The 67,110-nt window shown below is 40.8% G+C and overlaps 5 protein-coding genes and 4 non-coding genes across 11 annotated transcripts in view; 4 read left to right on the top strand and 5 right to left on the bottom strand.

Moving 5' to 3' along the window:
- Positions 1-259, top strand: part of tbl1xr1b (TBL1X/Y related 1b) — an 11,719-nt gene extending 11,460 nt beyond the window's left edge. For all 3 annotated transcript variants that reach the window (XM_017472615.3, XM_017472616.3, XM_017472617.3), the window contains exon 16: positions 1-259. This exon is cut by the window's left edge and continues 1,528 nt beyond it. The gene's annotated coding sequence lies outside the window, so the exon portion shown is untranslated.
- A 79-nt stretch (positions 260-338) lies between these two features.
- b3gnt5b (UDP-GlcNAc:betaGal beta-1,3-N-acetylglucosaminyltransferase 5b) lies at positions 339-10,376 on the top strand. The gene is made up of 2 exons (XM_017471167.3): positions 339-2,757; positions 7,603-10,376. Exon 2 carries the CDS (start codon positions 7,763-7,765, stop codon positions 8,897-8,899), a length of 1,137 nt encoding a protein of 378 aa, XP_017326656.1. The 5' UTR covers positions 339-2,757; positions 7,603-7,762; the 3' UTR covers positions 8,900-10,376.
- Positions 10,377-35,260: 24,884 nt separating this feature from the next.
- eif4a2 (eukaryotic translation initiation factor 4A, isoform 2) lies at positions 35,261-42,278 on the bottom strand. Its single transcript, XM_017472311.3, has 11 exons — positions 42,215-42,278; positions 41,308-41,365; positions 39,858-39,990; positions 39,545-39,684; positions 38,350-38,518; positions 38,002-38,111; positions 37,258-37,401; positions 36,827-36,964; positions 36,264-36,353; positions 36,076-36,155; positions 35,261-35,994 (listed from the first exon to the last, which is right to left on the bottom strand). Exons 1-11 carry the CDS (start codon positions 42,241-42,243, stop codon positions 35,850-35,852), a joined length of 1,236 nt encoding a protein of 411 aa, XP_017327800.1. The 5' UTR covers positions 42,244-42,278; the 3' UTR covers positions 35,261-35,849.
- LOC124628399 (small nucleolar RNA SNORD2) lies at positions 36,695-36,770 on the bottom strand. Its single transcript, XR_006982895.1, has one exon. It is a non-coding gene; the product is annotated as a small nucleolar RNA SNORD2 (small nucleolar RNA).
- On the bottom strand, positions 37,026-37,214 carry LOC124628395 (small nucleolar RNA SNORA81). Its single transcript, XR_006982891.1, has one exon. It is a non-coding gene; the product is annotated as a small nucleolar RNA SNORA81 (small nucleolar RNA).
- Positions 37,689-37,870, bottom strand: LOC124628394 (small nucleolar RNA SNORA81). Its single transcript, XR_006982890.1, has one exon. It is a non-coding gene; the product is annotated as a small nucleolar RNA SNORA81 (small nucleolar RNA).
- LOC124628398 (small nucleolar RNA SNORD2) lies at positions 38,221-38,293 on the bottom strand. Its single transcript, XR_006982894.1, has one exon. It is a non-coding gene; the product is annotated as a small nucleolar RNA SNORD2 (small nucleolar RNA).
- A 3,014-nt stretch (positions 42,279-45,292) lies between the features above and the next one.
- dcun1d1 (DCN1, defective in cullin neddylation 1, domain containing 1 (S. cerevisiae)) lies at positions 45,293-49,930 on the top strand. Its single transcript, XM_017472313.3, has 7 exons — positions 45,293-45,444; positions 46,550-46,763; positions 47,135-47,303; positions 48,078-48,208; positions 48,303-48,385; positions 48,566-48,662; positions 49,124-49,930. The coding sequence occupies exons 1-7, from the start codon at positions 45,442-45,444 to the stop codon at positions 49,198-49,200; spliced, it is 774 nt and encodes a 257-aa protein (XP_017327802.1). The 5' UTR covers positions 45,293-45,441; the 3' UTR covers positions 49,201-49,930.
- A 245-nt stretch (positions 49,931-50,175) lies between these two features.
- ccdc39 (coiled-coil domain containing 39) lies at positions 50,176-66,648 on the top strand. The gene is made up of 20 exons (XM_017471080.3): positions 50,176-52,145; positions 52,765-52,884; positions 52,998-53,144; positions 53,351-53,509; positions 55,251-55,343; positions 55,486-55,614; positions 55,696-55,887; positions 55,985-56,088; positions 56,257-56,389; positions 56,534-56,728; positions 56,846-57,010; positions 57,247-57,384; positions 60,879-61,087; positions 61,336-61,459; positions 62,223-62,382; positions 62,585-62,691; positions 65,362-65,502; positions 65,798-65,977; positions 66,054-66,139; positions 66,263-66,648. The coding sequence occupies exons 1-20, from the start codon at positions 52,044-52,046 to the stop codon at positions 66,468-66,470; spliced, it is 2,892 nt and encodes a 963-aa protein (XP_017326569.2). The 5' UTR covers positions 50,176-52,043; the 3' UTR covers positions 66,471-66,648.
- The last annotated feature ends 462 nt before the right edge of the window (positions 66,649-67,110 follow it).

Below are 67,110 nucleotides of genomic sequence, written 5' to 3'. Positions count from 1 at the left end.
AATAAATAAGTTCATATTTAAACACAGGCATATCGTAAACATCGTGGACCATGTAAATAAATACCTGTTCAGCCTGCCCCACCTTCACTTTGTTTAAGTTTTGACTTACAATAATCCCTCCCCAGGTTTTCTCTTGCTCAGTTTCTTGCAAAGTTGATTTGACTTATTTGTTGGTGATTTTTTTTTTTTTTTTTTCTTTCCCCTTTTTGGAGTCAAATCAAATGGAAAAAAGTCCAGAATAAAATATATTTTGATAATAGTGTCATTTGTAGGTTCTTTCACTTCATCTAGGAGTAAATGTATCTAACATGGAGGGGCATGGTGGAAGGAAATACAAAAGAAGTTAAATAATTTGCACAGTTTAGCTCTGCCCACATAGATTTTGTGTTGGCTAACATGTATAATATGCAAAATCAGATTTTATCTCACAAAGATGATTGATTCTCAAGGTAGTCTGCAACTGGCTGGCCATGACACTCTTGATTGATTGACTGAAAAGCATCAGCTATCACAAGACCTTTAACAAGGTTATCATTGGCTGATTGTTTAATAGAGCTTGAACGGCATGTCCATCTAGCTAACCTCTAGTATTAAATGTAACCTGGTGCAAATTGGGGTGCTACTTGTAAAAAGGTACTTGGACCCCGGTGATTCCTTGTGGTTATATTTAAGTTAGAATTTGTTGGTTTTCTCCCAAATTTGGTCACCACCCACCAGCCAGCCCTCTCCTATCATACGAGATACAATAGCCTTGTAAAGGCCTCCAAGGCTGGGCGTATGATTCCTTTATCAGTCCTGTGTGCGTGGAGTTTGCATATTTTCCAACATGAGTTTGCAACATGTCCAAAGACATGATGTAGGCTGATTGGCATTTCCAAATTGTGTATGAACGTGTGTGAGATTGTTCCCCGCGATGCGTTGGCACCCCGTCCAGAGTGTCCCCTAGGATAGGCTCTAGGTCCCCCCATTACCCTGTGTAGGATAAGCGGTACAGAAAATGGATGAATGGACTATGATTATTAAGGATTCTGCCAAAAATGGTAAATAGCTGAACTTTAGTGGCAATCGTAATTAGTGTAAGGTAGTTAGTTACTCCATCTTCTTAGATAAGGAAACACCAAGGATTCCCCCACAGGGAAACGCGGAAGAACCGCAAAGCTACGATATTTTCCAGAGAAAGTAACCAAAGTGCTAGAATACCGAAATCGTGAGGAAAAAGTAACCACAAACAAATCAAAAGTAGAGCATTTGGTTGCTAAATGAAGTAGTTGAGAATAAATAAGAACTCTGTAAGAGGACTATGTATCTAAAGCACAGGGAATTCATGCAAAGCAGCAGAATTTGCATGGATGTTTTAAGGACACAGCCAGAGAGGTTGGCATAACAATTTTTTTTTAATTATGCTAGACTCAAACAAACCTTTTTGATTTGTATCTTGTCCTTATAAACCCAGTTATCTCACTGCCGGTTTCATCACAGTGACTTTTGGTTATAATTCAGAAGAGAGAAGTGTTTGGGGAATTCAGATTTTTTTCCTTTTATTTTTTTAAACATTGACAATTGTAAATTGACTCAGTTCCCAAAAGGCTCATTTCTTTTACCTAACTGAACCAGTTTGTCTAGTAATTGTTCAATAGCTGAAAAGGTTTAATTAAATCTGACTCCATCTTAATTTAACAGAACAAAATCTATTCAAATAATTATAAAATCAGCAAGGCAGTAGAAATATGAGCATGAATGTTATTGTGGTGCTGTTTGTGCTTCATTACTGTTTATCCTGATAACTAGAAAGAAAAAAGAAAAACATTTAAAAGGAAGATAAGGAAGGAAGAAGGCAATAAAGACAAAAGAAAGGAAAGGAAAGACAGTAGAAAAAACACGGAAGAAATAAGAGAGAAAACAAACTCCAAAGTTTAGCTAGAAGAACCGACTTAAAGATTCGACTCATTCACGAACGACACATCTGAATACAGTATTAGAGAGCGTGTGTGTGTGTGTCCATGCAGACTGTATGAAAACTGTCCAAAGAAAGAAAAAACAATCAACAGACTTATTTATGCGAATCGGCTCAGTGTTCATGTAGTATAACCTACTCAAAGAGTAGACTCATTCGTGAGCAACACATCACTACCTTTTAACGTGAATGCCCTGTGTCCATGCAAACAATATGATAAACTTGCAAAGAAAGAAAGAAAAAAAAACAGACAAACAAACAAACGCATATATGCGAGTCTTCACTGATCGAACCGAGTGAAAGAGTCGACTCATTCGTGAACAACACCTGCTACACCTGTAGGCTTATGCCGCCTGAATGAATCTGATATGAGACAGTATTCACTGTTTGTTTGAGCGTGTGTGGCCATGCAAATATTATGAAAATTGGCCAGCTCTCTTTCTTTCTTTCTTTCTTTTTTTTAAACACAAACACAGTATGTGGTTGAAAAAAAAAAAGAGAGAACCTGGTCTTGAAAAGAGTAGTAAAATGAAGCTTTAGCCACTTTGCTCTCTCGTCCCTCCGCCCCTGGAGGGAAGTTTTTTAGGTTGCTATGCTAACATCCACTGAACCAAACTCATTATGACAGAAAGCAGAGCGGAGCGGAGAGGGAAAAAAAAATATCCGCCGCTCTTCCTCTCAGACATCCTAAATGACCAATAAAAGCGAGACTTTTTATAGCGGTTTTTGTGTGTTTCCGACAACAGCACACCTGAAGCCATTTGGAAAGGTCTCCATTTTGCAGTCAATAAGCAGGCGAGTCGGTGAGTGCTGCTCCTATAACGTTCTCTCGCTCTCTCTCTCTCTCTCTCTCTCTCTCTCTCTCTGTGTGTGTGTGTGTGTTTCATGTTTAACATGAGTGTTCAGCTATGACAAAAATTTCTGAATAAATAACTAAAAATATCAATTTTCAGTGTTGACGTTACAAAAATGCTCATGTATAACCTGAACTACTTTACCTTTAAAAACAACAACAACAAAAAAACCCCGAACACCTTGTGGATTAATTAGCTTAATTAATAAAAACAAAAATAACCACAAATGACGACTTAAATTTGACAGATTTGACTGTTTACTACACAAATAATACCTTTTAAACGAATGTTAACTTATTAGTATTTTCATTTCTTTTTCTGACTTTTTGAAAAATAAAATAAAATAAAAATAAATATATAAATAACCAATTTTTCTTTTCCACAGAAACCTCATACTTAATTTGCTCAAACTGGGATCACAAAATCCCTCAAACTTCATTTCATACCAAAGATAATGTTATTAATTCCAGCGTTAATTAATAATGAAGATAAATATAAATAATTACGTTTTAATTGTGTACATCATTCCAGTAGCATGCCTGTGAATTTGTATCTAAAAAAAAAAAAAAGGTTCTTTAGAATATTAATATATGCATAAATTATGCCAAAGAAAAAAAACAACAAAACATTTGTATACAGTGGCATTTCTTTTTAAAATGTCACTTTTATTAAAAAGTAAATGGTCTATGTGTTTGAGTAGCACGAGTCAAGAAGGATAAAATAACTGAAATTTTAGAGAAAAGGGGAGAAAAAAGAACATTCGGGTAATAAATAATTCAGTATGGATGCCCAAAATGATTAAATTAAAGTTTTTGTTTTTTTTAAATTCTCAATTTAACTGTTGCATGATGCAGTAGATGTTTGTTTTTTTCAATTTAATAAAAAAAAATTTTTTTAATTGTTATAAAAACAGCTAGTTTTAAACGCACTAAAGCATTCATTGTTGTCTGCCATAAATGATTATAATTTTTTTTTTTTTTAATAAAATTTTGCAATTTGTGTGGAACGTTTATAAAGTTCCGAAAGTCACTGAACTGAGAATAGTGTGTAGAATAACAGAAAGCAGGATAATGATTATCGGTGATGTACATCGTCTTGAAGAACTTGAGAAGCTATAAAGAAATTACATATGCTGCTGACAGACATAAACCCAAAAGAGCATTTTAAAAAAAAAAAAAAATTTTGTGATTATTGCAGGCAAAAATGCTTTATTTGGCTGCAGCTTTTTAAAAAAAAACATTTGAATTGGCAAAATCGTAATCGCACAAAATAGTTCTGCACGGTCTTTTGCAGTGATGTTTGTTGGTAAACAAGAGCTTTTAACTGTACTTATGTTCGACGCACGTGAATTGACGTGTCTCAGCCCAAATCTGCGGTAATTTAGAAAATTTGAAAGTTCCTCCGAATGTTGTGAATGAGTTTACTAGATTTTGCATTTGTTTCTGCAATCGCAAAATCGCCTTACTCCTGAAAAGTATGAGGAAATAAATCAAGAAATAGTGGCCATTCCTGTTTCAGCTACTAATATGTTCACGTCAGCAAAGTTCTAGTTAAACAAAACTGGAGGTTACATTGAGTAAACAGACCGTAGGGTGCGAGGTACTCGCTTCATGAATATTCCATTAAAAAGGCTGGGCCTAAAAGATCCAGGCATTTCACTTGGGAGGTAGAATTGGCAATTGGTAGAACTGCCAACAGGTAGAACCTGGCAATTGTCCAGGTTGCCAGGCCACACAAGAAAGAAACATTAGATGGCAACCTGGACAATTACACTAACACGGATTTGTCCAGTGTTTTATAACCATGTTACCCTAGAGATGAATTAGTTTCATATCATCTCGGCAGTGCTCTTGCATAACATGAAGGGGAATTTGAAGTTCAGAGGTCACAGTCATCTTCGTCATTCCACAGGTTTTCATTAGGATTTAGATCTGGGCTCTGACTGGGCTGTTCCAAAACTTTTATCTTCTCCTGATTTGTGCTTTGGGTCGTTATCTTGCTGGAAGATGAGATTCGTCTTCATCTTCAGCTGTCTAACAGAAGCCTGCAGGTTTTGTGTTGAAATCGATTAGAATTTCGAGTTATCCATGATTCCTTCTGTCTTGACTAGCGCTCCAGTCCCATCTGAAGAGAAGCAGCCCCATAGTGTGCTGCTGCCACCACTGTGCTTCACCGTCAGTATGGTGTTCTTTGGGTGATAGGCTATCCTGTTTATGCAGCTAAACATATCTTTTTAGAATTATGTCCAAAACATTCTACCTTGGTTTCATCATATCATAACACATTTTCCCACATGGTTTGAGCCAAAAGTATGTGGAAACCTGACCTTGACTCCCATATGTGGGCCTTCCAAAAGGCACATATCTAGAATGACTTGGTATGCTATAGCATTGCCGTTTCCCTTCACTGGCCCAAACCAGTTCCAGCATGACAATGCCCTTGTGCATAAAGTGAGCTCCATGAAAGCATGGTTTGCCAAAGTTGATGTAAAAGAACTCAAGTGTCCTGCATTTGGACTTGACTTCAACCCCACTGAACACTGTTGGGATTAATTGGAATGCTGATTGCATCCCTCACCCAACGTCAGAGCCTGATCTAACTCTTGTGGCTGAATGGACAAACCCCCACAGCCACTAGTTGAAAGCCTTCTCAGGAGAGTGGAGGTTATAACGGTAAAGGGGGACTAAATCTGGAATGGTATGTTCAACAAGCACATATGGGTGTGATGGTCAGGTGTCCACAAACATTTGGCAATGTAGTGAACGCACACACACAATCAATTTCCAAACCTTTACCCCCCTCAACCCATTTATTTCCACACATTTGCTAAATAGTTGTTGTGACCTACTTTAACCTTCTTGATATTTTTGTGGTACAGACAGTTGGCTCATATTTCAAACTATATACGTTACAGGATCGTTTTAAATTTGTTCTTTTTTCTCCTTGATATTCGATCTACCTTTATAAAAAAAAAAATAAAAAAAAAAATTTTCGTTTCGTTTCTTTTCTTTCTTTGCTAGTATTGGCCTGATACCAATTTTGGTCACGATCCTGCTAAAATGAGTAGAAAACAATGACTTTGGTATTGAGGCTAAGTGTAGAGGCATACATGAAAGTAAGGATCCCAAGGATTCTGAGTGCAAGCAGGAAAAAGTAAAACAAAACAGGAAAAGTCTAATTTGTCTATGTTTTTAATCACAACAACACAGCGTGGCTAGACACGCTTGGAGGAGAGCACTGATTCTCTCCACATCAGAATACATTCGATCGAAGACGTACTGTAATCAACAGAAAGAGAGCAACGCTACCCTTTCCTCTCGGAGATCACGGCCCTGACCGACCACGGCACTCAGGATTTGAACGTGTGACGCCTCGATGATACGGAAATACACTGTATCTGTAGTGTAATTCTTGTGAATTCATGGGTTGAGTACTTTACTTTTAATGATTGTGAGCATTTTGATGTTGGCGAGTTCCCTCGTTCTGCACAATGCATGTCGGCCAGAATGTAACCGAGGTTTTAGAAGCTGTGCTTCTAGAGGAACTTTGCTAAAGTCATTAATTTTGTTCTTTTTGTCCGTAGTCATGTAGTGATTGCAGCCTATCTGAGATTTGCAACAATTTACTGTTTGGTGGTTGTTGTTTTTTTTGTTTTTTTAAAATCGGAAATAAAAATAATGAAATTTAGGGTGAGACATCCTCGTACCCACCCCCACCCCCCATGTGCCTGGTGGAAGCTGTTCTTTGTGCTCTAGCATTTCTCTGCTTTCTGTCACGCTCAGCAGTTTTTCACCGCTTCTGAGGCCTGAAAGCCCTCCATTATTGCCGACGTGTGGCATGTTTGCTGTGTTGGCTTTTACATTGATGCAGGGATTTTTGGGAAGAGGAAAAAAAAAAAAAGTACCCTCAGTGGTATATGCTAGAGCTGGTGATCAAAAATGTTGCTCAAAATGTGATTTATTCCCAGCTATATGATGCTAGAAATAAATATTTACTGAAAGAACATTTACAACAAAATTGCAATGAGCAATAACAACAATAGGAAGGTGTAGTTGGAAACTTTTGGGGCAACTCTTTTTTTTTTTTTCTTTTCTTTTTTTTTTCTAGAATTAATTTTAACGCATGTCCTTCTTCTTAATTGGTCACAAATTAATGCAAACTACAAAAAATTGCCCAGACACAATTTTGGTAAAGTCATGTAATTAGTTCAAGCCTCTTTTGTGAGAGTTTTGGTATTAGGCTTTTTTAGTACGGATCCCTATAGTTTTTTTGAACAGTTGAACAACGACAAAAAAGAAATTCACAGCACGTCTTCTTTAAAAATGGCTTGAAACTTGTAAATGAGACATCTCGTGCATTTGTTGCGGGACGGTATGTGGTTGGTCGTTTGCAGTGTCATATAATTAACCACTTTTAGTGATGGCGTGTACCAGACTCTAGATCAGTGGTCACCAACCCTCTTCCTTGAGAGCTACCTTCCTGTAGGCTTCATCTGCAACCAAAATCGAACACACCTGTTTTAGGTGATCAAGAACTTCTTAAGGGAATGATTAGATGGTCAGGTGGGCACGCTTATGGTTGGAGCTTCAGGAAGGTAGATCTCCAGGAACCGGGTTGGTGACCACGACTCTAGAGAAAGCTAGATATTTGGGTACAAGACTAGCATTAATGGTAAGAGTTTGTACTGTTGGATATTTGTGATCTAAATCTAATTTGGACTGCACAGTATATAACTATGTTGAGAATTCTTTCAAAATGATTTTGTTTGATAAAATATTTCTATTTCTGTTTCAGACATGACACCAGTGCTGGCAGAAGACTCTTGAAATGGTTTCGGCCTCAGGATGGACTGTAAAAGAACCTTATGACAAACAATGTTTCGGCATAAAACGTAGCCAAGGCTTGTTTCACCCCGACTCTCGGACCCTCACCTGGATGTGTATAAGGGACCATAATGTTTGTATGTTTCCGACGGATCAGAAAATGCCAACTCCGACAGCTAATGATGATGTGCTTTGTGTTGTCAGTGATCAAGGTGTACTGGGAAAGTCTTGACAATAACATAGGCGGTCATGTCAAGTCCTACTCTTTCCGCCTGCTCAACAGCTTGGACTTTATAAGTGCCAACCTAACAATTAGTCATGAAGAAGCACAGAAATTCAGCAACCACCGTTACTTAATAAACCATGAGCAGAAATGTGTCAACCAAGACGTGCTGCTCTTGCTGCTTGTAAAAAGCTCACCAGAGAACTTCGAAAGGAGGCAGGCCATTCGGTCCACATGGGGCAACGAGGTCTACATCGAGAAGAACCTTGGCTTGACTGTGAGAGTGCTGTTTGCTCTTGGCATCCACCCTCAACCAATGGATAGGAAGAAGCTTCAGCAAAGGTTGCTTTGGGAAGACCAAATATACCAGGATCTAATTCAGCAGGACTTTCTTGATACCTTTCACAACCTAACTGTCAAGCTTCTCCTCCAGCTCAGCTGGACACATGCGTATTGCAACCACGCCCGCTTTCTCATGTCTGCAGATGATGACATCTTTGTCCACATGCCCAACCTGATCCGCTACCTGCAGGAGGTCGACCAGACCGGCGTCAAGGACTTTTGGATTGGCAAGGTGCATCGAGGCGCTCCACCCATTCGTAAGAAAGACAGCAAGTACTACGTGTCTCACGAGATGTACCCCTGGATTCTCTACCCCGATTACACCCCTGGAGCCGGTTATGTTGTATCCAGAGACGTGGCCTCTAGAGTCTACCAAGCTTCTCTCACCTTAAACGCCTCTCTTTACATCGACGACGTCTTTATGGGGATTTGCGCGAACGCGATAGGGATCTCGCCCCAAGAACACGTCTTCTTCTCTGGAGAGGGTAGGGCCCCTAACCACGTCTGCATCTACAACCAAATGATGACATCACATGGACATGTCAAGGACTTCCACGAACTCTGGAAACTTGCAACAGATCCTGAGGTACAGCGGGTTTCCTCAGGACTTTTTGGAAAACTCTACTGCACTATAACTAAAATCAGACTCCTTTGTGTATTACACACTTTAAACACCTACCCATGTAAAGCAGCCTTTTCATAGGGCCTGGATTGGTATGAAATCCCTTTTTCCTCCCCCTCCTCTTCCTTTCCTTTTAGACCAACACCTTTGTGCTAGGAGGAGATAATGTATATTTGTCAGTTTGATGTTCTGGACTTGGGAGTATCTTGAAATGATTAGTAAACTACTTTGGGGGGGGACCAACTCCATGCCTTACTCATAATTACTTTTATTTACTTCCTTGCGGTGTTTGTTTTGTCTCCTAAACAGCGTAGTTGCATCTTTTTTTTTCTTTTTTTTTTTTCTTTCTCTCAAACCCCTTAACAGAAATCAACAATAATGTATAATCTTTGAGTTTCTTGGGAACAGGACATGTGGTTCTTCCATAAACTGTTGCTGCAAAATTGGACGTACAACTGTATAGAATGTCTTTGTAGGCTGTAGGATTGCCATTTCCCTTCACTGGAACTGTGGGGCCCAAGTCTGTTCCAAGTCCTTGAAGACATGGTTTGCCAAGGTTGGAGTAGAAGAACTTGAGTGTCCTGCACAGAGCCTAGAATGAGATGTTCAAAAAGGGTGCAATGGTCAGGTGTTAAGGGGGGAGAAAAACTTGTGCCCATATACTGTACCTGCATTTTGAGCCATCGTGTATGAAATTTTCCAGAAATTTACATCAAGCTTCAATACAGCATCTGTTGAAGTTGAAGCAGTATTCTATTTGAAGTGATTATGATGGGGTATGGTTTGTTTGTGACTGCTCCAAACCCATGCTCGGAGGTGATTCGTTCAACATATGCATGGTGCAGAGAAGAACCATGGACTTCGGGTCTGATCGACACCACCATGTTGCCAAATAACATCTTGCTGATATTAGATTCCCACTATGAGCCTTCTTCAGTTCATCGTTTGTGTGCAGCTGTACGTGAAAGCCTTGTATGCACCAAAAAAAAAAAAAAAAAGCGAGCCACCTTCACATCTGAGTTATTTGTGTAAGATTTTGTATGAAACATTTCTGGGAAGTGGTGATTTAAAAATTGGTCAGTGTTCAAAATTTTCCGGAAAGAGGCATACACCTTCACCAACTGCCCCATTTCCTACTTATGCACTATTGTTCCACATTTGTCTTGAAGTCTCCAAAATGTATTTCTCTATTTATTTCTATATATCTGAAATTGCTCAGCATGTCCATTGGGGGTGCTGGGCAATCGTGCTGCCCTCTATCATATCCAGATCAACAGGTTCCTCTGTAGATGCTTTTTACGTATTCATCTGGAAAAGCCAATGTGAATTTACAAAGCTACCACTGTGCAGAACGTTTATATAAAGCCATTCTTGCATGGTTTAATTTAACCCAGGGGTTCCCAAAACTTTCAGGCAAACGACCCCAAACGGATTTTAAGTGATCCCAAACCTTGACCACCTTTCATTGTTCTGTTTTTTTTTGTTGTTGTTTATTGTTTTAATCAAGACTTGCAATTTAGGACTTGTATACACATATTCAATAAACGTTTTGATATTTCCTTGTTTTCGTTTTTTTCTTGATTTAACATTCCATTGTTCCACCGAGTCCTAGTCACTCGATGTTCCCAAGACACTAGCTGAACTCCGATGCTAGCGTGTCAGGATAGTGTAAAAAATGTTTGTTTTTTTTGGGGGGGTGGTTAAATACGTCTTTATTGTTAGTGATATTGGTAATATTCATTTGTATAATAAATTAAATAAATAATACAGAAAAGATTGTGAGTTTCTCTCAAGGCTCCATTTGTAAACCAAGTGACACCACAGGACATTAATCCTTTAGCTTGGGAATTTCTGCTTTACACTATAACAGCAACAGAAGTTCAGTGGTTCTTTGGAAGGGTAACGCTTCAAGCTTTCTTGAGAACCTGTTTTTTTTTTTAAAAAAAAAGGAAATTACTTAATTGCAGATACTCCACTAGCTCTCCTCTTGTCTTTTAAATATAATTTTTCTTTCTTAGAGCTGTAATGAAGACAGAGCAGATGCTGAAGTTTCTGCCTACTTCAATGCATCCCTTGTTCACAAACTGGAAAATATATTAACGTAATGCGTTAATCTAGATCTGGAATCTAATTACAATCATTTTCTCCCTTTTAACTTTTTTTAACCAGACTTGAAAATATCAGCACCTGTGTTTGAGATGAGAGAAATGTCCAAATGACGCCGTGTAAAGGGTTTTCCCAGGTCACCACACTCGTACTGTTGTATTGCAACAAATTCTTTGGGAAAGAATCGCTTTCCGATATGGTATTGATAGTGAAAGGCTGTGACACCGTTTGAGAGCTGATCTCCCACAGGACTGTGTGTTCAGTTGAACAATCACTCCAGGATCCATGTGTGATAAAGGTTGTGTTTGATCAGCAATTTGGATGTGTGTACTCTCTGAGAACCAGGTGTCTCTCATGTGACTGACTGTATCTAAGTAAACATCTAGTTGTTAGAAGGCCATCGAAGAACCTGGCTTTCAGAAGAGTGAATGCACACTGTAATCCATCAGTCCTTCTTGCTAGGCAGATTATTTTTAGCCAACAGATCAAATTGCCTGAATGCCCCAGGATGCTACAGATCATGTTGCATGTGTAGGACTCTGAGTAATACAGAGTTGCACCTCATGATCTGTTTCTACGCTTACGTCTTTTAAATGACATTCCTAAGAAACATTCAACATTCAATACTGCTAGTACACCGTTCAGCCATAACATTAAAACCACCTGCCTAATATCGTGTAGGTCTCCCTTGTGCCACCAAATCAGCTCTGACCCTTCAAGGCATGGACTCCACAAGACCTCTGAAGATGTGCTGTTCTTTAAGTCCTGTAAGTTGTGTAGGGGTCCACTCACTGGTCCAATGACGGTATCCAATGACGTGGTAGAAGGATTTCCACGTGTTCCTGTCTCTTCGAAGCGATGTGTGCAATTGTAAAAACCTCAATGTTGTATTTGTTTCTTAGTTATCTGTATTTTCATACTTTTGATCTTTTACATTGGATTAATTCCTAGTTTATTCTCTAGTTTAAATTGTACTTGTTCATTTGGAGTCCATGTCGCTCAGAGTCTCGCGCCGGCCGTGTGCGTGGATCTCATGGTCACAAACTCGCCTGTCTTGGTCATTAGCCAGAGGTAATTGACTAATACTATTTAGACGACCCCCCCATGCTTACCCTTTCCTAAATAGTACGTTATTAGTCCGCTTAGATAGTAACACTTAGTTATAGTAACGTTATCTCTAGTCAGAGGTCATGACCACTAACATCTACAGAGACAGACCAATAATATCTAAGTGAAATTAGCTTTATATAATCATGCCGTAGTTTCCTATCTACACGTTAACTAGAGTAAGATTTCAATAGCCAGAGGTTTAGACATCCCCCTATTTAGACTTGGTCGATCAACTTAACGTTGTCCTAAACGGGTATTTCATATTGAGCCTGTACACACTAAGTACACTTAACTTAATGCCAGTTTGTTAGCCTGGACTCTAAAATCTCCGTTGGTATGCCCCAATGCTCCACCTAAACCTAGATTTTAGCCTGTACTAACCTGGTCACAGATTTGCTGTAACAAGGACTTAACATAATATACTAAAGACAATAATTTCAGAATAAATCAGAATATAATCAAGTCTAATAATTTATTTAACCAGGTATGAACACATCCAAATCCAATGCTACTATTAATAATAAGAAAGAGTTACATTCAACATTACGTTACAATATAAATCCAAAACATAATAATACAACATAAGAGAGACAACACTTTCATACCTGGTAGAGAAAAACTACACAACGTGATCATGTGGGAGATCTGTCTACAGATTCCCTGAATCTTTGACCAGCTCTCCCCTAAATAGCCAGATGCTCTGTGGGTCCACCAAAAGGTGCTGTGTGTGATGACCATTTGATGTCTGTGGAAGGATGTACCTTATTTACATACAGGAGGTAATTTGAGTAAGGGACCTTGGGAGGGTATGCCTTTAACGGAATGCAATATTTTTATTTGAACTGCTGTTGAGGGAAAGAGACCATATTTTCCAGTTGCACTGAGACCTTTTGTATAATATAGCAAACATGTATAGTCGACATCTTATGGGCGGCTGTGGATCAGGTGGTAGAGCGGGTTGTCCACTAATCATAGGGTTGGAGGATCGATTCCCAGCCCACATGACTCCACATGCCGAAGTGTCCTTGGGAAAGACACTGAACCCCAAGTTGTGCCCTATGGCAAGTTAGCACCTTGCATTGCAGCTCTGCTACCATTGGTGTCTGTGTGTGTGTGTGTGTGTGTGAATGGGTGAATGAGACACAGTGTAAAGCACTTTGGATAAAAGCGCTATATAAGTGCACCATTTACCATTAACCATTCATTCGCATTAAAACATGTTATGTAATGTATATAGACTCGGGTGGGTTTAAGTGATCTTGACACAGAGAGAGAGGAAACAATGTAGTGAGGATCTCCTAGTCTCTACTCAGCATGATGTGCTAATTCAGATGGAGATGCTAATTCTGTGAGAGAGAGTTTGAGTTTTAATTCCCACGAGTCCTTTTATCTCAGAGAGCAGTTATCTCCAGGTTCAGACATGTCATCACCAGCCTTACAGTTGCGAGGTGGGGCCTTCGTGGATCGGACTTGTTTGTCCGGCACGTCCCACAGACGCTCGACTGGATTGAGATCTGGGGAATTTAAAGGCCGAGTCGACACCTTTGTCATGTTCCTCAAAATGTTCCTGGACAATCTTTGTAGTGTAGCAGGCCGCATTATCCTGCTGAAAGAGGTCACTGCTATTAGGGACTGTTTGCTGTTATTACTGTGCTACAGTATCTGTTCTGTGGGAATTGGACTAGACGGGCTAGCCTTCGCGCCCCTCACATTCATCAGTGAGCCTGTTCACCTCTCGTCCTTCCCTGGACCACTTTTGGTAGGTATTAACCATTGCACACCGGGAACACCCCCCACAGGACCTGCTGTTTTGGAGAAGCTCTGACCCAGTCGTCGAGCCATCACACTTTGGCCCTTGTCAAAGTCGCTCAGATCCTTACGCTTGCCCATTTTTCCTGCTTCCAACATGTCGACTTCAAGAACTGACTGTTCGCTTGCTGAATAATAAATATATCCAACCCCTCGACAGGTGCCACTGCAACGAGATCATCAATGTTATTCACTTCACCTGTCAGTGGTTTTAATGTTATGGCTGATCAATGTATAGTAGTATACACGCACATGTCCACGTATTAAGTACACCATATGTAGGATCCTCATTTGCTCTCAGAGCAGCCTCAAATTGAAGCCCACCTGCCTGCTGTGTGGTCTGAGATGTCTTTCTGCTCACCAAAGTTGTAAACATTGGTTATTTGAGTCATAGAAGCCTTCCTGTCACAAAAAAATCATTTGCCGATTCTCCTCTTGACTGCTCTCTTCAACAATCTGTAATAATCTGCCTGCAGACTCGCCGCTACCTAGTGTTGTGGATAAAAAATGTCACAAAATAAACATAAGGGAGAAGAAGGAAAAACGGGCACCTAGACACATAGAAGCGGGATTAGGCGGACATTGACAGATTGGAATTACGAGCAATTTAAGAGCAGTAATAGTCAAAAAAAAGTCAAAAAGAAGTGTACGAGCTGAGGAGTGCTAAAAAAAACACACACACACACACTCGTACAGTCAAGGGCGGGCAAGTAGACACAACATACATACACACACATGAATAACTTTAATAAAATCTTATAGTAATAGAGAAACTCTATTAAAAACAGAATAGTAGGATATGCAGGACAGTAGAACTGTAATGATATTAAGAAGTTGGAAGTACAGTAAACCGCTTTTCAAGTAGTATAAATATATATAAACTAAGAAATATAGTGCAAATATGAAAATAAATTATAAACGAGAAATACAGGAAAAAAAGGAAAATATAACTTACTCATGATTCAGGTGGTGAAGATTCTCGTCTCGCAAGGAAAGCCTTAATTTTTAGAGAACCATGAAGAAAGCCAGTTATAAGGGTGGCTGGGTCAAACTGCCCCCCCACCCCCCTCTATTTAACAATAAGACCAAGGTCCCTCCCGGTTGTTTAGTCATCTTGCCTACGTCATTTTTTTTACCTAGGGAATTGAGAATCCTGGTTTCTGACTACCTAGGTGGATGAGAATCCTGGTTTTTGACCCCCTAGGTAAATGAGAATCCTGGTTTTTGACCGCCTAGGTGACTAGAAACTCTGGGTTTTTGTTTCCTAGGTTGTTGGAAATGCCTGGGTTCTGATTTTATGTGTAAATTAAAACCCCTGGTTTCAATTCTATGGGTAAGTGAAATAGGCCTTTTCTGGAAACCTATGGGTTATCTAGTGTGTAAATACAGTATAAATACTGGAGCTTAAGCTCAGGGTAGGGGGATCACTTCTGAGAATTCTCATCGGTGTGGATCTCGTGTGGTGGAATGGAACAATAAAGCTGGACCCTTGCTTCTTCTCACTCACGGCTGGTGTATTTTTTCTATCTCAGAGGTAGATGTGAGTATTGGCTTCTAAGTTGAATTTTAAATGTTTTTGGGTAATAGGCTAAATTCGAGCCAACATTTGGCGACCCAGATGGGACTGGGCTAAGATCTATATGTCTGGAATCTCTCCCGTGGGACTTCGCTCTCTAAGCAACAGACAGGCCGTATAGGAAAAGGCATCGCAGACGCCTGTTATTTCAAAGCTCTGTTTTAGTGGTCTGTTGTTACGACTGAGAAGCCCCGGGGTGGGAAGAAAGACTAAGTGGGTCTCCAAAAGAACCTTGAGTGAGTGAGAAGAGGTAAGAGAAGTGTAGATTGTAGAAGATTGTACTTATTGTAATTGTATAAGGTTCATAAGACTGTGTAAGGATATGGTATATGTGTTGTGTGAGTGAAAGTCCTGCAATACCGCTGGAGGAAGGGAAAAAAGGTAGAAAAAAGAGTAGAGAAATAGAGAAATACTCCAGGGCTGGGATAGAAAGCAGGTGGAAAATGAGGCCTCAGACCCCAGATACCGGCTACTAGACTAGACTAGCAGTCTAGTGGCGGCTGCATTGGTGGGGACCCCTAATACCGCTGGAAAAGGATTAGATAAAAGATAGATTAGATTCCAGGGCTGGATAGAGAGGGGAATAAATCCTGGGCCCAGGTCCGGGTCGTGCAATACAGCATGCCCGGTGTATGAATGGAATATGTACTAACAAATGTGTGTGCTTAAAATATATGTGCTTAGAATATGAGTGTGGTGTGAGAGCGTGTAAGTTAGTGCTCTGAACAAGAGCTCCATACATTTGACGCTTGATAAGATTTAGGGGAAAAAAAAGGGAGAATAATAATAATTTTTTTTTTGAAAAAGTTGTATTTAATTTATGTGACTGTAAGCTTCATACATACGGAGCTGGTGTGAAGGCGTTTTATATTCTGAGACCACAATGGTGTGTATGTAATAACTAAATATGTGTAAGAGAGTGTGTGACACAATGTGTATATGAGTGTGCCGACGTTGTTGATAGAAAGGGGTGTATGTGTGTGTTCCTATCTGTTCTTATCTGCGCAAGCAGGCCTGTCTTCTGTGTGGAAAGGAAAAAAGGAAAAGAAGAAAAATGTGTGTGTGTGCGCACTTCAGATTGAGCTGACTAATATAGAACAGTGTGAGATTTTTGTTTTTAAATTTGTTTTAATGTTTTGAATCTGATATGGACTTTCTGTGAGTCGGGTGTGACTGTGTGTATTATAACTTTATTGGTATCAATAACTGCTGTTTTAAAAACTGGAGGAGCATGCAAGAATTGTAAACAAAAAAAAAAAAAAAAAAAAATTTTTTTTTTTTTACAAATATTTTAGGCATCTGTCAGACTGCCCATTGGGTGAATAAGAACTTCCAGACCAGTAATATATAACAAAATTGTTGAGAAATCAGGGAGTCAGTCCATTGGGACCTTTTCATTTATATTCCATAAATTATGAAGGTGTTGTTCAGTTAAATGACAAATAATAATACAATTTAATTTTTGTTTAATTACCCAAAATTGGGTAATGTTGATCAGGTAAATATTATGTCTAAGAATATTGTAAACATGTAAGAATTGTCTGTTGTGTGAGGCTGTGTGAATTACCTAAAGTTAAACTTAAAACTTATAAGAGTAATTGAATCATTTAACTTAATTAATTAATCATCATAAGTAAATTGAATGTATGTACTCTGAGTGTATGTGAGTCCCTAGGGAGGCTGGCTGGGCCAAGTACGGACGGAAGGGAAAAGCGGGCATAAATCGGTACGAGATAGGCTAAGCAGGCGGGAACAACAGGACAAGGTAGGAGGAAAACATTTGGCTGTGAGGCATAACTTAGTGGATTTAGGGGGTGTGTACGACCGACTCTAAGGGCTGAGAGGTGTGAGACACGACCAGAGTTATGGCTGAATGTAAGAAAAAGATGAGCCCGATAGAGAGGGTGATAAGCAAACACTGTACAGATGAGAAGGACATTAGACATTATTGTAAAAAATGGAGTGAGAAGACAAGTGGTGAGTGGAAATGGCCCGAGGAAGGTACTTTTGATGAACAGCTATGCCAGATAATGAAAGAGAGATTAGCTGTATGGAATGAACAGAAAAAAGGCTTGAGAGTGAGGGAGAAATGTGTGAAGACAGAGAAGATAGTGGACTGGTTTGTGGAAGCAGGGAAAGAAGAGAAGGAGAAGGATAGGCGGCAGAGAGAACGAGCAGAGGCGGTGATACGGAAGAAAGAAGAAAGGGAAGCAAGCCTAGGAAAAAAGATAAAAGAAGCCATTCAGGAGGAATTGGCCGAGGCCCCGCCCTCATATAATCCTCAGTATCGCCCTCCAGTGAGACCTGTCGGAAGTGCCCCACCCGCCGGGCTCTACATGATGCAAGACCTGGAAGACAGAGAAGATGAATGGAAGGAAACTGAGGTGGACATACAGGGAACATTCACCGGATACCAAAGAATGAGGCATCGCATGCGGGAGGATGGAGAACGTATCAAAATGGAAGAAGGAGCTGCCGAATACGAGGATAGAACCCCGGTCGAGAGCGAAAGAAGCCCACGGCTGGACCTCCCACAGGTAGGCAACAAGGAGAGGGACAGGGAACTACAGGAGTATATGAAAAACTGGACCCGGACTCCGGGGTGGCCGGAGCACAGGGAGATTCCCCCCAGCACTAGCACCCCGAGGCCAGGGTCACGGCCGATGGTGCACAAGCAAAAAGACAAGGAACTGGAGGAAATACAGGAGCAGGAGGGGCATGGGACCAGGGGCAATCAAGAAGGTCATCGGAGCGAGAGAAGGCACGAGGGTGGAAACGGAGCACGAGGGGCTCCACATACCAAAGGAGGAGGAAAAAGTGAGCCAAGAGACAATGTGGGGCGGGTGGTCCGTATAGAGGGGGATGTGGTGCTCTCCCCATATGCTGTCGAGGAGGATAAGGAATTGGAGGGCAGGATACGACGGCTAGAGGACGGGATATCATACGGCGTGGGTAAAATGGATGAATTGAAAAATCTCGCAGGTCAAGCGTTCCAAATGGCGACTGCTGTGAAGAATAAGTATGCGCACAAGCCGCGTTTGGGAGAGTCAAAATCACAGAGGTCGAGAAGAGCACTGAACCAGTCAGCAGGAAAACATGTGAAAAGCCTGAGTAAAGCCTCAAAAGTCCTAATATATCACCAGGAGAAGAAGAAGCAAGTAAGTTCAGACATGGAACTGGACGAACAAGTGGGGACTGAGAGCGAGGGGACTGAAACAGACGATGGAAAAGTTGAACAAGACGTCAGTGAGGAGGAGGACTTGGAGGATTTGAAGCTTAGAGGAGCTAGAACACTACGGAACAGGGAAAGCCTGAGGCCCCCAGTGAGATTCGAACCTGGTGTCACAGCGTGCTTGGCGCATGCCCGCTCCCAGTCGGAGCCCAGCCTTACTCAGATGATGCCCCTCATGGTTAAAGGAAAAGCCCTACATTATGCACCCTGGAGTTTCATGAACCTAACGGGCCTGATCCAACGATTACCCAACATGTGTGAAGGGGGGCAGAAATGGATTACACAGTTTGAGGAAAAAACATCAGGACAGCACCTGGCGATAGGCGATATCAAAGCCATTCTCTGCCAAACAGTGGGCAAGGGACGGGCTGAAGAAATTTTCGATGGGGCAGAACACAGGGATTTGATAGACGACCCCAAGGCTGATGCCATCCCGTTTGGCCTATACCGACAAGAAATATGGGATGCTGTGAGGAGTATGTTTCCGGCTAAGATGGACCCTGGGAAGCTTGAAAATATAAAACTGAAAGACGAAGAAAACGTGATAACCTTCATACAAAAGTTTCAAGATAAATGGAGGGATGAAACGGGTGCCAAATGGGACGATTCAGTGGCAAGTGTGGGACTGTTCAAACTGCTATTGAAGAAGGCTCTCCCTGGGGAGGTACAGAAGAAGTTAGAGGAAGTGGTGGGGCTCAACGCAATGGAATGGGCTTCATTTCTGGCACATGTGACCCATCACGTGGAGCAACACAGGAAGCTGATAAAAGAAGCTAAAGATGCCACTGAAACCCTAATGAGCCAACTCTATAAAGCACAGCTCGGCGAACTGACCAGGACTAAACAGGAAGAGAAGGAACGGAGGAGGGAGCACATTAAACAAGCGGCAGTGATGGTGCCCCATCCACAAGCGTCAGCCCCAGCACAGGCTGACCCTATGCTGTTGGCCAATGGATACCAGGCCCACCCACAACAGCAAGTCCCACACATAACTACTATGCTGCACCCCGCCCAGATGGATTACATATATCATATGAGGGCCCCCATGCACCCGGGAATGCCACCTGCCTGGGGGAGGGGACGAGGATACGGACGGGGTCGAGTTTTGCCAAGACCAGATATGGCAACTGAAGGGTGTTGGGGATGCGGTGATCCTAGCCACTTCAGGAGAAATTGTCCACGTGTCCCACGACCAACTTGGGGAGACCGCGTGGATAGGGCTGAAAGAAGAGGTCAGGTGCTTGGACCGAGAGCGCCGGAGAGCTATGGAATGCCACCTCGGTGTCAACCGCTACCCCCAGTACCCCAAGGTGGCCCCATGTATGGCCCCTATGGGGAGCCGGGACCCAGCCAGAGTTGAGGAGGCCGAGAGAAGCCCGGGGGGGAGCTCATGCAGTCCGTCACCACACTGCATCCAGAACAAGAGCCAACTGTTACAGTGACGATCGGAAACACCTTGCAAGCACCTTTTATGATCGACACTGGAGCTACATATTCAAGTATAGGGAAAGAAGGTTCACAGCTCCCCCTCACCTGTAAGGCTATTCAAACTATGGGCTTCTCAGGAAAAATACAGACCTTACGATTCACCGAGCCTCAAGAACTATCTCTGGATGGTGTGACAATACAAGCACCCCTGTTATATTCGCCAGGAGCGCCTGTTAACTTACTGGGACGTGATGCCCTGTGTAAGTTGGGAGCTCAGATACAGTGCGAAGCGACTGGGATTTGGGTGACGTTCCCCAAATCAATATCCACACAATTCCTACTGTTGCACGAGCCACCTAGCACCGCCCGTAATGTGAGGATGGTATACTGGCTAGAGATGTCCGATCCAGCTAACTCGGAACTCTGGCACAGATACGCAGAATGGAAACCATGGTTACAGTACATGCGGCCCGATTGCACCGAAGTGGAGGCCCCTTTATATTGCACTATTAAAAATGATGACGGTGGACGAGACCAGGAATATGCTCAGCTTTGGGAGGACATGGAACAGGGACAAGTAATGGACATTAAAACCATGGAAATAATAAGCGGCCCACAGGGAGTGGCGGCTATTATAAAGCTCCCAGATAGAATCGCTAACTGGTATCAGCTGGAAGGGACAGCGCCCCATGTCACACTCATGGTCACCAAAGGCCTGGAACGGGAAGAGGTAGAGCCAATGATAGGGCAGGCAAAAGAAGTACAAGAGTGGAAGCCAACTACCAATCCAACCTTGCACAAGTCGCCTGATGGAAAGTTTGTGCGAATCTCAGTAAAAGCAATTGATACCGCCGTGGCCACTAGTGTCTGCATATGCACGAACACGGACCGGAGTGGTTTACAAATGGCAGTTAAGGCAGCAAAAGATCAGGACAATGAGGAAATACTGAAAACTATTCCAGAACAGCTATGGACAAAACATCCGACCGACGTAGGGTTGGTTAAATCCGCCGACCTAGCTCAGATTAAGGTAAAAGAGAATGCAAGGTTGCCCTACCAGAAACAGTATCCGTTGTCAGTGCAAGCTAGAGAAGGCATACGGCCCACAATACACGGATTGGTAGAGGCCGGAGTTCTAATCTCCACGCGAAGTCAGTGCAATACCCCCATTTTTCCAGTTAGAAAACCTGACTCAGAGAAGTGGAGGCTAGTACATGATTTGCGTGCTATTAACCAAATTGTGATACCGGAAACACCAGTAGTGCCAGACCCACACACCCTATTGTCGAACATTCCAGAAGGGACCAAATGGTATACTGTCATAGATTTATGCTCAGCATTTTTTAGCGTGCCACTGCACCCAGACTCACAGCATTTGTTTGCTTTCACATACGAAGGGCAGCAGTACACATACACTAGACTTCCGCAGGGATACTGTGAGAGCCCATCCATATTTAATCAGGTACTGGCTCAAGACCTCTCAGCCCTGGAGTGCCGTAGCACCATCTTGCAATATGTCGACGACCTTTTGATTTGTAGTGCGTCTAAAGAGCAATGCCAGCACGACTCTCTAAAGGTTCTAAGAATGTTGGCCGAAAATGGCCACAAAGTAAGTAAAGAACAGTTGCAATTTTGTAGACAAAAGGTGGAATACCTAGCTCGTGTGTTAGAGGGAGAAAGCCGTACTATAGCGCCAAAGCATGTAGAGGCCATACGCAAGGCCCCACAGCCAACCACTGTGCGACAGATGTTGGCATTTCTAGGAATGGCGGGGTTCAGTCGCCCATGGATATGTGAGTTCGCGCTAAGGGTCCAACCATTACGGGATATGATTAAGGCAGCAGACCAATCACAGCCAAATGCCCCCCTCGTCTGGACTCCTGAAGCTCTAGCTGCACTTGCAGATATTAAAATGGCCTTAATGACCGCTCCTGCATTGGCTAACCCAGATTATAGCAAACCTTTTCACCTCTATGTATCCGAAAGAAAGGGGTACGCATCGGCCGTCCTAACTCAGCAGCAACAAGGGATGGGAAAACAGGCCATCTCCTATTACAGCACGGCTCTCGATAACGTGGAAAAAGGGATGCCCCCCTGTTATCGGTCTTTGGCAGCGGCCGCATTTGCATATCAGAAAGCGTCCTTAATCACCATGGGGCACCCAGTTACATTATATACGACCCATGCACTGCATGCTCTCCTAACGAGTCAGACCTTTGTGATAACGAACTCCCGTCTAACAGGATATGACTCCATTCTGTCAGCCCCGGAGCTCACCATAGAACGGTGCACCACGGTGAATCCGGCCGATAAACTGGTAACCCCGATAGATGGTGTACCCCATGAGTGCGTAGCGGTATCAGAGATTTTTTTGAAAGCGCGTTCAGATTTGGAGAACTGCCCTATTGATAATGCTAAGCATACGTATTTTGTGGACGGCTCCTGTTATCGTACTGATACGGGCAATAAGGCTGGGTTGGCAGTAGTAGAAGCACGACGAAACCCGGCGACGTTTGAGGTAGTGATAAGTGTTCCGCTCCCCCAACCCTGCTCGGCCCAGCTAGCTGAACTACGGGCGTTGACAGCTGCATGTAATTTGGGCCGTAATGAGAGTTGCAATATATATACGGACTCAGCCTATGCTCATGGAGTCTGCCACGTGTTTGGACCAATCTGGGCTCAAAGGGGATTCCAGCAGGCAGATGGGACCGCCGTGACCCACGGGGAAGCGATTTCAGATTTACTATATGCTATGACATTGCCCGCAAAATTAGCTGTAGTGAAATGCAGGGCACATAGGACCGATGACTCCTTTATCACTAAAGGGAACTCACTGGCGGATGAGGCAGCTAAGAAAGCTGCCGTAGGGCCGGGGCAGATGATGGCCCTAACTCAGCCTGGGGAAAGTCCGATGCGGCATCCGCAGGTAGACAATGTGGTCCACTTGGTGGAGCTGCAGAACACCGCCGGTGTGGCTGAAGTATCGGCGTGGATAAAACGGGGGGCGAGAAAAGAGGCGGGTACTGGATTGTGGCGCAGCATAGAAGGATTGTGTATAGCCCCAGCCAGTTACCTCCCGCTCTTGATCAAAGAAGCCCATGGCTTGGATCATGCCCATAGAACCGAAACTATCCGAAAAATCCGTCAGGAATGGTGGTCCCCATTTCTGGCCAGTATGGTGGACTATGCGTTGAATAGATGTGAAGTGTGTATCAAGAACAATGTGCGAAAGAACTTCACTGCTCCTTTAGGACATATTCCCCCGCCGACGGGGCCATTCCGGCATATAATGATGGATTATGTAGACATGGGAGCAGACAACCGGAAAGAAGGGAAGCGCTACATACTAGTAATAGTAGACCGCTTCAGCAGGTGGGTGGAGGCAGCTGCAACTTCCAAGGAAGATGCGAGGACCGCGGCTAAATTTTTATGTCGCGAAGTCATTCCCCGGTTCGGTATTCCAGATTTTCTGAGTTCGGACAACGGTACCCACTTTGTGAATAACATCATTGACAATGTGCCATCTGCCTTGGGGATAGATCATAAGCTAGGCTGTGTGTATCATCCTCAATCCCAGGGCATGGTAGAACGAGTGAACGGTACCCTAGTTAATAAACTGGCAAAAATATGCGAGAGCTCTCGCCTGAACTGGGTACAGGCCTTACCACTGGCCTTGATGAAGATGCGTTCTCAGACCAATCGTATGACGCACTTGACTCCTCATGAAATGCTTACTGGGCGCCCAATGCCTATGGCATTCACCCGAGGTCCATACACAGGGCCGTCTTTGGCACAATTGGAGGACGAAATGCAGGATTATGTGCGAACCCTCACCAAAATCCATAGACATTTGTATTCACAGGTTCGTGAGGCAGTCCATGGAGAGAGTGAGGTACGGGAGGACGTGCGCCTAGTGGCACCGGGGGACCAGGTATACATTCGTGTTTTCAAGAGAAAGAGCCCCCTTGCGGGACGTCGGGAAGGACCATTCACCGTGGTCGCTGCAACCCCCACGGCTGTGAAAGTAGAGGGGAGGAATTACTGGTATCACTTGAACCACTGCAGCAGCGCCGAACCAGGTAAGGGACCGCTACTGCAAGACACTACCGACGAACAACCATCGACCTCAAGACTAGTCAGTACAAGGAAGCCCACTGGGGCAGTGGTGTTCACTGATAGTGACAGTGATTCGGGTGCATCCCTGAGCCCTGCCTACGGCACTCGAGCCCAGAATAAGCGGCGAGCTGTGGAAAAACTAGATAGACTGTCTCAGTCTGATGCCAGTAGCCTCACCGTTCTCACACCCCGAGTAGAAGTGACGGGTGTAGTTATCTGCCCACAGGAAGTTGTAACCCCAGCAACGGAGGATTTTCTGTCTACGTTTGCCACTCTCTGTCAGGACCTTGACGACCCCGCTTTGCCTCTGAGCCTAATCAACTCAGATACGCTACAGTCTCTAGCAGCACAGTTGAACTTACCTGAGCTTACTCCTGAACGTCAGTCTCCGCATGAATCCTTGCGCACTCCCCTACCCCCGGTTCCGGAGGGGACCGGTGGAACAAGCTCCACAGAATAGTAGCACGTATGTGGGTAAACTGATTTTTACAGCAGGGCTAATAGCACTCTTTTTCTTTTTCTACGACCCAATGTTTAAAAGGAATGCCCTGGATTCCTATCATACATTACGCCCACTAGCGGCTGCTACTTCCCGCACAGCCCTCTATCCTCGTATTAGGCGTGTTCGATCCTGGACGGCCCCTGGCTCAACTATAGGTTCCCGTAGCTCGATGTGCGCGTTAGCTCTCCTTACACTCGCCCATGAAGAGTCCCTGATTGGGAGAAGTCCCTATTTGGCCTCATTCACTTTCTCCCCAGCTCGGTCTGTGGAGATTCACGTAGGACATCTTAGAATTACTGGTAGGGCACGGACGAGTAGGTGCTCCTTCGAGCTGCCCACGATTGGCCCCCTGTGGCTACCGTTCCTTTGCTCGGCTACGGCATGTTCTTACCATGATAGTACAGGGTCACCCTTTGCATCCCGGGCTCTCCACCCCCTCCTCATTGCCCCGATGTCAACTCCGATCGCACATAAATTAATGAAATTACAATATTATTCAATCTCTACCGCTAACACCTCGCTCACGGAGGAGCAGAGTAACATGTATATGGCATGGATGGTCCACACTGCTCGATCTGTGACGGATCGCTCGTGTCTCGTATGTCATGATCGTAGCCTCAACCCCCATTTTATGCTGCCTATGGGGAACCTCACAGAATGCCTCACCAACCCCTATTCTGTTGATTTTTTGTGTCCTACTGTGTGCCTCCTTGGGGCCCTTTCTGCTGATTTTGGCCCATCGTGGATGCACAATGCAAGCTCCTCATGCCTGTTTCACCCTGTAACCACCCAAGTGTCGACTTTTGTCCGCGTCCAACCGTCTCTGCCCTTGTTCTTTCCCATCTGCCTCTGCTCCTCTGTTGGCGTATATCCTGTGGGAAATGTGTCTGCCCGATGTAATGTCTCCCTGTTCGCTAATGATTTGCAAATTGAAACCCCCTCTGTTTGTGATTCACCCCCATGCACCCCCAACGTGGTAATTCCCCTACCTGATCTTAGTGGTGGTACTGTTCCCCTTGCGGATGTGTTCTGGTTTTGCGGGGGCCAACGTGTACGCCAGACCTTGCCTGCGGAGTGGCAGGGATGCTGCGCCCCGGTTAGGTTGGATGGTAAGACCCGTGTTTTGTTGGTGGCTGACCGACCGTCATCCGGCCGGTCCCGTTCACGCCGCGACGTGGCCCTATGGACTCAGTATGTCCGTGACGCTGATGCAGCGAACTATTCTGACTGGGCTGCTGATGAGACCATCCATCTTGACTTTGGGGGTACCCCCGTTGGCGTTCCTGCTCGCTACAGAGCCATGGAGGCCGTTGGCAGTGGTGTAGCGTCTATTTTGCTCCCGGCCGTGCAGATCAACCGCAACGTGGCATGGATTAATTACATGTGGTACAACGAGCAACGCTTCATTAACTACTCGCTGAGTGCTCTCGGACTGGTCCGTGATCAGCTCCATGCCACTTCCCTCATGGCTGCTCAGAACCGTTTTGTCCTGGACCAGATGCGGGCCCCGGAGGAAGGTGTCTGTACAATGATTGGTCCCGAGTGCTGTGCTGCAATCCCTTTGCACACTGGTTCTGAGGGAGCCCTCTCCAAGGTCCTGGGCCAACTACAAGCCCTCCAGACGGAGCAAGCGGCTAACTCCGGCTTTGGGTCTAGTCTCCGCCTCCCGCCGTGGCTCTCCTGGTTTCTTTCTGGAGATTGGACTGCTGCCCTGACCCGCTTGGGAGCGTCCCTGTTCGTCCTCCTTCTCCTTATGGCTCTGGTGGCCTGCTGTGTGTTCCCCTGCGCACGGCGGATGGTGATGTCCTCAGCCTCCTTTTCTGGCCAGTATGTTGTTAAGGGTGAGGCGTTACCGCCTCAACGGGGGGTGGTGATTGAGACCATGCGACGGGAGACAATGAGCAGCGACAGCAGCGATAGACAGGGGTCAATGAGCAGTGACAGCAGCAACACCAGCGTCTACGAGAACATGAGACGGGACATGAGCCAGGACTGATGGGAAAGGGGGCGCAAGGACCCGTTTGTACAAGGTAGTGGCAAGGTAATGGGCCTATCCGAGACAAACGGGACCTATTGGTGTTTTCTATATGTTCATTTGTGTTGCAGATCTACTGAACCCTGAGGGGTGAGAAGAAGATGTGATGATCCATACCCTGGGTGTAAGTGCTAGCCTAACCTCTCCCCAAAGGGTGGTTCTCTACAGTACGTAAAGTGCTTGAGCCGAAGACAACTGGAATACAGAGGGATACTGCCGATAGAGACTGTTATGCCGAGTGTTATAAAATGCTGTGATATGTGACATGACGTAATGTGATGGGCAAAAAAGTGTGACGCAATCAGGCACAGAAAAGTATAATGGTGCTGCTGAGCACATAGTGCTGGCAGGGTGGGAATTTTTCCTCGTAAGAGGTTTTTTCGCCCACCCCTGACTGCGAAAGACTGGGGTTTGGTTTTTGAGGGGAAGCAAGAATCTGCAGGTCCCGACAAATACAAAACTGTGGGCTGACAGGCCTAGTTGAGAAAGATAGGGACATGTAGATCAAGTAGTTAGTTACTGTAGTGTACTCATACGTACGGCAGTAGTAGTAGTAATAAATGATTAGGGGAACTCAGTTAATCACATTTATAATCGATGTAGGCAAACAAACGTATAATCAAGGTAGTTAAATTCGAAATGAGATATATATATACATAGTTAAAAGGAGAAGTAAGTTAAGGGTTAAGAGTTATGGCTAGGTACATCTACACATGTCCGGCGCAAAGTGGATGTAGGGGGGTCCTAAGGCCCATTCTCCAGCTGCCAATCTACTATGAGACCCCGGGGCGCACAACACTAGCACGTCTCCCAGCAGGTCTACAAAACCTCCTCAGCTCCTGTTCGGATCAGTGTTGCGTAGGAGTGGTTAATGTAAGGGACCCATTTGAGTATGGGGACGGGCGCAGGGATTATGGCTTCGTTAGAGTAATCCTCCGACAGCTAGCGGGGGACGGCCATGGGGTGCGGCAGAACCAGTTCCTCCACAGATACCCGCTTAATTAAGGTAGTGTATGAGGCTTCACAGCCTCAGAGGGGGAAATGTTGTGGATAAAAAATGTCATAAAATAAACATAAGGGAGAAGAAGGAAAAACGGGCACCTAGACACATAGAAGCGGGATTAGGCGGACATTGACAGATTGGAATTACGAGCAATTTAAGAGCAGTAATAGTCAAAAAAGAGTCAAAAAGAAGTGTACGAGCTGAGGAGTGCTAAAAAAAACACACACACTCGTACAGTCAAGGGCGGGCAAGTAGACACAACATACATACACACACATGAATAACTTTAATAAAATCTTATAGTAATAGAGAAACTCTATTAAAAACAGAATAGTAGGATATGCAGGACAGTAGAACTGTAATGATATTAAGAAGTTGGAAGTACAGTAAACCGCTTTTCAAGTAGTATAAATATATATAAACTAAGAAATATAGTGCAAATATGAAAATAAATTATAAACGAGAAATACAGGAAAAAAAGGAAAATATAACTTACTCATGATTCAGGTGGTGAAGATTCTCGTCTCGCAAGGAAAGCCTTAAGAGAACCATGAAGAAAGCCAGTTATAAGGGTGGCTGGGTCAAACTGCACCCCCCCCCCCCCCCCCCCCCCTCTATTTAACGATAAGACCAAGGTCCCTCCCGGTTGTTTAGTCGTCTTGCCTACGTCATTTTTTTTACCTAGGGAATTGAGAATCCTGGTTTCTGACTACCTAGGTGGATGAGAATCCTGGTTTTTGACCCCCTAGGTAAATGAGAATCCTGGTTTTTGACCGCCTAGGTGACTAGAAACTCTGGGTTTTTGTTTCCTAGGTTGTTGGAAATGCCTGGGTTCTGATTTTATGTGTAAATTAAAACCCCTGGTTTCAATTCTATGGGTAAGTGAAATAGGCCTTTTCTGGAAACCTATGGGTTATCTAGTGTGTAAATACAGTATAAATACTGGAGCTTAAGCTCAGGGTAGGGGGATCACTTCTGAGAATTCTCATCGGTGTGGATCTCGTGTGGTGGAATGGAACAATAAAGCTGGACCCTTGCTTCTTCTCACTCACGGCTGGTGTATTTTTTCTATCTCAGAGGTAGATGTGAGTATTGGCTTCTAAGTTGAATTTTAAATGTTTTTGGGTAATAGGCTAAATTCGAGCCAACACTAGATGTGTTTTGTGTTTCACACCATTCTGTGTAAATTCCAGAGGTTGCCGTTTCTGAAATACTCAAACCAGCTCCTCTGTTTGATTGATTGATTATAGATGGAAATAATTCAGAATCTGAATCTAACCAGGGTTTGTACAGATGCTTCATAAAATTCCATGACTTTCAAGGACTTTTCAAGCACATTTTTTTTGTTTTCACGGACTATACAAGAGCTGACGTTCAAACATATACTTTATTTCTTCTATTAAAATTCCAAAAAAATTAAATACATAACAATAAGAATAATAAAACACAACCAATTTTTAGATGGCACCTTTTCCAGCCCTGCCGGACTAAATCTCCATTTCCCATGCATTTCCTCGTCTTTGCTGTATTCCAACGAATTTCAATGGAAAGTCGAAAAGTTGCTAGATGATGTCATTGCGTGGGTATTTGCATTCTGCCCAGTGTCAACCCTTTACATCTGTTTGCTACTTTCCCACTCTTTGTACTCGCATACTTTATTTGAATACAGCCGAATTCGCTATAAAGCTGTTCCCATTGACATATTTTTCTTTTTCTGAGTCTGAAACGTGGCGCATTAAGAGACTACACATTAACCAGCAGTCACTTCCAAGCTGATTTACAGTATCACAAAAGTGAGTACTCCCCTCACATTTTTGTAAATATTTGATTATATCTTTTCATGTGACACTGAAGAAATGACACTTTGCTACAATGTAAAGTAGTGAGTGTACAGCTTGTGTGACAGTGTAAATTTGCTGTCCCCTCGAAATAACTCAACACCCAGCCATTAATGTCTAAACCTCTGGCAACAAAAGTGAGTACACCCCTAAGTGAAAATGTCCAGATTGGGCCCAATTAGCCATTTTCCCTCCCCGGTGTCATGTGACTTGTTAGTGTTACAAGGTCTCAGGTGTGAATGGGGAGCAGGTGTGTTAAATTTGGTGTCATTGCTCTCACACTCCCTCATACTGGACACTGGAAGTTCAACATGGCACCTCATGGCAAAGAACTCTCTGAGGAGAGTTCTACATAAAGATGTAGAGCATTCTACATGCTCTATATAAAGATGGCCTAGGCTATAAGAAGATTGCCAAGACCCTGACACTGAGCTGCAGCACGGTGGCCAAGACCATACATATTTGATTATTTTGTAAATAATCAAATATTTACAAAAATCTGAGGGGTGTACTCACTTTTGTGAGATACTGTACATCCATGACATCGTCTGACAAAATCACCACACACACACAAGGTAAAGGCAACGGCTGTGCTGTGATGTCGGCAGTGTTGAGGAAGCTACTCATAGTTAGAAGTAGTTAATTACAGTCAAGCTACCCTTTAAAAAAAAAAAAGTAGTTAGCTACACTACAAGTTACTAAGAAAAAGTAGCTACCTACATTGAAGCTAGTTAAATGGGCAACTTTTTTTAGTATGTCATGATTGTGAATCAGCATACGAATAACCCTGTATAATTCCGCATAAAGAAATTAAACACAATTAAAAAAGATTAATTATGAATTGATAATGTGCACATTAGGCTACTTGATCAATTTAACATGACCGTCGCGTTCATTTCTATATGCGTGCTTAAATTTGTGCTTGGAAGTATTATAATCGAAGTATTGGGTGAAGTATTATAATCTTTGGTTTGCAAAGATTACATGTAAAAGGTGTGAGGTGTATTATTTTATTCTTTAAGGCACATGAACTTTGACAAAAAAAAAGGCCACGGGTAATTGGTTTCCTCGTTACCATGGATAATAATCCTAAGTCCTTTATTGTAAATGACTTGTTCACCGTTCGTACTCTGGATTTTCTATTTGTGACGGAGACCTGGCTCATCCCTGGCGAGGAACTTCCCCTTCTAGACTTTGGTTTTTTAATTCCCCAAGAACTGTAGGTCGTGGACATGGAATTGCAACCATTTTTAAGAACTGTTTCCATTGTAAACTTTTGCCTGTTGATGTTTTTTTAAGCTTTGAGGTTCAGCTTTTCAAGGTTGACCGTTCTTCCTAACTCCGTGCGCTGGTTTACAGACCGCCTAAATTTAATCAAGGATTTCATTCAAGAATTTTCTGGCCTTTCTGGTGCCACACACTGTTGGACTCCTGATTCTAGGCCATTTTTAATATGCATGTCTGTTGCCAGTTGAAACCTCTGGTAAAAGAGTTTTGATGTCTTATGGACTGTTTTATAACAATATTAATAATTTTTCATCATTTTTTTTTTTTTTTACCAGTGATCAATTAATGAATCGGGGATATAATAATAATAATAATAATAATAATAATAATAATAATAATAATAACAACAACAATAATAATAAATAAATAAGATAGGATCTTTTGCTGTTGCTGCTCCCTTAAACGAGACGTTGAGGAATACAATCAGGCTGTTGTATTCAGAACATAAAATAAATTCCTCGGCATGCACTGATAAACTTCGTGGGGTGCCGGATGTTGGGTGAAAGGATTGTATTCATGTTCTATCGAAAATAAGCACATTAAAGTTTTTAACAATTTCGTATTTATTGACTTTTTATCATTCAGATTAAAAGATGTCTATTCTTCAAGGTTTTCCAGTACTTCAAATTATAATTTTTTTTTTTTAAAAGCCTAATTCAAGCACCTTGTACAAACCGTCTAGCCCTGAGACACGACAAAATTAAGTCGTATTCAGACTTTGACTCAGACCTTATTTTAGGTCTCATTTTAAAAAATTGACAGCAACCCTGACCATTCTAGATTGGTGTACAGATCTCCATAACTTTTTTTTTTAAGAAATAAAACTTCAGACTAAAAATAACTCGGTCCACAAGTTGACCTAGTGGGTGGTGATATGTACAAATTTAGGGTAATAAGTGTACATTAGGAACTAGCGGAGCTAGATTTCATTTTTGTCTGTTTACTTCAGAAAACCTGCAAATGGAATGATGAATGGCTTAAAAAAAAAAAGTAGTGTGTTATTCATTAATAAATCAAACTTAACATATAAGAGGAATAAAATCACTTTGAGACATGCTGGTAACGTTAATGTTCCACTCGCAGATTGGAAAAGCTTTTTTATTTTTTATCCCATTGCTCTCCTGTTTCTATATGCCCCACTCACATTTGCTTGCACTTTTCAAACAGATGACGCAAAGAAAAAAAACAAGAAAAAACAAAACAAAACAAGAACACATTCCCGTCGAGTTTTGCATAGGCTGGCTAAGGTGTAGGGAGGCTTCACAGTGCATGTGACCATGAATTAAGGCTCTTAGAAAGGTTTCCTTGCTCTTAGAACACCGGATTCAGCTTCATAACATTTAACAGTTACGACCTGATCAGTTGAGGTGAGCAACGCATCAAACTGCATTTAGACATTTAGCCCTTATAACGTTCTTAACACCCCCCCCCCCCCCCCCAAAAAAAAAAAAAACAATGAATCTATGAAAACATGCATTTATACATTTATGAAGTGTGACAGTTTAGTTTTTTTTTTTAGCCGAGTTAGCAAATACACAAAATACACACTACCGCTCAAAAGTTTAGACACTCATTCATTGTTTCCCCCACACATTTCAGAATAATAATAATGTCATCAAAACTCTGGAATAAAACAAATGGAACTATGGGAATTATGTAAATCAAAATAATTTATTTTAGCATCTTCAAAGTAGATGCCCTTTGAATTTTCTCAACTGATTTCTTGAGGAAATTTTAAACAGTATTAAAAGAGGACGCTGGACTCTTATCGGCTGCTTTTCAGAATATTTCCCTCAGAGTCACCTGTTTAGAAGCAATTTTTTTGTAAATAAAATGTTAGTTTTTAGTGAAAGAAATGAATATGTCGGCACGATTTATATTTTGTCTACAACACCCATTTCAAACATCTAATCATACACGTTCAGATAAAAGGTTTTTAATATCATGAGAAACATTTCAGTCGAGTATCCCCGAACTTTCGACCTGTAGTGTATGTATCATGTAACTAACATCCATTCTAATGCTTTTCTTGTATGCATTTTTAAACAATCTGTAATTTATTTTCAAGCTATATTTTGGGTACTTTCAACATGTCAATCAATATCAGGAAAAACACGGCTTGTGGAATATTCCAAATATGTCATGGGGTGAAGAATGTGTGGGACACTAAACTGTACGTTTTTTGGTACCTATAATGGATGACTGATGGAAATAAACACCTAAGAAAAATCATTAATGAAGTATTTTAAAGATTATATTTTAAAGCATAGATTATAATAGGCTCAGATTGAGGTTTAGAGAGAGAGAGAGAGAGAGAGGTCTGAAAACAAGTATGTGTGGGCGTGGTTTAGCGAGAGAGAGGTGATCATCCATCCATCCATCCATCTTCAACCGCTTACTCCTTTTCAGGGTCACGGGGAAACCTGGAGCCTATCCCAGGGAGCATCGGGCACAAGGCGGGGTACACCCTGGACAGGGTGCCAGTAGAGGTGATCATTAACTTCATTCCTAGTTTAAAACATTACGGAGATTCTTTTAACCAGCACTTTAACATTTTTACCTCGTAAGGATCTTTGTTTAGAAGTCATGTAATACGCATTATTCTTTTTAAACAACTTTTTAAACCATTTTTACCTCCTAAAGGTTTATGTGTTTTTTGGAAGCCATGTAATACGGATCTCTTTTTAAACAACTCTTAATTTTTTTAACCTCCTAAATGTTTATGTTTAGAAGGTATGTAATACGCACGATTCTTTTAAACAGATTCTTTATTATTACTATTATTATTTTGAACGCTTTACCTCCTAAACGTTTTATTGAAAGGCAAACCGGGGTCCCTAAAAAGTAATCAACATTTTTCATTTATTTCATAAAACAAATATTCTACTCATATATGTACACATTCAAACATCATGCTTTTTCTAACAATGTGTTTACACAAAACAAAATAACCACACAGTAACACAAACATGTCCATATTAAAACATTGATATTTCTTTTCAGACGTATTTCACCCCAAAAAACCAAACTCATTAACATAAACACCATTTGTTGGGAGGGGGACACCCCCCCACACACACACACCTCTCCACCACTGCCCAGACACAAAGGAGCCAGATTGACCCCCTGATACTGTTGATAGGGTTACCCCCACCTCTGGTCATAAATTAAGGCTACCTAGAGATCCGTCAGGGAAACACATGGGTCATAAATTATCAACACACTACTTTGACAGTTTGACAGAAAGTGTATAACTACTTCTAACATAATTACAACAAAAAAAACTTTTGTAATCTAGTTTATGATTTAGAAAGAGTACATTTCTAAGAGTTTGAAAGGTCAAGTTGGACTGCAAGTACATCCACATGTTCCTCCAGATCTTCCTTCACGTTGCTACGCAAATCCTGTTTGACCTTCAGGTCTCCGGACCCATGACTTCTTTTTGCATTTCAAATTAGGTGCACCAGCAGGTGTTATTTTTATTTTTTTTTAAATAAAGGAACATTTTCTACCCACTATCCAAGTCTTGTTTTTCCTGATATGAACCCAGTGTAAATAACCGGTGCCCTCTTAAAGGGCCATTACAATACAGTTTAGCCCTTGAAAAATGGAGGAAGTGGGTTACACCTTTATCAGGGTGGGTGATCCATCTATCCATCAATCATAATATAGCATCATATTAATGTTTTCTAAGTAACTAAAAGTTAATCATGTTGCATTTAATATAGAAAATATTTTTTGTAATATAGAAAATGTCCACAAATTACTCAAAGCTTATTATTTATATAAAAAAAATCTAACCAGCATTTGTAATTACTGTGAAATAACTAAAAAATATATAATCAAAGTCATACCACAGTCTAAGAAAGGACAGTGTAGACAATTTTGCAAGTAAAAATAAAAATGCAACAAATTGTATACAATGCCTTTTAAATCAGGAATTGTTGAATTCTCAATTGCAAATGGTTAGGTGATTTATTTATTATAGTTTCCCTAGTAACAACTCACAGGGATTCATATGGCACCACAAACTGGGGGGTGGTTGATTAATAGGCTGTTAAAAGAACATTTTTTTTTTTTCGATCAACATTGAGGTGTTGAGTGCAGCAAACCTGCTGGAGTTTTTAATTGCTTATTTAACTGACAAAACCAAGGCTTCCAGGTACAATCGATTATATGTCGTGAACTTCACCATCAGAGTTGTTTAGCAAATAAAATTTAAAAAGGCTGAAAATCAGGAACCACTGATGTAGGAGATATGCAAGTCTCCTAAAATAGTGGACTGTTGAAAGCTGGACCGATTCATTTGAAGGAAATTGTACAAACAGCACCTCCTTCTGCATGGGCTGTGAAAATGAAAATCAGATACCAACAAAACAAAACAAAAAAATAGATAAAAGTGAGAGTATCACCATCCTCTTTATTGTCAAATGAGCCAAACACGACATGAAACATTTAAATCCTTTAAATGTTAAGACCCACTTTTGAAGAGGACTTCACACAAAGAAGTACTTGATAAAACAATATACAATTAAATTAATACATTCAAATAAACAACGAAAAAAAGTGCCTTTGCGTTTACCGACAGGGGGAGGGAGGAGTGAAGAGTGAATCAAGCTAAACTGCACACGTATGTTAGCATAACATAATTGGCAGACTTGATGCAGCACTTGTATCTTTTAGTCCACAAGTAAATCACTAAACGATGAAGAACGTCTAACACGGATATTTTGAACATACTAGGGAGGAAATACCTGATAAGGAACACGTTTAAAGAACCCATTTTTTTCTGTAAATGCCACTCGCCGATACGATGCCCACAGCCGTCCACGCAGGAAAGTCACGTCACGTCTTGAATTCGCACGTCTGATCCACAGCCAGCATTGAGGAGAAAACAGGCTTTTTTTATTCTTCCGATATAATAAGCGCAAAAATGCAAGTGATTATTCTGTAGCTATCCCTGCATTAAAAAAAGAAACCTCCGACGGTTTAAATCAGATCGGCCACGTTCATGGGCATCTCCTCCACGGTGGTGTTGTAAAACGTCTCGATGTCTCGAAGGATCCGTTTGTCCTCTTCAGTAACAAAGTTAATGGCAACGCCTTTCCTGCCAAAACGACCTCCGCGGCCGATTCTGTGAAGGAATTTTATTTTATTCAATTTTTTAAAAGGGGGATTCATTTTTTTTTTAATAAAAGTGACCCACACATCTTACCTATGGATGTAGTTCTCTCGGTTCGTCGGAAGGTCGTAGTTGATGACCAGTGAAACTTGTTGCACATCGATACCACGAGCCTGAACGGGGAAAACACAGCTTGTTAATCTACACGGATCCTGGCAAACTTAACTCATGTAGGATGCAGACTCCGACTGGAATTTCTGCTCCTCATCATCAGGACTCACCAGCAAATCGGTAGTAATCAGCACTCGGCTAGATCCGGACCGAAACTCTCTCATAATAATATCACGCTCTTTCTGATCCATGTCTCCGTGCTGCAGGAAAACGGATAAAAAAAAATTATTTTTAAATGATCGTTTTTCATCCACACAGGGTCTTGGAAGGATCCCTGAGCTGCACATTTACGTCACAGTTTCGGCCAGACCAAATCAAAAAAGCAATATAGGAGAGTCCGAGGAATAAAAACAGCTCAAGTCTTGGTGCAGTTTTTCTTTTCCGCAATAAACGGACTCTCCTGGACCAGAAACGTTAATTTGAAACCTGTTACTGCTTAACAAAGTTAACCTGTTTGAAACAAGAAGCCATTTTTCTTCCCCAATCCACCAGAAACGCAACGTTTGTGCAGCCCCGAGTCAGCTTCTAGCACTTGTCAGGGGTATGATCAGTAAAAATGAAAAGAGTCTCTCCATTATATAGTCAGTCCCGAAAGATGGTGTGCCATCATTTCATACCCTGATCCGAGAATCTGACGTGAACAGAAAAAAACCCAAAAACGTTTCTTTCTTACCAGTGCAGACACGGTGAAGTCCCGGGCATGCATTTTCTCCGTCAGCCAGTCCACCTTTCTCCTTGTGTTCAAGAAAATGACGGCTTGGGTGATGGTCAGAGTCTCGTACAGATCGCAGAGTGTGTCCAGCTTCCATTCCTACACACAGAGCCAGTCATTTAGTGCCAGTAAACAACTATTTATTTATTTATAAAGTGAAAAGTGTAGCACAGAATCTTGAGAAGCAGGACATGGGACATTAAGAAAGAGGTCCCTCCTGGTCTCGTTTCCGACGCTGCGGCTTTCACTCTCCCTTCTTTCAAGACGTACCGTACCAGCATGACCAGCATGACTGAACTGGAAAAAGCTCTGACCTGCTGATTTTGGCACGGCGCATTTATTTTTTTTTGGTAAAGAAGGGGTCGTTCTCTGTGTGAGCGTATGTAAATCACCTCTCTTTCTACGTTGATGTAGAACTGCTTGATACCCTCCAGGGTGAGCTCCTCTTTCTTCACCAGAATGCGCACAGGCTCACGCATGAACTTCGTGGTCACGTCCAAGACCTCAGCGGGCATGGTGGCCGAAAGGAGCACCACCTGAAAGCAAAAACACAGCCATGACACGAGGTTACTTTCTGTTTATGATCAGATGGTTACCGAAAACTTTATTTTTCACGCGTAACTGCAACTTCCCGAGCTAAACCCCAAACCTGTCTCTCTGTATCCACCCTAGCAACCTTGGCTAACATTTTTACATCAAATAACAAAAAAAAGCTATACCAAACACCAGTTTTAAAACCTGTAACGAGACTGAATTGTTAATTCGAAGCTATGAATGCCTGTCTTCCAATTTTTATTTTTTCAAACAGAAGCTCAAGTAGGAGAACTGTTGCACTGAACCTTGAAACAAAGGCCACCGGACATTAAGAAAGAGGTCCGACCACGTTTCATTTTCGGCACAGGGCACGGTAGTCTTCTTCCATGCTTTTCACTCTGCTAGCATTATCACAGAAACCAGAAGACCTGGATTCTGTCATTTAAGCACAGTTCTTTTGGGATGGAAGGGAAAAAACAAAACAAAACACAGGAAGTCCACCACGGAGGACTCCGTGGCTTGCTTATACACATATATAGAGGTTGGATCAGATCCAGCTCTACCCCTGGATTTCTAGTGCTGCTAGACAAAACCCAACTCACTTGAATGTTTGTGCTCAACTTCTGGAAGATTTCATAGATCTGATCCTTGAAACCACGACTCAGCATTTCATCCGCCTCATCCAGGACGAACATCTTGATCCATTTAGGAGCTACGATATATACAAAAAAAAAAAAGGGTTATTGAATAAATCTTGTAAAAAAATAAAGAAAATCAACCAATCAATACATCAATACATCAGTGCATCATACTGGACAGAGATATGATCAGTAAAGTTAAAAAGCTTCTCCATGACATGTCAGTCCCGAAAGATGGAATACCATCATTTCATACTCAATCCAACAAGACGTTCGTTTGTTTATTTAAAAGCCGCCGAGAGGCCGACTTACAGAGGAACCTCCTATTCAGCATGTCGAACACACGCCCCGGAGTCCCTACGACAATGTGTGGAGCTTCCGCTTGAAGTTTCTGCATCTCGTTGCGCACATTGGTGCCCCCAATACAGGCGTGGCATGATGCACCCATGTAGTCGCCCAAGGCCAAGATGACCTTCTGAATCTGTGCAGGGGCACAAACAAAACAGAATGAAAGTCATGACACTAGAGGTAGAAATCACCACTGTGGTCAGATTTATGAATAGGTCACTTCCACAACACATCTATCAAAATGCACAATTAAGAGTTATTGCCCTCCACTGATTATCTGAAGCTGAGCAAACTTAAAAGTAGGATTTAAGCTCCGCCCACTTCACAATCAAACACCGCAAAAACAGGCTTCTTTACATTTTTATAAGAATAAAAAAACCACATTAGTACACCATGTATTTACTTTAAAAAAAAAAAAAAAATTAACTAAAATGTATATATCAAAGTCTCCATATTCAGAAGCTAAAGATCTTTTTTGTTTTTAAACACTTTGACCATTACTGTTTTATTCCTACGCCTAATTAGAAAGATATTAGAACTTCCAAAGAAAAATATGCTCACTCTTGGGTTTGGTAGATTGAAATCTCTCTTAAATAACATGGTTAAAAAAAAAGGAAAAATAAATAAAAGATTACATGCCAAGCTTCTGTTTAAATAAATAAATTCTCAAGTCTCTTTTCGGTGAAAAATATTTGCACTCCATCATGAATAGATTATGTTTTGGTGAAATCAAGTGTACATACTTTCATTTATGCATATCTAATTAGCCTCATTTACACAAACATGCATTTGCACATTTTTAAAATTCTAATAGAATAATAAAAAATCTCAACTGGCAAAGATTGAGATATTTGTAGACTTAAATTAAATTAAAAAAAAAATTCACCTGTAATGTCTTGCCTTTTAAAAGTTAGTTAAAACTTTTTTTTTTTTTTTTTTTTTTTTAGACACAAACATCAAATTGGGAAAAGATGCAACATATTTACATACACATCAAAATAAAGGACTTCCTGCTGAATATTAAGTACAAAAAAAAATTATCTGACGGCACAGTTACATAGCAGGAAGAAGAGCAAAATTGTACCTTGGATGGAGCCCCAAATATGCCGCCTTGGTCTGAGACACACCTAAGCTTATCATGACCTCAGGTACAGCATACCTGCTGAGCAAGCTCACGGGTCGGTGCCAGGACCAGAGCCTGGGTCTCTTTCTGCTCAATCTCCAACTGCTGCAGGATGGAGATGGCAAACGTGGCCGTTTTACCAGTGCCTGACTGGGCTTGAGCAATGACATCGTATCCTGAACAGAATCAAAACGATACGCTTTGAAATTCACTATAAGAATGACAACCTTATATACACGCACACACACACATATATATATATATATATATATATATATATATATATATATATATATATATATATATATATATATATATATATATATACACACACACACACCATAACTACCTTTAATGCAAGGGATAATTGCACGCTGCTGAATAGCCGACGGCTTCTCAAAACCATATGCGTAGATTCCTCGAAGGAGCGTCTCCTTCAGGTTCATGTCATCGAAGTTGTCCGTAATCTCGTTCCAGTTGCTCTGCAAAGCAAATCCAGATGTTCCAGATGTTAACTCGACGCCGAGAGATGCAATAGAGATTCAGACTCTTTGAAATACAATTTACGAGTAAAAAAAATCTAAAGCAGTTTCCAAGATTATACCTTGTATGAGACCGATAAAATCTCAGTTCAGAGATAATACGAGGAAGCTCTTCTAAAAGACTGGTAGCTTTCTGTAATCGCTACGTTCTGCTCCATCAGGACAACTGTGCAAAAAATTTGACTCAATCCACGTAATACGGATACTTTTTGTTTATCAGAACATTGTTTACGGTTTGCCAACACCGCTCTCGTAGCCGTTAAGCTGGCCGCAATACTACGCCGTTCTCCTGTCGGTGGCTTTTAGACGAGCACCATAGCAACACCTGCACTTTAACTTAAAAATAAATAAATAAACAAATCACACTGCCAGAACTTTCGTCAGACATCTTTGTTTACATACACGTTAAATCCCTCACATCATTTAAACTTAAAGCTCACTTGGAATTGCCTTTTACAACATGTACACAAGATGGCTGCCGCATGCAATCTGTGAGGCCATTTTGGCTTATCACTTCACGTCAACATAAACAGTGGTGGTAGTTTAGCGCCACGTGACGCAGTGTTTCATCGCCACAGCATAAACTCACGTCATGTCCCAAATTGCATACCGACGTACTATCAGATTAATTATTGAGACTAACTATTACAGTCAAGGCCTTTGCATTTAATCCTCCAGAGGCACACAAGACCTGCGAGCAAGTGTGTGAAAAAACGGCATGACAAAAAAAATTGTACCAGGTAAATCCATTTCACGCAAGAAACGTACAAGAGTCATCGCAATACAGATAAAACAAACACTAAACATTGTTTCATATAAATTAATAATAAATAAATAAAAACAGGATTAAAAAATATAAGTATACAAAAAAAAAAAGCCTTATCTTCTTGTTTCATTTCCAGTCTAACTTTTCCCTATAGGTATGAAGTTGTTTTACAGCGGTTGTTTTCTGTTTAAAAAGCAAGGCGATTTTTTTAAAACACTAAATTACAGTTGCAAGCAACAGACTTCATTTAAAGCAGGCAAAAATTTTAACTGTTATTAAATCACAGATTCTTACCATTGATTTATTCATTTAAAAATAGATATATTTTTTTAATAGATAAGAAATTTTTGCATCTTTAAAACGTAGTCACTGACCAAATAACCTCGTGTTAAACAGTCTAAAGTCAAATTAGTTAGAATGATAATACAATACAGTCAAAGTAACAACAACAATGTTCAAGGTGATTAATAATAATAAAAACAATAAATTACCTCGATGATGCCATCAGGCTCCATTCCTTCTGGCCCTCCATGGTCTCGATCTCTAGAGCTACATTGTGGGGAGACACACAACGTGATTAACTTAAACTTTGAATATTGCAAAATGTATGCAAAACATCCAAGCTAGAAGAAAAAGAAATCGGAAATTTTCTGAAACGCCACGTGAAAGAACTGAATCGTGCCTCTATACCGTGGCTGAATCCTAAACGTCCCCCCCACTCCATACACTCGCGCACTACTTCTATAGCGCCTGCACACGATCTAGTGCACTACATGTCCAAATACGGCGCCATTTAGGAGTCTACCCGTATCGTGAGGCCCTGAATGGATGAATCGAGAGCTAATTTCACACCGTATAAAGGCGACTCATAAAAGGTCAAAGGGGCGTTCGTCATGAAAACGAGCTGAAACCCAAGCTCAAATTAAGTTTTTTTTGTGTGTTTTTAACAGATTAGCAGCGTTACACGACCCCTTGTAGAGATTTATCCTTGCTAGCAAGACGCGCATCATATTAGCGTTAGCGTGTTAGGTACAGGCCTCGGGATGAGTCCGAGTAGCGGGTGTGACTATATACGCTTCATACACGAGCATAATGATTTTTCGCATCGAAGTACGTATGTATTTGTTAATTTTTTAAATTAAAAACATAATCAAATGTATTTTAAATGATAATTAAATTAACGACGCCAGTTGCTTAGCTAGAGTGAGTTACGTCGCGCGCGAGAGCTAGCTAACGGGCGGCATGTAGGCCAAGGCATGGCGCGCGCGGCCTCGCTGACAAGCGCCATTAAAATTTTAAAAACAAATACAACCATGATCAAAGTTTGACACAAATGAAGAAAATGCGACGTATAAATGCTATAAATCGTAACCAAGGCCTGATTAAACAGACACACACCTGTGATAATCAGCAGAACCGCTAGACATGATCCGCTCGCGACTTCGGCATCCACTCGGAAAGGAAGAGCGCGTGAATCTCGGGCGAGTTTTATTTAACCGGAACTATTTCATTCCTCAGCCCGCGTGCAACTAGCGATAAGTACGAAAAGGGGAAAAAACAACACAAGTGACGTATGTTAGGTTTTAAGAGTTTTTAAAAATACATGTATTCACTGCGCTAACTATTGCTGAAGAAAGCTGAATGGTTTTCTTTGGTAAAGGTACACAGCGTTCTTTGGAATGCCTGGAACTATATGATGAAGCGCAGCGATATTGCCGCAGTGCGGAGGTGTGATGAGGCCGCTACGGGGTCTCCGCCGTTTTGGCCTGATGAATATGGTCATACTGTTAAAAAAAACAAGAAATATATAACATATTTATTTATATAACATTATTTTATTTTACAATTTATTACCATACTTGTTGGTACAAAATATGTGGAATATTTTACTGATCAATATGCCCATTTTGTTTAACATTTAATGTTAAAAGTTGTTCACTTATATGACTTTTCCTTTACACTTAAATTCTGTTATATAAGTTTAGTTATAGGATTTATATCTTGAATATTTATTTTCTTCCCATTTCATTCATCCATTCACGCAAATATTCGTGTATCAATTTATTTATTTATTGTAAAAAAAAAATTATTATTAACCATTTTTCTTTATTACAAAAATGATTAAGAAAGGAGTAACACATGACAGATCATTCTGTTATATTAAAATAAAGCTAGGGGTGGTGTGATGTGGCACGACATGCGAGCAGAGTGCCGCTACTCCCTCGAAGTGTATTATTTTTTATAACCGCATCTGGAGTGTGTTATTCTGCTTCTTCTGCAGGGATATGCCAATTATTACATTGTTTAATTTATTAAAAAATGACACGTCACACATTTTATAGTTACATTTAACATTGTGGAACGTACAAGAGACAAGTTAGTTCCTGTTTTCACTTACCTTATAGCAGCAATAAACAGACGTTCTCTCGAACAGCCTTTGACTGTTACAAAGTGCTTACAACCAAGACTCCTATAAATGTCTCCTAAAAAGAGTCACCACATCAACGATTCTAGGTTTTACTTTCTTAAACAATGACACCCCCCACCCCTTTCTGTTTATTATTAGTTTTAGAATCTTTGGAGCGTCTGCTGTACAAGTCCCTGTGTATGAGCTGTTACTATAGAAACAATAACGTATTAGAACCAGCGCATTTATATTAACCCGTCATTCACGTGACACCTGAAACTACTGTCGGAGACATGCTGTTATACGAAAATAATACACACCTTCTGACCAATCAGGTTCAAGAATTTAACCATGCAATGGTATAAATAAGTACAGTATACAAACACCAAAAGTTATCAATTAAACTATACAGTTGTTATATACAGTTATTTTTATGTTATTTTACATAATATGATTTTTTTCACGATTCAAGAACTTTATTATCATATGCACAAGGTTCCAGGTACAATGACATTCTGAGTTTGTACACTCTCCACATGAGGAAATAATTAATAAAGACAATGACAACAACAACAACAACAACAACAATGATAATAATAATACAGTGGAGTGAACAGGATGTCAGTATAGAAGTACAAATCTAAATGTAAAAACTATTGGTATAAATATCAGTATTTATGATTTATACACTACCAGTCAAAAGTTTGTAGACAGTTGACTGAAATGTTTCTCATGATCTTAAAAACCTTTTGATCTGAACGTGTATGATTAAATGTTTGAAATGTGTTGTAGACAAAAATATAAATTGTGGCAGCATGTTTGTTTCTTTCATTAGAAAACTAACATTTTATTTAAAAAAAATATTGTTTTAAACGGATGACTTGGAGCGAAATATTTGGAAAGGCAGCCATTAAGTGTCCAACATAGGTGGGAACTCCCTTAATGCTGTTTAAAAAGCATCTCAGGGAGATTATTCAAGAAAGCTGAGAAAAGTCCAAGAATACATTTTTGGAAATTCTCTGCAAAAAGGGTGTCTACTTTGAAGATGCTAAAATACTAAATTATTTTTGATTTACATAATTCCCATAGTTCCATTTGGGGTGTGTGAATGTGTATGTGATTGTGCCCTGCGATGGACTGGCACCCTGTCCAGGGTGTACCCCAACTTGTGCCCGATGCTCCCTGGGATAGGCTCCAGGTTTCCCTGTGACCCTGAAAAGGATAAAGTGGTATAGAAGATGGATGGATGGATAGTTCCATTTGTTTTATTCCAGAGTTTTAATGACTTTATTATTATTATAAAATGTATTGGAAAAAAATAATAAAGAACGAGTGTCTAAACTTTTGACAGGTTGTGTATACATATATTTATTTATAATATTTACTTCTCTATACTATTTTTTATCTAATGGTTGTAATAAAATAATTTAAAGGTACATTAGGCAATATTTGTCAAAATTGGGCAAGTGTTTATTCTGGGTTCCATGTAATTTTTTTTCAAGGTACACAGTGATTATTATTATTTATTTTTGGCTCACAGAAGAATTACCTGGGTGTGCTGGGAGCGTGCCAATTTCACTCTGAGATTGGGACTGCCTAGAAAATGACTGACAACTGGCACTGACGACAGACAACTTTTGTTTTCTCTGTCAGAGCACCGAATGCTCATAAATAGCTACTTTAACCGCATTTTTACAGATACAGGCCTGAGTGGCTATCAGTCCCGTTCTACTATAGTGAACGTCAAACATTCATGTAACATTCTGGACTGAAATTGCGGCAGTGATTAGTAAGAAACTCCCCAGATCACGTTAGTTAGTGTACAGCAATTAGTGTAGTTAATGTTATAGATTTAACCATGTAGTGTGTCTGTATATTAACTGATCTAAACCCATACTGCTATAAACTAATTTAGAAGTAGAGAGGGCAGCCACGTTGATTTGACGTCACTCTGTAAACGGGGAAGAAACTGGTAGTTTGAGAAAACTACCCCAAGTTGAGGAGTTGAAATTTCAAGCTGAAAGAGCGTTTTCGGTGACTTTTACTGGTCGAAGACAGGGCATTACTACCTCACCTTGAACATAGTACCAGAGTTTCAACCAGTTTTGTGTGTGTTTATGTGTGGTGAAGGGGGCGGATGGAGTTGTACTGCGCATGAACGGAAGTAGATGACGGGCGAGAGGGGAAAAGCGGAAGAGGGAGTCTGGAAATCACAAACATGGTAAATGAAAAAAAAAAAAAAAAGAATAGCAAATACAGGGTTATTTGTTTTGTTTTCATGGGGGCGCACGCCTGTTGGCTGTTGAAACTCTGCTAGAAATCTGATTTCCGTGGCGCGATAGTTTGAGCGTTTATATAGAGCGAAAGAGTAGAGAAGGCGCTAGCTAAGCGGCTATATCAAGCAATGCTCACGGGCTGCATCCTAAACGCACATATAGTGCACTAAGAATGGGCACGCGCGCTATTATCTGAAGCGCATATGTAGTGCGGATGTGTGGTGAGCAGCGACTTATTTGGTATTCGGACACGGTTAGCGCGGTAGCTTCAATTAAATACGCAATTTAGACCTCTTTTTTAAAAATGTTTTGCTATTCCGTTGTAACAAAACAGCCACACTGATGCCATCAAATGACAATAATCTCCTCAGTAAAATTGATACTAATAGTATTTTTATTGTGTATATTATTAAACGCTAAGCTTATTAAGACATGACATGCAGCTGAATTGAACAGGCCTGCGTTATTATGAGCTAAATATAAACATTAATTAAATATGTTAAAGAAAAACTCTATCCCAAAGCACGTTAAACATGTTTAGATTTATATATTTATGAGGTGTTTAGTGATTCTGGTGCTAATTTGGTTGTTATGGTTGTATTTTGATATTCCTGGGAGAAGGTAGCAGTTGTGTGGCATGCTGACGTCACAGGGGGACATTACTAGAGCATTTGGGGGGGGCTCCTAAAAACAAAACAGCAGCAGCGTTTAAGTCCAGCATATAAGTAGTTCTTGACGTTGGTGGAAACGCTGGAGTCGAAGTCCCATAATGTGATGTGGGGACTCTGCTTAGTTACATGGCGATCTATGGGATTAGCATGAAAGTTGACGCTACGGAAGCTGGATAGACTGAAGGCTAAAGTGCTGCTGCATCTCTCTGTTTAGGTAGAGTAGTAGTAGAACTGAATCGTGGGTAATGATGAAGATGGTGAAGGTGAACTTTAAACCAGACCAGGATGTCCATGAAAGATGCTTAAACTAAAACTGTCAACTCAGATGGATACCCAGTCTGAAAGTATAAACACCCCTATCCCAATCTTGTGCCAACAGAACAAGCTGAAATCCTCGCAGAAGGATAAAGTTCGCCAGTTCATGATTTTCACGCAGTCGAACGAGAAAACAGCGCTGACCTGCTTGGCTCAGAATGACTGGAAACTAGAGGTGGCCACAGACAACTTCTTCCAGAATCCTGAACTTTACATACACAATCTGAAAGGACTGTTCGACAGGAAAAAGCTAGAGCAGCTCTACAATCGGTACAGAGGTAAGTAATTACAAACAATTCATGGATAAAAGCACAGTCCATCAGTAGCCATGGCAACACCGCACTTAAGGTTCAAGGTTTTTGAGTTTGAACCAGAGCGGAAAGTCGAGACTCTGTCGTGTTTCCCAGTCTGATTTCCTTTACTGAAAGTTCAGACTTGACGGTGCGTAAACTAACAGACCGTAAAATGGTCACCGCCATTTTGATGATAAAATATTAACCGCCGAACTTAATGTCTGCGCGTTGCCATAGAAACGGCTCCATTTCCGAGTCCCTTTCCTTCGTCGTGTGTGTCCAAGTTGTCGCCTCACCACCTCACCACCTCACAATCGTCTTTTTTTTCTCCCCTCCTTTCTTTCTAACTGTAACAGATCCCCATGATGACAATAAGATCGGTATAGACGGCATTCAGCAGTTCTGTGATGATCTCGGTCTCGACCCAGCCAGTATAAGCGTACTCCTAATCGCGTGGAAGTTTCGTGCCGCGACACAGTGCGAGTTCTCCAAGCAAGAATTCATGGACGGGATGACCGAACAAGGGTAAGTTATCAAGAGCAAATTGGGAATTTCAAGTTAAGGGGATGGGGTGTATTGTGCGTGCAGTTAGCGGGTGTGTCTTGTGGGATTTACAAAAATAAATAACGGCGAGAATTGCATAATATGCAAAGTCAGGGTAGAAAACAATATGTAAATAAGGATCTTGGGTGTGATAAATGTTCTCAGTGGGATGCTCTCAGATCTTAAAAACGTTAACGAGTCAACCTGCATTGAAAAAACGCAAGCATGTGAGCGAAACCTTTCCAAAGGTGCCGTTTAGCTGCTGTTGGTATCATTTGTGGTGAATATCCAGTGTTGTTCAGAATACTCCAACATAGTTTAAGTAAAACAGGCTTCTGCGAATTTAATACATGCTTTTTGGTTGCACTAATTTGCGCACGTATTCACCAGACAAATTGATTTCTTTGAACACTACCTTGTATATGGCATTTTTATGTAGAAATGCCACCAACTGCATATTCATTAAGGTAAATATACAAACTAGCAAAACAGACTCGTGCCTTTTCACTCACGTGAAGCATATCATCTGTAGACTGTCCTGCATGTTTTTTTTTTTTTGCATGTTATGAAAATTTGGACATTTTTTATCTGCATATATATATATATATATATATATATATATATATATATATATATATATATATATATATATATGTGTATATATATGTGTGTGTGTATATATAATGTGTATATATGTATGTGTGTGTGTGTATGTATGTAAAATATATATAGATAAAAATATATTTTTTAATTTAGATGTGACAGCATAGAGAAGCTTAAAGCACAATTGCCCAAAATGGAGCAGGAGTTAAAAGACCAAGGCAAATTTAAAGACTTCTATCAGTTTACTTTCAACTTTGCGAAGAATCCCGGACAGAAAGGCTTGGGTACGTCTTACTTCATTTCTTCTCTTCTGTAGACTTGATATGCTGTGTTATTATTTTTTTTGGATGAATAATCCTATCTGTTTTTTAAATCTAGATTTAGAAATGGCGATTGCCTATTGGAATTTAGTATTGGCAGGACGTTTCAAATTCCTCGAACTGTGGAACAAATTTTTAGTGGTAAGTCTGTAATAATAATCACCTCTTCGTGCCGATCTGTTATATTACGTTTTTACTTGCATACCATGCCTTCTTCAGTACGGCTGACAGGTTTTTAAGCCACACCTCCTTCAGTGTGACTGAGAGGTTTTTAAGCCACGCCTCCTTCAATGCAACTGACAGATTTCTTTCTTCCTGCAGGAGCACCATAAAAGATCCATTCCCAAAGACACCTGGAACCTCTTGTTAGACTTCAGCACCATGATAACTGACGACATGTCCAACTACGACGAGGAAGGTCCGTAGCCATGCACTTTTACCTTATTGATTATGTTTGGTCGTTTACGAGAACGTTATAAATTCACGTTAGCCTACATTCACAGTAGCAAGCAGCAAAGCACCAGGCAGCACCACGGGGCCGCAAGTATAGTGACCGTGACAAGCAGCAAAACAACACAGACAAATCTAAACTATTGGCTGGAACGATTCTTCGAAAACATCCAAACATAGATTGGATATCCGAGTCGTGATGGACAAATAGTCTCGATCAGACGCCTCTTATTCATATCTGTATTTGTATCCATTACAATATCTGTTTTGTTCCAGATAATATATTAATTTTCGGTTATATCCTTATTAGGTAGTACACTGCGAGCCTTTAAGCCACTGCAGGTACAGATGGCTGCGACACCCACAGATAAACATATCACGTCACCGCTTTTGATAACGCTAGCCTGTCTCTCGCATTTTGTGTTCCAGGAGCGTGGCCAGTCCTCATCGACGATTTCGTCGAGTTCGCTCGGCCGTACATCGGGACCAAAAGCACGGCCGTCTAGGGGACTTGAACACCTCCACCTTTAGGAGGACCGAACTGAGATCTACATTGCCTTTTCCGACCCTCAGGATCAAGACACTCGTGTACAGCAAAGACATTTCAGAGATGCGTCTCCTCTTCGTCATCTAGCGGTGGTTTGGGCTTTGGTTGTTTGTTTTTTTTCTCCCCCCCTCAGTTTTTCAATTTGGATATGTGTGCCACGTCTGTGTCGACTCAATCTGGATCAAGCTCTGGGACCTCAACATGCTTTCTTTATTTTATTTTTTTTCCTTCTTTTTTTCTTTTTCCCCCCACCTTCACCTGGCAGGAGCAAAATCACAACAGACACGCCATCTTCATCCTTAACCAGGGCATGGTTGGAGAATCTCAATCTTCAAAACTTCATCACTTAAATCTTAGTTTTCCACTCCATATTTGTTCCTACTTTGAAATATTTTTTACTATTAGTTTTTTTTTTTTTTTTTTTTTATAAAACATTTGGAAATGCAGAGCTTTGATTGTATCCTTTTTTTTAGGGGACAAACACAAGGATCAGACAACCCTGTTTTGTTAGTTTTTATTGTGACGTTATTGTATATTTTCTGTTGCTGTTTAAAGAAAAGAAAACAATTTCACCTTGCTTGTTTGTTTTTGATTAAACGTAATAAGTATACTCGGTATGTTCGGCCATCCTAAAATATTGGAGTGACCGTTTTACATCACTTTGACTAATTAAACAGTAATTTATTGTAGGACACGTTGTTTTCTAAATGTTTTTTTTAATTATTTATTTATTTATTAATTATCATTATTCATGTCATTTATTTTTATTATTATTATTATTATTATTATTATTATTGTTATTGTTATTATTGTTATCAGTATGTTCGTGAAGGTTTGTTGACATTTTATAAGTTCATTCAGGGGAAGAAGTCAAACAGAGGAGGGCAGTGTTCAGCTTAAAGCTGCCATCCCCCCCCCCCCCCCCTTTAAAATTCTCATCAGTTTCAGGAGATCTTATTATATAACACATTGATTTCTAGAGTAACTTAATCAATATTAGCATTTGAAAAGTCTCTTGAAAGCAAGTATCTTGCCTCTTGACTATGCCTTAGATCAGTGTTTCCCAAAGTGGCATCAGAAATCCATCCATCCATCCATCTTCTGTACCACTTTATCTTTTTCAGGGTCACGGGGAAACCTGGAGCCTATCCCAGGGAGCATCGGGCACAAGGCGGGGAACACCCTGGTCTGGGTGCCAATCCATCGCAGGGCACGATCACATACACATTCACACACCCATTCATACACTATGGACACTTTGGACGTGCCAATCAGCCTACCATGCATGTCTTTGGACTGGGGGAGAAAACTGGACTACCCGGAGGAAACCCCCACAACCCCCCGACCCTGGAGGTGTGAGGCGAACGTGCTAACTACTAAGCCACCGTGCGCCCAGGCATCAGGAATGCTTACACTTATTATTATTCAGTTTTTGTAGAAATTACATGGTTTGATTAAGCTTATAAATAATGCCACTTGGACCAAATGTGTGCGGTCAGTGGAACAAAGTTCAGGACCAAAGCTCTACAGTCCAATTTATTTTACCAAAAAGCCTAATGTTTTTACAGTTATTATACACTATATGTATTATACAAAGGATTATGGACACCTGATCATAACACCCCATATTTCCTTGTTGAACGTCCCATTCCAAATTTCTTCCCCTCTCCTGTTACAATAACCACCAATTTTCTGTGAAGACTTTATATTAGATTTTGGAGCATTTGTGTTCATTCAGCCACAAGAGCATTAGTGAGGTCTAGGTCAGGTGCTGATGTTGAGTGAGGAAGCTCCAGTTCCAATTCATTCAACACAAAGGTGTTCGTTCATTGGGATTGAGGTCTGGGATGTGTGCAGGACACTCGAGTTCTTCCACGCCAACCGTCTCAAACCTGGAACAGGTTTGGGCCTCTTAGTTCCAGAGAAGGGAAACTGTAAAATGCTACAGCATGCACAAACATCCTAGATCATTGTGGGGTCCAGGAAGCGTAGCTAGGTGGTCTGTTATATATATAAAAAAATAATAATAAATTCTTACAGTGGTGGAAATCACATCCCATATTATCAAAGTTATCATGTTTTGGGGGTCCAAGCACCAAAGTCAACTTATTACAAATGTGGAAAACTCGGGAACAGACAGCGCTAATAGTATTTGAAAATGTTTATGTAATAAATCCATACTGAGGGAGTCTATGGAATTTGTTTTTACAGTTAAATGGGTCCTTGGCAACAAAAAAAATTGAGAATCACCATTCCTAGACTACTTTGTCGCAACACATATTGTTGTGATGGTCAGGTGTCCACAGATGTACAGTGTATTTATAATACCTGTACTGTACTGTACTGTAAAGGTTAAATACGTTGCCTAGCTTGGGCTCGAGTAGTGATTGTGGGATTTGTAGTCTTTTATTAGACCGTACTTTGACTACAATTAGGAAATAAATAGATGTATAAGCTAAATAAAAAAATAAATTGTTCACAAAAAAAAGTATACAGGTGAGAAAGTATGGAGTCAATGCAACGTCCGGAATGTGACTGCAAACCATGAAACACTAGAAATTCTTCAAAAGTGACCTTTATGACTGAAATTTACTAGCAGACTTTCACTTCCGCTTTCCGTCCCTTCAGGTCCGTGAGCAGCCTTTTGGCGCTCTCTATTGGCTGAAGACGGCGCGTGCCTAAAAGCACCACCGTTGCTAAGCAACCCTCAACACAACACTGGCACTACTAGCGGGTTCGGTTAAATAAACCAATTGGTCAATTGAACTTTCTGACTTTCAACAGAACTTTCTGCTAAAAAAAATGGCTAACGTGGTTTTGTCGGAGTTTTTGTCTGAGATTGGCTGGGACCAAAATTTCGCCATTCCTGTGTTAAATGCTGAGAATAAGGCTATAGAGGATGAGGTAAGGAAACACCTAGTAGAAAGTAGAGTAAATATTAAAGTAGAAAGGTCAATGAAGTGCTCTTGTAGCGTTTTATAACGTTATTAGCTCATTACATGAGTAATGGCGTTAAATTATAATGAATAATCGAAGCATTTTCCTCGCGAGACCATTTACACCTTGCTGAACTTTAGCACACTTCATACGTTTAAAATGCAGCTCAAAGATGCGTGAGGAGTGTGACGTAAACAAACAAACAAATAGTCAAACAGTAAGTAACAATGTAAAATAACAATGTAAAATATGATTTAAAAAAGTAGAATAAGTAATAGGGCTCATATTGAATTCAGATACTGATAGTGGAAGTGAGTCACAATAAGTAGTAAGTTATTGGTGTAATATTTATTATTATGCATTCCAGATCTTTGGGCCATTAAAAAAAACAACCCAAAAGACTGCTTCACAACATTAAAAATAAATAAATAATAACTTTCGTACCTGCTACCTATGGTTTGATACTGAAAGCATTTTCTAACAAGGTCACAGTAATCAAGTACTATTTTGAAACACTTATATACGCTGCAATAAATGTGAAATGTTGAAATCCGTGAGTCAAAAAACCTTCTCCTCCACCCGCCAGGTCCAGAGGAAACAGAAAGAGCTGGCAAATGTGGAAAACAAAGAGAGCCAGCACAAGGAGAGGAACAGCGCCGTGACTGAACATCTGAAAGACGTCCAGCAAGGACGCACTCACACTCAGGTGAAGGAAATGTTAAAAAACCATGTCCCATGTTTGACTCGAACAGCAGTTTCTTTTCTAAAAAAAAACAAACAAACTGTAGAATTGTTATTTATTGATATGTCTCCGTGCAGGCTCTGTGCAGGGCTGTCGAGAAGCAGTCTGAGTCCGAGCTGCATTTCAACGCCTTGGCCAAGAGAGAGACGGGACGGCTGCTTCAGGAGATCTCGCAGCTGGAGAATGAGCTGATCTCGCTCCGAGAGAAGAAGAACTCTCAGGAGGTTAAAAAGTTTCTGTTCTGCTCATGTAGTGAATAGGATTTAAATAACTCGCTATCCTAACCGTATTTGGACTGAAATTTTGTACGTTAGAAATCTGAATCGTCTTCCAAGGGTCATGGTCTCAGGTTCACACAACATACAATAACATAATGGGATCATCTCAGATCTCCTGCTTTAAATCTGTAATGTTTTTCCTCGCTGCTCAGAACTGCATCTTCAGAGACACACAGAAGATAGAGGAGCTCATGGGTCAGCTGAACTGGGACCAGCAGGCCCTGAACGCCTGGCTGGAGGAATTGGCCCGCAAAGACGAGGACACCATGGCCATCATCAAGTACGCGCAGCAAGACGAGAGCAGGATTCGCGTGAGTCTGTCATTATCTCTTTAATCTTAGCCAAAACTATGCAGGTGATGTACACCTACAAACACTAGCATAGTGCCCGATCTTGTTCTCAAGCTGATAATGTTTAAGATACATGGGTGTGGCTTATGTACACATTTCAGAGGCATCTTTTGCATGCTGCTACTGACCAGCTTCCTTATAACATGACTCAAAACGACTGAACTGTAGAATTACTGCAAATCAACAGGGAAGGAAGGGAAAGAAGTGTTGTGTACCATCACATGTTCATGCTGCTTGGGAAATCCCCTTTGTACATTTAAAATACCATTTAATCCTTGGGCATCCTTGTGCGACTTTTTTGACTTTTTCATAAAAAATTTTATTTAAAAAAAATCATTTTGTCTGTATTAATGCAAACAGCATACATTTGGCAAAAAGTTGTGTATTTTTATTGGAATTTTAATATTTCACAATCATTTACTTTCACAAATCTATTTTAAAACTAGGTACACAAAAATAGTTACACTCAGGACCTTAAGGACAAAAACGTCCCCATTGAAACCCATTCAAAGTGCAATATTTAATCCTGTAACAATTAAGCATAAAATCATGTGTTCTGTGTTAATAGGCTTTTATTTTGTTGACAAGGTTTCAAAACATTGAATTTTTAAAAAGATTTATGAAATGTGTATTATTTTCTCAGGTTTAGCCTGTGGGGAAATTCCATGCGTTTCCTTTTTTCTGATTCTGCTGTATTATAGAGCGCTGCAGACCAACTGAATAAATTGTGCAGATATAATTGTGAGGGTGTGTGTGTGTGCGTGTGTGCGTGTGTGTATGGATATCAGAGTTGTGGTTTGTACCTGTGTACTGGAACTTTTATGTGTGTGTGAACAGTTTGAAAGAAAGAAATGATATTGTACTGGAACTTGAAAATCCCACCCCATGTATATGAGAGAAGGTTACTGAGCTTTGAAGATATGTAAAGAAACCGGTGTTTAAAGGGTTAAAATTCTGAAAATGAATGAATGTTTGGTAATTATGATCAGAACTGATCAGAACAAAGTCGGTGAAAGTGGAAAAAAATATACACATATAATATTTCTGTGATAGTTTTTTGACATGGACATTTTTTGTCCTTTATGGACCTGAGTGGGAGGTTGTTTTTTGTTTTTTTTGTGACACTGCATAAAAAATACGAATGCATGAAAATGAATGTTGTTGTTAATCATTGACATATCAAAGACTGTAATAATCAAAGAAAAAAAATTCTGCTTAGCATTTAGTATATGGAAAATAATTACTATTTTTCTTTTCATAAAAAAGGACCTAGGACATTTTTGTCCTCTATAGACCTGTGTGTAACTTTTTTAATTTAAGTCTCTGTGTGAATAAAAGTACCAATACTAATAAGTGATGTATCTAAAAGCTGATGTCATTATTAAATTTAGATATTTTCTTTAAATGAAAATTCAAAAATATGAACTCATTGCAGTTTTTATTTTCATTTTGAGTCCATACAGTCTTAAGCGGATCGTGGGTATTTTGTGTTACAGATGTTAGGGTCGCTTTGTACATAGCTGAGCATTTTGGATCAAAAATTTACCTTCCTGCTGGGGAAAAAAACCCCAACCCAAACAACAGCTTGTTAAAATATTCAAAATGTACTTGGACGCTCATCAGTTGACCTGGACGGGACGCCCAAGTGTCGTCCATCTGTCTTTTATTAAACACTTAAAGTATTCTTGTACGTGCCATACAGGAGCTCACTCTGAGCATGGAGAAGCTGACCCTGGAGGCCAAGCAGAAGAGAAAAACGTTGGACAATGAGGTTACTGAGACCATCATGGCGCAGGTCTGTTAGACATTAGGATCATATTTTATTTCACTCCCATTTCTCTTCAACACTCCAGCATCTTTCTCTTCTGAGACAAAATTAATGTTGCATTGGAGTGTGTGTGTGTGTGTGTGTGTGTGTGTGTGTGTGTCGAGCACAGGTGGCTCTGGAGAAGACGGTCGAGATGGTGCAGCAGGCCCACGTGGAGAGACAGGAGCTGATCAGCCAGTGGGAGAACTCCATCAAGCAGATGAGGAAGAAAGACCAGGATCTGCAACAGTGTGCTCTGGTATTCAGCTGCGCTAAGAGTAAGACTCTGAGAAGTGAAAGGAGTGCGGGGCAAGCTAATTATTTGTGTCTTTATTTTTAGCTGCTGGAAGAGATGAACCAGGGGCTACGCGAACGCAAAGCGCTCATAAAAGAGAAGCAGAACTTCCTGGTTAACGAGGTGGAGAATAACAAGGACTGCGAGAAGAAGATTGCCGCGGTCGAACGCCAGGCCAACAGGCTGCGGCAACAGTTTCAGGAAGAGGAAAGCAACTGCGCTCGACTTCAAGATGAGGCACGTTCCTGTAGCTGCTCTGACTACAGATGTACATCACATAACCTACCTGGTTATAATGAGGAGGCTCTGATCTTAATGTCTTTCTGTTTCACAGCTGGTGAGCCTAAAAGGCAGGTTGGATCACACCGCTACAGACCTTGAGGCTAAGAGATCCCACTTAGCAAGCATCAAGAAGGACATCAACGATAAAATGGCCAAGTAATTCTGTCTTGTTATCACAAAAAGCTTTAGTGACCCAAGGAAATAGACAGAGGACACTGAAGAAAGAACGCTTCTCTTATGTAAAACCTATTAAAGGTTGAAAGTAAAAGCAGCAAAAATAGATTTTCTCTTTAGCTTCTACAGCTCACTCTGTATTTCCTGCAGGTTAGAGGATGTGCAGCAGTATAACATCGCTCTAGAAGAGAAGCAGCAGGTCGTGACCAAGGAGGTGCTTAGCGTGGAGGAGAGAGCCGCTCAGATGGAGCAGCTGCACCGAGACCAGGAGAAACACCTCAAAGTGAGCACTTCAGTCAAAGCCTGCTGCCTTAGAAAATGGATCAACACCTAGTATATTCGATGTTTCAACAGCTCTGCGATTATAAGTTGAGCTATGGTGTGTTTTCCTTATCTTGTTAACAGCAGCATGTTTTTTTGTCTGCAGGAAATTGATGCCCAACTCCAGCGGGAACACAAGGTCCTCTTCCAGAAAAAGCAGGAGCTGCAGACGCTGTGGGCCACCAAGAAGAATGTCTTAGTAGATATCTCAGGCAATCGTGTGGCTCTGTCCAGCCTGGACAAGCGCTTCAGTAAACTGGACCAAAACGCTCTCAAGCAGCAGGAGAACATCAGCAGCCAGGCAAGGCATCCTGACCATAACGAACATTCATACAGATCTCCTCATGATCCCAGATGTTGTACTCAAACGCCTCTAACCGAATGTGCATTGCGCACTGTGCGTTTCCTTCTTCACCAGGATTTCCAGATCCAGTTTATGGAGGGGAAGATGGCTCGTCTGAGCGGCAACCTGAACAAGGAGGAGAAACAGGTGCTGGAGAAGCAGGTCTCTGAGCTGAGCGAGGCACTGGAGGAAAAAAAGAAGGCAGATGCTCTGCTTGCGGCACAGCTCAAGAAGCTTCAGGTGAAGATAAAGTGGTTAAAAGCAGTAGCAGGGGAAAATCTGAGTCCTCCAGGCATGGAGCTACATGAGATACGTGTTGGATTTAACACCTGTTAAGTTAAGAGAAAAGGTCGTCTATTGTATAATCGACTTGACCAATGTAATTCAGTGACTAATAAGGAAAGTCTAGATAAACTGTATTACAGAAATGTATAGGTTTATAGAAAGGCATACTTCATAAGCCTGTGTATTCTCAGAACGATATCCGCTGTGTGAGGAAAGAAAATGAGAAGACGGGAGCAGAAAAGAGAGACCTGACCACAAAGATCGAGGAATTGAACCTCGTCGACGACACCTTGGACAAAGACCTGAAGAAACAACTTCTCAAGAAACAGGTCCTCACTCACAATCACATTCAATCAGGCTGAATTACAACAGTGTTTTGTCTTCAGTGGCTAGTACCAAAATTGCTTCGGACCCCAGGGAACCTAAATCTGTGATTGTCTCTAAACAGGATCATGCAAAGTCTGAGTTATTCATTCACCAGAATCGGTCCAGTATGTGTAGGTCATCTTGGGGTTTGTACAACCACAATTCCAAAAATGTTGGGACGCTGTGTAAAATGTAAATAAAAACAGAATGCAATGATTTGCAAATCTCGTAAACCCATATGTTATTCACAATTGAACATAGAAAACATATCAAACGTTTAAACTGAGGAAATGTACCATTTTCAGGAAAAAATAAGGTGGTTTTGAATTCGATGGCCGTAATACGTAACACAAATTTGGGACGGGGGCAACAAAAGGCTGGAAAAAGTGAAGTGTTACTAAAAAGAAACAGATGGAGGAACATTTTGCAACTAGTTAGGTTAATTAGCAACAGGTCAGTAACATGATTGGGTATAAAAAGTGTGTCTTAGAGAGGCAGAGTCTCTCAGAAGTAAAGATGGGATGGAATCTGGATGGAAGCATATGTTGCTCTAAAACCTATATATACTGTTCAGCATTGATGGTGCCTTTCCAGATGTGCAAGCTGCCCATTCCATAAGCACTAATGCAGTGGTTCCCAAACTTTTCCAGGGCAAGGCCCCCCAAATGGCATTAACATTTAACTGAGGCCCTTCTGAATATCTGAATGGACTTCTGAATATCCCCCCCTCCCTTTTTTTTTTTTTTTTTTTTAAATAATCACATATTGAATCTTTACATTACATTAGATTAGGAATTGATTGTGTGTGTGGTTGTCTGAGAGTGAGAAAGAGAAAATCATGTATTTATTTATTTTTCACACCAAATTGTTGAGGCCCCCTGGCGGCCCCCACTTTGAAAACCACTGCACTAATGCACCCCATACCATCAGAGATGCAGGCTTTTGAACTGAGTGCTGATAAAAAGACAGATGATCCCTCTCCTCTTTAGTCCTCTTTAGTTTAGAGGATGCGCCGTGCAGGATATTTTGCTTCTCCAACCTACATTGGCCCTGCTAGCTCACAATTTCAGACTATAAAATCGATTAAAAGATTGATCTTACACTTAAGATAAAAAACCACCAAACTCACGAAGACTGGATTCAGACAAAGCAGTCAGCAAGACAGCAAATAAAACATACTGGTCCCAGGGATACACAGAGTTTCCGTCAGTTATAGTGTTTTTTTTATATAAACTTCATGGCATGGCACCATATCTAACAATCCCCTTTTTGTACATCCATTCATAATGGATGTATACATCACATGTATCCCAATTACATAATTTCCCATTATCTCCAAGATTCACCTCCAAGAAGGTGATATAGGTTTATTCAAGATTTAGTTTAGTTTTTTTTTTTGACGGTTATACTGTAGGATATATTATCTTTTCTAGCAGTTAGTTCCTTATCTACTTTTGAGCTATTTCTACCTCAGTTGAGCAACAGATTTTTCTCTTGTCAGGGATGGTAAATGGTCTGCACTTATATAGCGCTTTTCTCCAAAGTGCTTTAGACTGTGTCTCATTCACCCATCTGTGTCTCATTCACCCATTCACACACACACTCACACACCAATGGTAGCAGAGCTGCCATGCAAGGCGCTAACTTGCCATCTGGAGCAACTTGGGGTTGGACACTTTGGCATGTGGAGTCATGTGGAGCGGGAATCGAACCGCCAACCGTACGATTAGTGGACAACCCGCTCTAACACTCACACACTCCCGCTCACTCATCCCTGAGCCACAGCCGCCCACAGGGATGAGTGAACATTCTAATGCTTATCTGTACGGTACAGTTGTTCCTCTTTTTAGTTGGCCATCTCGTCTTTGCTCCTTGTCTGACCCATGATAGGGTCAGACTTGTGCTTGTAACTTATTCTTTATGTTTTATGCGTTCTTCTGACTTCAACTAACATCAGCCCTGGGCCTTCCGAGGCAGTTGATACATGCAAACCCGCTCTCACACTTTTCCCACTTTTCTCCAGGTGCTCCTCTCTTTTTCACCTAAGTGCATTGCAAACTTCACAATGGCCTTTATGTTAATTATAGTAATAATGTGCCCAATACACATACTGTGAAACTTTATTCTGTAAAAGCAGAGAGTAATGCTTCTTGTTTAATAATGTTAAATGTTAATAATCTAAATTTCCTTGTGTGTGTGCGTGTGTGTGTGTGTGTGTGTGTGTGTGTGTGTGTGAACTTTTCACCTGCACCTGGGTACTTCCTTCTTCAACAGTCCATCTGTCAGAACTTCCTCATTCTAGTGCTGGTGTGCTCTTACACAACCACCACACTGTCTAGTGTAAAAAACCAGCTGTCTTTAGGTTTTAAGATTTCACTTGGCTCAATATTATTTATCTATATTTTATTCATTAGTTTATACACTTTTATGTCTTATTTTATCCCAAATTTCATACAGGTGTCCATGGTTTCCAAAAAGAATTTCGATTCGTCTAGCCACAGAACAGTTTTCCACTTTGCCTCAGTCCATTTTAAATGAGCTTTTGCCCAGAGAAGATGGCAGCGTTTCTGGATCATGTTCAAATATGGCTTCTTCTTTGCATAACAGATCTTTAACCAGCATTTGTGAATGGCACGGCGAACTGTGTTCACAGACAGTGAGTTCTGGAGGTGTTTCTGAGTCCATGCAGTGATTTCCATTACAGAATCATGTTTGTTTTTAATGCAGTGGCTCCTGAGGGCCTGAAGGTCACAGGCATGCAATATTGATTTTCATCCTTGTCCCTTGCACATAGAAATTTCTCCAATTTTATGTTGAGGAACATTATTCTGAAACTGTTCCACAAATTGTAGACGCAGTTTTTCACAGATTAGTGAACCTCTGCGCATCTTTGCTTCTAAAAGACTCTGCCTCTCTAAGATACTCTTTTTATACCCAATCATCTTGGGTTGTCACCTGTTCTCAATTAACCTCCAGCTGTTTCTTTTTAGTAACACTTACTTTCCCAGCCTTTTGTTGCACCGTCTCAACTTCTTTGAGACGTGTTGCGACCATCAAATTCAAAATTACTTCTTTTTTTTTCTTAAAATGATACATTTCCTCAGTTTAAACTTATGTTTTCTATGTGAATAACATATGGGTTTGAGATTTGCAAATCATCACATTCTGTTTTTATTTACATTTCACACAGCATCCCAATTTTTTTGGAATTGGGGTTGTAAGTAGGAAAAACAAACATGATTGATTAATTCCCAGCTGGTTAAAGTAGTAAATGACCAACTGCATGTGTTTCTGTTATGATGCCGTTTTCTTAAAATGGTCACATCTACAAGTTATTGTCTGGTATAGATCTTACTTGATAGTCTGGTAGCATCAGTAAAGAGTCTGTAAATTGCAATTATGCTGTCCTATAAGGATGACATCACTTCCAGGCTGCTTGACAATCTCACTCCATTAGGACAGCATAGTGGAGAACAATATCCTGCAGCTGGAGGTGAAGCGCCACAGGAACATGCTATATGACAAGACGGATGGTGTCCTCTCTCTGGAGAAGAGGAAATTGCAACTCCAGACAGCCATGAAGGAGCGGCAGCAGGAGATCTGTGTGCATCGGGATATGCACACCAAGCAGCTCAAGATCACTGAACAGGAGATGCAAGGGCTGAGGTGGGTCATGAGTAGGAAGACAGCATTAGCTTCTTTGTTTTTGCATTGTAGCTACAAACCAACAAGCCAACAAGGAAGACTTCAGTACTTTCACACAAATGTGTGGTTCACGCTGTATGAGTTAGTGTTAATAAACATTCAAATTAATCGAACTCTATGAGCACAGCCATGTTTTATTTATTTATTTATTGTGTGTTACTGTCCCCTGTCCCACGTCCCATGACCCATGTGGTCGTTCACTGTTTAAGGGCCCACCTGCATGAACGACTGTCCAAAGTTGACAAGATGAAGAAGAAATACGAGATCATCACCTTTTCCATGGCTGCACCAGAGGGCGAGGGAGACAACTCGCAGGCCTATTACATTATCAAGGTAGCAAGATCCTAACAGATTTCTACTGTAAATGTACTCTTACTGTTGAAGCTAAAGTTTGCCCTTTTCTTTTAAATTGTACACTTCCATTCTGCCCACTCTCAAAATGTTTTCACATTTATACCACAGTGCTACTGAATGCTTGAGTCAGCTGGAAGCTATTGATTATTATTCTATAACAGCAGCTCTATAGTATTGTATGGTGTCATTGTTGATATGGTGAATTGCTCTGAAAGGAGGCATGTACATATTTAACATTTTTGGAAAAGGTCTCCAGTGTCAGAGCTTTAAGTTTTTCCACCATGTGAAAATCTTTGGGACAGCTGACTTTCATATTCTCAGTAACATGATAAGCTGTTTTTTTTTTTTTTTTTTTTTTTTTTTTTTTGGGTCCTTAACTTGAAGGAACACCTTTGTGTAGGTGTAAAACAGGAAATACCTTTGATCCTGAAGTGTGAAGTGCCATTTAATAATTAGAAATGGTTACTTTTAGCAAATTTCTGTGGTATAAGTGGAATAAAACACTTTGAGACATGCTATTTTAGATATTAATAATCCACTTCTGTGGGATAACAGTAACTCAGCTTGACACTGTATACTGTATAAAACTTTCAGATTGTGTTTTGAGCAGTTTTATCAACATCTTCCACTGCATTGAATAGGTCTTATACATGTGTTTTATTGATAGTTTCTGCTTGTAAAGAAGCAGATGAATAAAATTTAATTCCTTATCGTAAATTTGATTGGTGTTTCTGTCATGAAGGCAGCTCAAGAGAAGGAGGAGCTTCAGCGCAAGGGTGATGATTTGGATGCCGAGATCCGCAAGGCGGAGAAAGAGAACAAGGCGTTGGAAAACACCATGCACCTGTTCAATAATCATAACAGCTCCTATCGCAAATCCTTCATTAAGGTCACCGATTCTAGTATGTCCATGCCTTCTTGTTTTTTTTAGACCCGTTATTTGTTGATAGGTGAATACAGTTATTGCAGGAATTAATAATATTTTAAACCAGATCCAGGAAGTGTTGTAATGTCAAATTTTGGCTTCAGTTCAAATCTGGGTCTTGAGTGTGTGATTATGTAAACCCTATTAAACCCATTAACGGTTGCTCTTTCACTTTGTAGGTCCTGAGTATCAAGAGAAATTGAATCTAGAGGAACAGAAAAGGGCGGCAGACGAGAAGCTCAAGTTCAAGAGACGCCAAATCAGAGAGCTTCAGGAAAACACTGAGGTCTGTCTGAACATCAGAGGATGTTATGGATAATCTCTGCTGTCCTATACATAAGCATTTTTGACCTTTTTGTAATGTCCATGCAGGGAAACATATTTCTTCAATGACCAACCCATGACCCCTATGAAACACACTATTCATTATTCAGGAAGTTCACGGTTATAACTCTGAGGAATGCAGGTTATTCAAAACAGTAGAACCAGATGTTGTTTTTTTTAAATTTTTTATTTTACATTATTTAATATTTAATACCAGAATATAAACCACACTCCAAAATTACGTCCAGTTAGAAAATAAAATCATTATCCAAAATTTATTGATGTATAATCAGAAGTCGCTTTAGTGTGCCAGATATATTTATTTATAACATAGCTACAGGATCCCTATGAGTACATATGAGAATACAGGTTTCACAGGATGACTACAAGCCAGACATTCCACAAAGCTGGGCTAGCTATCGGAAATCTCAAAATTTAACTTGGCACTCAGCCCTACATTTGGCGAACACCTTCAGAACACCATTCCCACAGTGAAGCATGGTGGTGGTAACATCAACATGTTTTAAGCATTACCCTGCACTTCTTGGTTGCTTCTCAGTGGGATATTCAATGTTTCATTTTTGTTTTTTATAACCAAACTCTGATTGATACTTTTCAATTCAGTTAAGGTACAGTACTGTGCAAAAGTTTTAGGCACATGCAAAGAAATGCTGTAGAGCAAAGATGCCTTCAAAATAATGAAATGTTTCTACATTTAAAAAATATATAGTACAGGGCAGTAAACATTAGTAAATGAAACAAAGTCAATATTTTGTGTGACAAAAAAAAAAAAAGTTGTCTGTGGTACAATTTGTGCAGTTTAATAAGGAAATGAGCTGTAAGTTTTATTGAGCATCTTGCAGAACCAGCTACGGTTCTTCAAGAGACTGTGACTGTCTCTTACATAACATGCTGCTTTCTATAATGACATACAAACATTTTTCTGTAAAATGTAATTTTGTGCTAGAAAACTAATGTTTGGGAATCTAAAATGTTTTTTGTACTGACTCGATAATGTAATAATAAAAAAAAAATCTATAACAAAGTCTGTAATAAAAAAAAATAAAAAATAGGGTGCCTAAAACTTTTGCACAGTACTGTATGTTCTCTAACACATTGTTAACAAATAAGTGTATTACAGTTGCAATCAGAATCATTCAACCCCTATTGCAAATCAGCTTTATTGTTTAAATTTATAGACTTTCAGCTGTTTGCAATGAACAAATCAAAGAAAAGCAATTGAAATATTTCAACACAATGAATGATTCAAGTGGTTTCCCCAAACTCAACTGAAAATTCAACTTATAATGACAATTCCAGTCCAAAATTATTCAACCCCTTCATGGCAAACATCTTTAGTATTTAGTAGAGCACCCTTTTGCTGTTATGACCTGCTGCAAACGAGATGCATAGCCAGACACCAGCTTCTGACAGCGTGTCTGAGGGATCTTAGCCCGTTCCTCATGAGCAATGGCCTCCAGTTCAGTAATATTCTTGGGTTTGCATGCTGCAACCGCCTTCTTCAAATCCCACCAGAGATTTTCTATGGGGTTCAAGTCAGGTGACTATGATGGCCCTGTAGAATCTTCCAAGACTTCTTCTGCAACCAAGCCTTGGTGGAATTTGAGGTATGCTTGGGATCATTGTCCTGTTGGACGGTCCAATGACGCTCAAGCTTCAGCTTCCTCACAGACGGCATGAAGTTTTCTCCTAGGATTTCCTGATACTTCACTGAATCCATCTTGCTTTCCACACGCTGCAGGTTTCCAGTGCCAGAGGATGCAAAGCAGCCCCAGAGCATCACCGAGCCACCGCCATGCTTGACTGTGGACAGTGTGTTCTTCATTCTTCTTCCTTCAGACATACCGCTGATCCATTGTTCCAAAAAGTTCCAGTTGTTTGATCACTCCACATAACAGGGGGTTGAGTAATTTTTAAACTGGAGAAATCATTATAAGTTGCATTTTCAGTTGAATTTGGAGAAACCCCTTGAAGTATTCGTTGCGTTCAACTATTCCAATTGCTTTTGTTCATTGCAAACAGCTGAAAGTCTGTAAATTTTGACAATAAACCTGATTTGCAACGGGGGTTCAATAATTGATTGCAACTGTACATCACATGACACTTTAACTGACTCCATTAAAATAAGTATGTGACGACTAATGTCAACTGGTTGTACCAGATCTAATTTGGGTTTCACAGTGACTGAGATGAATCACAACTTGCAATCAAAACTTTTCAATTTTTTATGCAAATAATTTCGCAAACAAGTTTCTTTTAAACCCCACCCACACCCACGCTCACACTTCAGTATTATGGGATATTTTGTGTAGATTAGTAAATTATTGTTCATTGTTCACATATTCAGTTCCAGGAAGTAACACTGTAAAATGTGGGAAAGTTCAAGGCGGTGAATAGTTACGCAAGCCACTCTAAGTCATAGCACCTGATCGAGCAGAAAATTCACTTTATATTCCAGATATTATGGTAGTCACGGAGACGTAACTTTTTAACTTCATCAAACCGTAGAGATCATATTAGGTTTCTTCACAGACAGTTTTCCTTGTTTTTTTTAAGCAAATACAGTTTAAGATCTGCTTTACAGTGGTTTCACTTTTGCTTTCTTTGACAGGTGATGAGCAGCTCATTGAACAGCCTGCAGCAGGAAGAAGCTACTCAAACAAAAAGAAATGCAGATCTCCAAGCATGCATTGTCTCCCTGAAGAAAGAGCTCATTACTCAGCAGGAGAAACTGGACAGGGCCACCAAACAGGTAGAACATCTTATGTTCATGTAATTTGGTGCGCACGTTCATGTCCCCAAAGTGAATTGAAACTGCACGATCTTGATCTTAATCATGATTGGAATGCTGCTTATAGATAAAACAGGATTCCACATCAGGTGTTGACTATTCTGAAAAAAACAATGTCGTTACAAATGAACAGACCACCTTGGTTGTTTTTTTTTTCTCCTCCCTTCCTTATACACCAACTCTGAAATAACAACTCTATATCAGCTTTTGTTAATCAGCCCACTGATTAAATCTGGCATTTTTTCTTCTATGACAGTCCTCCAAGCTGACAAAGGAGATCCGCTCTACTAAAAACACCACAGAGGAGACCTTTGAGGAACGTGACATAAAGCTGAAAGAATTGAAAGACTCCAAGAAGGCAACCAATAAGATGCTTCTGGAAGTCATGGAGCAATATCCTGAACTTCAGGCGACATTACAGATGTACTTCATGCAGGTAAAGAACTGCATAGAGCTCAGATGGATGAACAATACGTAGAAGTTGTGTGTAAATGATGTGTCTTCTGTTGTAGCGCGGTCTTTCTCTTCCTTCTTACACCTCAACCCCCTCAAGCAGGAGTTCAAAACTGAGTTCAGCAAGTAGCTCTGTTTCTCTCAGGTAAACCACAAGCACTTCATATCCACCAGTGAGATCTCAAAAATCTTTGCACACGTTTTCTTCACTGAATGTGAACACAATTACATACGTCAGACAGATGTATTTTGTGTGCTTTTTGACCAGATCTTCCAGATCCTCAGGATCATCAGCCGACAGCAGCGCCAGAAGCTCGGCAGTTCACTCACCCTCCGTGAAAACGGTTGAGTTAGGCCTTGGACTTCCTGTTTCCTCTACGCTTTTACCTCAGTCTCCTAGCAGTGATCGCAGCAGAAGCAGTGACAGCAGCAGGAGCAGTAACAGCAGCAGGAGCAGTAATCTCAAGAGTCCTTAATCAGCAAATGCTCCTAATCTGGGTCCACTCACTGGTCCAATGACGGTATCCAGTGACATGGTAGAAGGATTCCCACGTGTTCCTGTATTTTTGAAGTGATGTGAATATATTTAAATTTGTCATTTCAATTCTGCTTGACTCTAAATTAAATCTGACTCCAATTGTAAAAACCTCGATGTTGTATTTATTGCTTACTTCTTCATATTTTGATGTTTTTGATCTTCTATACTTGATTAATTCTAATTTATTCTATACTTTAATTTGTGCTCGTTCATTCAGACTCCGTGTCAAGTCTCGCGCCGGCCGTGTGCGTGGATCTCATGGTCATAAACTCGCCAGTCTTGGTCATTAGCCAGAGGTAATTGACTAATACTATTTAGACGACCCCCCCATGCTTACCCTTTCCTAAATAGTACCTTATTAGTCCCCTTAGATAGTAACACTTAGTTATAGTAACGTTATCTCTAGTCAGAGGTCATGACCACTAACATCTACAGAGACAGACCAATAATATCTAAGTGAAATTAGCTTTATATAATCATGCCGTAGTTTCCTATGTACACGTTAACTAGAGTAAGATTTCAATAGCCAGAGGTTTAGACATCCCCCTATTTAGACTTGGTTGATCAACTTTATGTTG

Source organism: Ictalurus punctatus, chromosome 7, assembly GCF_001660625.3.
Source record: "Ictalurus punctatus breed USDA103 chromosome 7, Coco_2.0, whole genome shotgun sequence".
NCBI lineage: Eukaryota > Metazoa > Chordata > Actinopteri > Siluriformes > Ictaluridae > Ictalurus > Ictalurus punctatus.
The sequence above is the reverse complement of the archived record's forward strand: the minus strand, read 5'-3'. Positions and strand labels throughout refer to the sequence as shown.

Bases quoted from the DNA above. Each gene is read 5' to 3' on its own strand.
- b3gnt5b (XM_017471167.3), top strand. From the start codon at position 7,763: ATGTTTGTATGTTTCCGACGGATCAGAAAATGCCAACTCCGACAGCTA.
- eif4a2 (XM_017472311.3), bottom strand. From the start codon at position 42,243: ATGTCTAGCGGTTCTGCTGATTATCACAG. The intron at 38,519-39,544 runs GTATGCTGTACC...GCCCCTGCACAG, and splicing joins CCCGTGAGCTTGCTCAGCAG to ATTCAGAAGGTCATCTTGGC. The intron at 36,354-36,826 runs GTAAGAAAGAAA...GTTTTCCTGCAG, and splicing joins ACTTCACCGTGTCTGCACTG to CACGGAGACATGGATCAGAA.
- dcun1d1 (XM_017472313.3), top strand. The intron at 46,764-47,134 runs GTAAGTAATTAC...TAACTGTAACAG, and splicing joins GCTCTACAATCGGTACAGAG to ATCCCCATGATGACAATAAG. The intron at 48,663-49,123 runs GTCCGTAGCCAT...TTTGTGTTCCAG, and splicing joins GTCCAACTACGACGAGGAAG to GAGCGTGGCCAGTCCTCATC.
- ccdc39 (XM_017471080.3), top strand. From the start codon at position 52,044: ATGGCTAACGTGGTTTTGTCGGAGTTTTTGTCTGAGATTGGCTGGGAC. The intron at 52,885-52,997 runs GTGAAGGAAATG...GTCTCCGTGCAG, and splicing joins AAGGACGCACTCACACTCAG to GCTCTGTGCAGGGCTGTCGA. The intron at 56,390-56,533 runs GTGAGCACTTCA...TTTTGTCTGCAG, and splicing joins ACCAGGAGAAACACCTCAAA to GAAATTGATGCCCAACTCCA.